This window comes from Cupressus sempervirens, chromosome 5 (genome assembly GCF_028749045.1).
Source record: "Cupressus sempervirens isolate cs-2001-9-10 chromosome 5, ASM2874904v1, whole genome shotgun sequence".
NCBI lineage: Eukaryota > Viridiplantae > Streptophyta > Pinopsida > Cupressales > Cupressaceae > Cupressus > Cupressus sempervirens.
This window is the reverse complement of record NC_143122.1, coordinates 697,888,614-697,960,702: the sequence shown is the minus strand read 5'-3', so window position 1 is coordinate 697,960,702 and position 72,089 is coordinate 697,888,614. Positions and strand designations below refer to the sequence as shown.

Sequence of the window (72,089 nt, the reverse complement as noted above, 5' to 3'; positions counted from 1 at the left end):
ATGAATAAAGTAAAATTATAAGCGCGCACACACACACACACACACACACATAATATGTGTGTGTGTGTGTGTGTGTACATGTCATTGATCTGTGTGAGTATCTAGATGCTTCTATTATTATAAATATGTTGAGTTATTGGTTCAGATTTGGGGATGGGGATGGGTGCAGGTGTGGGTGTACAAACCTAATACTTGGGTGCAATAATATTTTTTAGGGGTTTGGGTGTGTATAGGAACATTTGTATGTATATATGCACTTTTTTTACAAAAAAAGAAAGAGAAATATGAAAAATTGTAGAACTAAATAATTTCATTGTATGATACTTGATATTGATCAATGCCAAATTCCAAATGCCAAATATAAATATTAAATGCCAATTGATAGTTGAAAAATATTTATAAATGCTATCAATGATATCATGTATGTCTATGTTCACAACTCCTAATGAATATCATTCCAATTACTGCATTACAAAATGTAGCTCATGAAATATGATTCAGTGTTCATCAATTATCAAATACAAATCACTTTTGAATACAATCTCCTTCCTTCAAAATGCCAAGATGGAGATAAAATATTGTGACAACAAAATGAGAGGTAAAGATGAAATGAATGTATGTTTAAAGGCCACATATTGGGTCATTTTAGAGTTAGGAAGAAATTTTTTACTTTTAGATTTTTTGTAGTTAAGTTCTAGCCTACATTTTTTATGGCAAGCTTGAGAGTCCACATAGGTGCACTTGGGTTTGTGAAAGTGGAATATTACTCTAATGAGTTTTTCCTTGAAAGAGATATTGAAAGTACTATTGAGTTTCAACACTGATGATTAGAGAGATCTATTTTGGGAATGATCTTTGTTATGAAATTATAGGTTGAAGTCTTTTGGTTGTTAGTAGTGAGCATGATGAAGTATATTTTCCATTACAAGATGTAAAAAATTGACTACACTAACTGTGTGTTAGCATGAATGCTAAAGATACTACATCAGGGGAGTATCCTAAGCATTGGAAAGTATTGATATGTTGTATTCATGACTATATTTATCATTGATGTCAACATAGAAATAATTTAGTTAACATTGGAAGAATAGCAGTTAGTAATCTTAACATGCACAGAGGATGAGGAATTTTTAGATGATGTGTAGTGCAGGAAATGTTCCTCAAGTTTTCCTAATGATGTGGTTAAGAGGTCTAAGTCTGATTTGATGTTGTACGGAACGTACACTTGTTTTACTAGAAGTAATGCAAAAACAAAGCATTGAAAAACAAGGTTCTGATGATCAATTACTATCTTTCATCTCAGCTATAATGAAGAGATGCATAGTCACATAGTGATAGAGGGCAGTCATATGGTGATGCTAGTGTGTGCACAAGACATGGTTTCACACGTGTAAATTTTTGTATAGACTGTGGGTTCACAGTGTTATTGTAATTATGAATTAATTAATTATCTTATTTTAATTAATTGGGAAAGCTTCAAGGCTGACTCAAGGAATAATTATGAAGATATGGTATAAAGGAAAGTTTTTTTACTTATTTGTGATGGTTCTTGATTGAGAGGATCAATTGGAATGTGAAGTATTAGTGCATATTGCAAGAAGGAGCAGAATGCTTATTGAATACATGTAAGCTATCCAAGGGATCATCATTAGATGCATAGTATGAGATCTAGTTACAAGATTTGAAAGAGAAAAAGTCCAGTTGACAGGACAGAGATAGAGGAAAAAGTACATTTCAATTCTATTATTTTGCAAGGAATAATATAGAGATCATTTGGACAATGGGTTCTTTGATCTTAACCTTGAAGCTATTTGGGTAGTGATTATAGCTCTCTTCCAGAACTCCTAGCAAGGTTGGCACAACCCCTAATAGGGTTGGAATCTCCTAACAAGGATTCAAAGTCTCCTAACAAGTACTCATATGTATTGAATGTTGTAACATACTCTTCATAGGGTCTATCCTCTAACAAGGAACATTTATATTAGTACATCATCTTGTGGGTACCATCCCCACTAAGGTTTTCCCACTAATCAAGGATTTCCCTAGTTAACATATCTAGTGTTAATTGTGTATGAGTATCTTATTGTGGTTTCAGTTTATACACGTGGTTAAGTTTTTTTAAGGTTAATGTTTGTGATGATAGTTTTATCATTGATTGAAACCCCACCCTCCCCCCCCCCCCCCCCCCCCGCCCCCCAGTTATATTAGTGGACTATACTATATATTTGTTAGTGAACAGATTGTCCTTTTAAATAGTTTATCAAATTTACTCTATACCCAATATTATAAAAGAATAGAATCGCTCACTATAGTTAAGAAAGCATTATTTTTACTTTACACTTCCTCTCTCAATTTTTTGAAGGTACAGGTCCCTTACCAAATTCACAATAAATTGAAAATTACTTTCACAATTTTTCTCGAAATTGCATAAGGGTCTCTCAACTACTCCTAGGTAGTGAGGTAATTATCAAAAGACTACTTAAAGATGGACAGATTCAACTGATATGAAAAAGAAAACCCACTTCAAAGAATGAATTTTTGCTAAAATCTCAACATGCATCACTAACAAAGAACAAAAACTAAAAGAACTTACAACCAAGTAACAGCAATCTGGAACTTTTGAATCGCCAAATCACATCCACAAAGTAATAATGATTCAACACTCTGAACACAAAGTTTCAAAGCATAATTCAAAATTCTTCATATATGTCTATTCAAATTTCAATGCACCAAGTCTTTGAAAGCCAAAACATTCATATACTATCACTAATCACTGTTATCCAGAAAAAATCTATATCAAAATGCTACTATCTAACTTCTATCTTCTATCCCCTATTTGCTAAAAAAAACACAGTTCAATGCCCAAGCATTTATATTTTTTCAAATCTGAAGGGCCTCCATCAAAACCCAGCCCTATCAGATTAATACAAGAAACCGTTATTAAACTAGAAAGCAGTTATCAAAAAGAAAGAGCGCCAATAGGTGATGGTTCAGTTTTTGATATCTTCGTCAGTTTTCTCCTCCTCTCTGACAGTTTGGCACACTAGCTTCCAACTCTGAAACGTGGACATGAATTCTTGTGTGGCATGGGAGTATGGGTTTTTCAAGCTCATCAACCGGGATCTGCATGCATCTTTCTGCCACCTATACTCCTTCACTTTCAGATTTTGATGTGGCATCAGGTTCTAATTAAGGCACAACATGGATTCGATGCTTGCCAATGAGGTGAAATCGTCGGCCTTTGGCAATTCTCTGTCTCTGATCTATTCTACTACTCCGATGAAACTCCTGGTTAATACTTCAGTGTCCATATTCCCTTCATCAAGTTGTGAGATGCCTGTAGGATTGACAATCTTCGTGTCCTTTACCAATTCCTCGTGCATTTCTGTGATCTTATTTTCAATGCCTTATATTTCTTTGATGGTTTCTTTTTAGATGGACTCCTTCCAGTTCATATTATTTTTCAAAATAAAAAGCATGCAGGGGTCCACGGTCTTCATAGGATTTTCATTCAGGAATTTGAGAACCCCAAATTTTTCAACCTCTGATACTTGGAGAACCATAGCCTGGCAATGTGCTAATTATGTTTCCCATACTGGGATCAAGGTTTGAATCTCCCCTAGCAGCACTTCACCTTCAGATTAGACACTAGCAACTTTAGAAATAAACTTATTTCCTTGGTCTACTATGTTATTCACCCAGTTTTTCATGGCATCAGTTAGCAGTTTTCCCCTTTGCATCTATTTCATTAGTTGCTTGCTCTCAACGGAGTTTGGGTCGAAAGGATGTGGAATCTGGATTATGGGAGCAACCCCTAGGTTGATCAGCGAATCGATGTATGTAGCCATTGTCACCACCATTTCTTTCAATTCTTTCTTTTCTTTGGAATCTTTCTCTGATTGTGTGAGCATGTGGTCAGCAGAAAACTTAAAGAAATTGTTGCCAGTATTCCTATTAATAGCACCTAGTTCAACAGAAGTAACTTTGAACCCTTCATCATCAATCTCCCCAGACTCTTTCTTTTTGTATTTAAGTGGCCACCTCTGCTATGATTTTTCCTATTACTGGGTCTTTGGTGAGACAAGCATCCATTTTCACTTTCTTTGTTTTAGAACCTCTGGCCGTGTATCTAGTGACTATGTCCTTTACCAATGTGGATACTGGCTATAGACTTTGCTTCTTTTTTATTGAATTCGACAACCACGAAGGAATAGTAGGAGTAGTTGACATCACCTGAGTGTCTCTAGTTGGAGTTAAGAACTTGGGTTGATCTACTTTCAGGGCTTTAATGAATTGAACCTCGCCATTTGCCCCATCAGGGGAGACAAATTTATCATCTGAATCCTGCCCCTGAGATGTCATTTTCTGCTTCTAGATACTAGGTTGCTTTGAGGCTTTAGACTTGGATTGGGATCTCATCCTAGGAGAAATAGCTTGTGAATGGGGAGGGGATCTCACTTTCTTATTTGGAATCAGTGCATCACCTACAATATGACAAAATGGAATTTCAGATTGAAGTGGCCTTGGGGAAGAAATCACCTTAGGAGAAGACTCATTGATATTTCCTCTTCTTTTCCTCTGTAACCAATCATCTATATAGGTTAATATAGATCTAACCCTCAAATTAATATCATCTTCTTCCTCTTTGCTCCAATCTACTACTAGGAACTTTGCCTCATTTGACTCCTCCCAACCGGGTTCAATTAGGTATGAACCGTCTTCAATAATTCCTTGTGTTTTGAACTTCAATCTGAAAGAACCGATTTTCTATAAGGTTAATCTAGAATGGTCTTTCTTCAAGACTTCTTCTTCATTTCCACAATCTCTCCATAGATCTTCTAGATGAGGAGCAGCTGAAGGGTTGATTTCAAGGCCAAGGGTTAGAGTTGCATATCCCTTACTATGAAAGTTTCTCCTACTATGATAGAAACCAAGATTTAATCCCAGCAAATTATTTTTGATGATGGAAGCATTATTCATATTAGTATAAACTAAGGAGCCCAATTTGATAGGGAAAGCCATTTCCCAATTCTCCTGAGGAAGATTATCTTTGATGACAGAGAAAAGCTATCTGCATAAATTGGCTAAAATGAAACAATCAAGGGCATATTAGGGTAACTTCATAGGTTCATCTTCAAACCCTCCAACTCTCAAATATGTGAACCTAGGAAATTGAATGAATTGATTCCCATACTATTGAACTAGCCTCTGTGATTCAGGTGAAAGTCGCGACATCTGAACATTTTTCAGAGTCAGATAAACACTTCCATACAATACATCATGCACCTTACGAAAATCCTCTAAAACTTTGTCTTTCTGCAAATAAGGACAATATTGGAAGACAGTTATCTCTTCATTCCATAGCCCATGTGGAAGGGTAGTGAGATCACATGTACAGGCAATACAATAAGTTAAATACGAGGCCATATAGAAATCCTCGCCAGATTCTTTGGCGTGTTTGAGTTGATTCCTCAAGGAATTGGCAATGATCTCTGCCCAATCCATCCATTTCTTGCTCTTTAAGATAATCTCAATGTACCTATACATCCACTCTTCAAACAAATATACATCAGCTAAACCCTTCACTCTGTGCAACAATACAACCAGGTCACGTATATGGGGTTTCATGTGATCCTTAGTGATGACCCTGGGCAGCCTAGACCCACCTCCATAGTTAACTTCAGTCCATTTCCTGGCAAGGGTGTTTCAGAATATGCTAAGGGTTTCTTGGTATTCGGCTAAACCTTGAGTGGGTGAGAATGTGGCAAAGGTATTTGTTGTTAATTGTAAAACAGATGAAATTGTTTCTCTTGAGATGGAAAGTATGGTGTTACCATTCTCACTTACTATGCTTCTACTCCTTACATCATAATGGTCAATGCAAAGTTGCAAAAGCTCAAGGTTTACGAAAGCAAGAGGAAAGGTAGCGGCTTCAATTAACCCACTTGTTAACACTTCCATGCATCCCTTAATCTCCTTAGTATTCTCAAGAAAATTCATTTACAGCTTCTCTACATTTACCCCTTCTAAGTTTGTATCACAGATCACTGGTCTCTTACATTTAAGGCTAGAAGCATTGCCGAAAATGTGCAAGACTGGCTTTATTCTCAACAAAACAAGCAAAACCTCTGGCAGACAATCCTTTGAAAATAACAGATTTGCAAAACAAAACAAAGATTTCTAAACTCTCACTTGCTTTCTGCTGAAAACCAAATAACTTCTTCTATCTTCCTTAACAGCTCCTTCTCTTCGAAATTAGCTTTTTGCAAAGTAATTTACAAAGCTACTAAATGGGTTTTATTAAAGGAGAGGTTTACATGCGAAAGTACTGGATAATTAATAGGCATGATGACACATCACCCCACATCAAGCTTGGCCCGTTTGAAGCATCGCTGCATGAGCTTTTCATTTAGTGATTTCTCTTCTCACATGAATTAACAATGATTGATTTCATATGATATCTGATCATTCCTCAAATCAAAGATCTATTCTCCCACTTCTAATGATGATGACTTCCTCCTCAGAAAAAGGGCAAATTCTTTTGATTCTTGATATTCTGACAACACCACCAATTGATTGTGAAAAGGTGGCACACTGTACTTTAGCAATAAATTACCACCGATCATTCCAATCAAGAACTACTTTGAACTACTTTGAATTGAGATTCAAAGTGGTTCAAAGTGCTTCAAAGAAAGCTGCCCCATGAAGAATATTTAGTGCCAAAGAAAAAGCGTTAGTATGAAAATCTTAGGTTGAACTACTTTGAACTACTTTGAACCAAGGTTCAAAGTGGTTCAAAGCGGTTCAAAGGAAGGGATCACAATTGCAGAAGCTTGCAACTTCAACCAGCTACTTCAAGGGATGGTGAACACATAAATGGTGAGGAAAAGGCTTCAAACAAAGATAGGTAAGGACTTGTAGGAGGTCCTCAGAAAAAGAAAAGGTGACTCCACACACAACTAATAGGGGCTCTGACTGGAGACTGTGTATGCAGAATACATAGAGAACTCAGAAAAAAGGGGACAAAAACTAAATTAAGCCAATAGGAAGGAAAACGACAAGAACAAGAAAGGTTAAACATGACAAAATTGATATGTACATGGCAGGGGACATCAAAACTCAAAACTTGACCAACTTCAAATCCTGCCCATTGTATGTAAAGGGAAAATTTGTTCCATCTGGATGTCTCAATCGAAAAGTGTTAGGACCAACGATTTTTGAAATAAAGAATGGACCTTTCCAAAGAGACTCAAATTTTCCATGTGCCCCTTTTGGTTCTTTCCTCTTATCCCATAGGAGTACTTCATCATTTTTAAGGAAATTTCTTGGTCGAGCTCTTATGTCAGAGATACATTTCACATTCATTTGGTGTTCTATGATATGATCAACCAGTTTGCATCTCTCATTTTCTAGTTTGTGCAGATACATGACTCTTTTTTCCAATGAATTCTTAAAGAATTGATCCTCAATGACCGATTGCAATTTTGCAGCTGATAACTCCAAAGGTAAAGATACATGGACCCCAATCCCATATACTAATTCAAAGGGAGCCATCCCAATAGCTCTTTTTTGTGTAATCTAGTCTGCTCATAATGCTTCATAGAGTCTTTTGTGCCAATCTCGAGAATTATTAGACACCAATTTTTTGATGATGGCTACTAAATTTTTATTGCTGGACTCTACCTGCCAATTCCCCTATGGGAAGTAATCTGATGAATGAGCCAATGATACACCATGCTCATAACAGAAAAGGGATATCTCTTCCGATGAAAAATAAGTGGCATTATCCGAAACTACTTTCTGAGGTACACCAAATCTAACAAAAATCTGCTCCATCAGGAACTCGCACACCACTTGAGAATTAGATTTCTTTGTTGGTATCGCCTCCACCCATTTAGTGAAATAATATGTTGCTATTAAAATGTAGATATGTCTGACACTTGATGGAGGATTTATAGGTCCAATAAAATTGATACCCCATTATCGAAAAGGTTCATCAATTACCACAGGCCTGAGTGGCAATGCTGTTAATTGAGGGTGTCCAGTAAAAAGCTGACATTTTTCACAGTTTTTCACGAATTTATAAGCATCTTTGAACATGCCCGGCCAGTAAAACAATTCTTGAGAATTTTAAAAGCAGTAATAGTGGATGAAAAGTGTCCTCCACAAGCCTCTAAATGATATGATTTTAACAATTTTCCTTGTTTTTCTGTGTCCACGCATCTTAAAAATGTCCCATCGATTCCTCTCTTATATAAAACATCATTTGAAATTACATACTTTTCTTCTTTCAACCTCAAATTTTGTCTTTCTTTATGGTTCATATTCGGTGGACATTCACCATATGATAGAAAATATGCAATGTCTGAGAACCAAGAATTTGTTAGGCTAACCAATAAGACTGTAGGGGCTTCCTCAGATTTATCAAGGGATGCATCTTTACTTTTAGCTATCGATTTGCAAAACCGTGCCCTCTTATGAGAGAAGTAGGTTTGATAGTCAGATCATATTCTTGGACTTTAGTCACCCAGACTGCCCGTTTATTCATTGCTACTTCTTGTTGAGTTAAAATACTTTTGACTGTGGTTTCAGGTACATACATGACAGAATGAGAATGTAGTATATAATACCTAAATTGTTTTAATGCCTTTACTACAGCAAATGCATGTTTTTCTGTTGGAGTATAATTTAACTTATGTTTCTTCAGAGGAACACTCATAAAGGCAATTGGAGCCTCACCTCCTTCATCATTCTTCTGAGTTAGAATACTGGATAGAGAGTGTTCAAAAGCATAACAATAAATAATGAAATCTTTTTTAAAGTTAGGACTCACTAGCATTGGGGCACTTGCAATGGCTATTTTGATATCTTCGAAAGCCTTTTTACCCTCCTCTTGCTATCTAAAAAGATGTTTCTCGCTCATCATATCCAACATGTATCTCACTTTCTCATAGAATTCAGGTACAAAACTTCTCAAGAAATTAATCTGACCAAAGAAAGATTTCAAATCACTTCTATTAGTGTCAGGATAAACCACAGACAGAGATAAAAAACTACATGCAAATATAACCAATAACAAAAAAAAATAGATCACATAGAAATGAACAGAAGGCACCAAGATTTAACGTGGTTCACCCAATCCATAGGCTACGTCCACCAAACAGAAAGTTTGATCTTATTCCAATCCGGTGATTACAACTTGATTATAGTGGTACAGTACTTAACCCCACTATTTATTAAGTATGTACAGTACTTTCCTGATCAGTCACCATATTCTAACAATTGGTAGGCAGAACCAGCTTCTGTATTGCTCTCACCCTCTCAGGATCAATTTTTATACCCTCTTTGGAAACAATATGCCCAAGCAATTTACCTTCTTCCACGAAGAACACATACTTTTTAGGATTCAAAGATATACCGTGCTGTCTACATCTTCCCAGCACCTTTTCCAAATCCCTCAAATGATGTTTCCTTCTTTTAGAATAGATAGTCAAATCATCAAGATACATAACAATTATCCTATCTCACAAGTCCTTGAAAGAGGAGTTCATAGCCCGCTGAAAAGTGGCCCCAGCATTAATCAAACCAAAAGGCATTCGACTATAAGCAAAGGTGCCCCAAGGAGTAATGAAGGCTATCTTGTGTTAATCCTCTGATGTGACACTAATTTGATTATATCCTGAATAGCCATCAAGCACAGACATTACTTAAGATTCGACAACTGACTGCAAGACATGGTCCATAGTAGGAAGTGCATAGTTATCTTTAAGGCTTGCTTGGTTCAGATTCCTAAAATCCACATAAATCCTTATCTCTCCATTCTTTTTCCTTACAGGAATGATATTTCCCACCCATGTTGAATGATGTATCGGATAAATTATATGAGCATTTAACATCTTTTCCACTTCTCTAAAAATAGCTTCTGAAACTTTGGGGTTGTAATTCTTGAGCTTCTGTTTGAAGGTGGTAGCCCCTGGTTTCAATGGTATATGATGTACAAATTCACTGTTTCTAAAAAATTTCAAATCACTGTAACCCCATGCAAAAACATCTTGATATCAAATTAAAAGCTTAGACAATTTCTCGTTCTCCCTTGTAGAACAAGTTCATCCTATAGAAATCATTTTAGGGTTTCCTACACTTCCAATGATGATCTTGTCATGTTCTTCCTCCTTTTCATTAGAACCAACATCTTTCTTTAGAGCGCTATCATCCTTCCTACCAAAAAGATGTTCTAAGGAAACCAAACCTTTACGAATCCTATTTCCTGGGAGTTGGATCACTTCCCCTGTTTCCATTGATTCTTCTCCAATTGGTTTACCACAATGTTCAGATCCTTCGAAGAAGATTTCAGCAAAATTACTAGTGCATTCTATGAATTCTTTTAATTGTTCATCATCATTAAAAACCTGCCAATGATTAACATTGTCTGAAACCCTGGGTCTATAAATCATCTCAATCCTATAAGTATCATTTTTGAATTTAGGATGTGGTAGCAATAATGATGTTGAGACAGCTAAAGAGTCAACTTTTGTATTTTGAGCACGAGGAATGAATTTAATAGAAAATGCTTCAAATGACTCGATTTCATCCCACACTAAATTTCCATAATGCCTCAATCTATCATTTTTTACTGAAAATTGCTTTCTCACCTACTTCACAATGATTTTAGCATCACCCTTTGCTTTTAACCACTTTCTTCCTTTAGCTTTGGCTTCTTGCAAACCTAGAAGCAACGCTTCATAGTCTGCGGTGTTATTGGTATTATGGAAGTCTAGTTTAAAAGAAAAAGGAAAAACTTCCCTGGAAGGTGAAATGAGAACTACACCTGCACCTGAGCCCGAATTTGAACAACTTCCATCGAATTATAGGGTCCATAAAGTGTCTTCAAAACTTACCACCTCTTCTTTGCATGGCTCCTCGGGAAAAATAATATAATTCTCAAACTGACACTCTTCATACAATATCTATGCTTTGGGGTTATCAGAAGGTATTATAGTATATTTATGCTTGGGCTCAGGTTCTAGCTTTATTTTCTTCTTTCCCATAGGAATATATGCTTCTGACCAATCCATTTTAATTTCCCCACCCATATCTTTGCAGAAAGTTCTGCTGATCAGCATTCCATAGCTAGCTAGGATATCAGCTGCTAGAATAGTAAGCTTTACACTTTTTTCAGGACAAGCATAAAGAACAACCTTCACATCTTTCACCTGACCAACCAGGGGTACTTGCTTCCTGTCCATAGCATAGCAACATCCAAAGGTTTTTGTGAGCTCCAAACCAAGGGCTTTTGCGACAGGTTGGGGCATAATTTTATCTAATGCTCTAGAATCAATGATGTAATTACTAACCTTCTGACCATTTAATAAAAATGATATATAAAATGGATTGGGCTTTTTCTCCTCTATTTCCTTTTGAACAAAATTAGCAGTGGCTTTAGTGCTTTTTGTGTATCTCTCAGATACAAAGATGGGTTCGTCGACAACTTTTAAATTCTCGAAAACCTCATCTGTAACATGTGCATTAGTGGAAGAACCTACCTTCACATATTGAACCAACTTGTCCAATTCCTTTGGATTAAGTTTTAGATATTCAGCCAAAGAAATTGATATGGAAGAAGTTTTGCAAAATTCAACAATATCAAAAGTTGAGGTACTAGCTTTCGTTTCTGTCCTAGAAAAGATCTTTGGTTATATAGTGTTTGCTATATCAGCATGTATATGTTCTTTACCTTTAGAATTTGATACATTTGGGGTAGTTCCTAGGTAGGGTTTCTGATTTTCTTGGCCCCTAGTCATTATTGTGCAAGCAGAGTCTTGAAGTGTTGTATAAACATCACCCCCTCTTTCTGAATCAAACTCATATTCAAGGAAATAAGAACTAGACTCTCCCCTTTCTACATTTTCATTTTTGGTCATTTTCTCTGCTGCAATGGCATTTTTTGCTAGTTGAATACAATTTAGCCAATCAAGACATTCTCGTTCATCATGGTCTGAAGTCATATGAAAAGAACACATCGTTTCCTTAGGAACTTCTTCAATTTGTAGTCTTGTTTGAGGAGTAGTTAATAGGGGTTTTTTACCAAAATTTTGAGGCTGTTGTCATCTTTGAATGTCCTGGTAAGGGGTCTAATACAGATTATGGATTTTTTTTTGCTGTCTCTTCATCATTGATATATCATTCATCAACTTCTGCAAAATTGGGTATGTGGGAGTAGAAGATGAAGCAGTCCCGGGGGTATGTACATCTCTTTTCCACTTACCAGCATTAATGAATGCATCTTCCAATTGAATAGCCAACCTCTAAGTGGTGTCTAAATCAGCATAGGCATCTTTAATGAGATGAAAACTTATATCCGCTGGGATAGCATTAATAAAGAATGATTTTTTATTTTTTGCACTGGGCCTAGATGTTGTAGGAATTCTTTGGACCAATCTATTAAATTTAGCCACAAACTCTCTCATGGGTTCATGCATATCTTTCTTCATATGACTGAGTTGAGAGAATAGAGAACATTCATTTTTCAGGGGTTTGAATCTACTTTCAAAGGCATTTTTCATATCATCCCAGCTAGTAAAGGAATGATGAGGCAAATGATTGAACCAGTCAACAGTGGCATCAATCAAGGTCTGCACAAATAATCTTACAGCAACTTCCTGCATGGGGACACTTATAACAGCACAAGCAGAATGAAAAGCACTCAAATGATCATTTGTTGAAACCTTGCCATCTCCACTAAACTTGGGTAAAACCTCACTAGCTCCTTTAGGAAGTGCTGCGAGATTCACACGCAAATTTAATGGACCTATGTTCTGCCCCCAAGGTTGATTAGTATCCATGTTAGGTGGTACAACTTGCAAGGGTTGGGTTGATATGTAGGCTAGAACAAGAGTATTCAATGGAAGCAAACACTGTACTAAAGGTGAGAAAGGGGATTTTTGGGTGGTGAGTTAGGCCTGCTTTGAGATCTGATTTGCTTCTTTTTAGGATCGCTAAAGTCTGGCAAGAATTTTAGGTTCTTCAATGGCTCAAAGTTTTCATCAAGAACTCCTTTTTCTCTTTCTCCTCTTGTGTATCTATGGGTAGCCAGTTCTAGCTTACTTATAAGTTCAACGCCTTGCAGGTTCCTAGGCCAATCTATCCAAAATAGCCACCTCTTGAACTTTTGGCACTCCTCTCAACAACTCAGCTCTTTCTTCTTCTCTTTCAAGAATCACTAATACTTGTTGGTATTGTTGACCACTCCTGCGTACTCGCCAAGCAGTTGCAACTAGGTCTGAGATTATGTCTTCTTGAGTATCTTCAAATCGAAGGTTAGGTTATAGTACAGGGAAGACCTCATTATGTGGAAGAACCATTGTTATACATTACATCTAAGGGTTAAGGCTCTTTCAAAAGGGACTCTCCCCAGCAGACTCACCAAAAATCTACTAGTGAACAAATTGTCCTTTTAAATAGTTTATCAAATTTACTCTACACCCAATATTATAAAAGAATAGAATCGCTCACTACAGTTGAGAAAGCATTATTTTTACTTTACACTTCCTCTCTCAATTTTTTGAAGGTACAACTCCCTTACCAAATTTACAATAAATTGAAAATTACTTTCACACTTTTTCCTGAAAGTGCATAAGGGCCTCTCAACTACTCCTAGGTAGTGAGGTAATTATCAAAAGACTACTTAAAGATGGACAGATTCAACTGATATGAAAAAGAAAACCCACTTCAAAGAATGAATTTTTGCTAAAATCTCAACATGCATCACTAACAAAGAACAGAAACTAAAAGAACTTACAACCAAGTAACAGCAATCTGGAACTTTCAAATCACCAAATCACATCCAAAAAGTAATAATGATTCAACACTCTGAACACAAAGTTTCAAAGCATAATTCAAAATTCTTCACATATGTATATTCAAATTTCAATGCACCAAGTCTTTGAAAGAAAAAACATTCATATACTATCACTAATCACTGTTATCCAGATAAAATCTATATCGAAATGCTACTATCTAACTTCTATCTTCTATCCCCTATTTGCTAAAAAAAACATAGTTCAATGCCCTAGCATTTATAGTTTTTCAAATCTGAAGGGCCTCCATCAAAACCCAGCCCTATCAGATTAATACAAGAAATCGTTATTAAACTAGAAAGTAGTTATCAAAAAGAAAGAGTGCCAACAGGCGATGGTTCAATTTTTGGTATCTTCGTCAGTTTTCTCCTCCTCTTCGACAGTTTGGCACAATAGCTTCCAACTCTAAAACATGGACATGAATTCTTGTGTGGCATGGGAGTATGGGTTTTTCAAGCTCATCAACCGGGCTCTGCATGCATCTTTCTGCCACCTATACTCCTTCACTTTCAGATTCTGACTTGGCATCAAGTTCTCATTAAGGTGCAACATGGATTCGATGCTTGCCAATGAGGTGAAATCGTCGACCTTCAACAATTCTTTGTCTCTGATCTGTTCTACTGCTTCGGTGAAACTCCTAGTTAATACTTCAATGTCCATATTCCCTTCATCAAGTTGTAAGATGCCTATAGGATTGACAATCTTCATGTCCTTTACCAGTTCCTCATGCATTTCTGTGATCTTATTTTTGATGCCCTGTATTTCTTTGATGGTTTCTTTGTAGATAGACTCCTTCCAGTTCATATTATTTTTCAAAATAAAAAGCATGTAGGGGTCCACAGTCTTCATAGGATTTTCATTCAAGAATTTGAGAACCCTAAATTTTTCAACCTCTGATACTTGGAGAACCACAACCTGGCAACGTGCTAATTCTATTTTCCATACTAGGATCAAGGTTTGAATCTCCCCTAGCAGCGCTTCACCTTTGGAGTAGACACTAGCAACTTCAGAAATAAACTTATTTCACTGGTCTGCTATGTTATTCACCCAGTTTTTCATGGCATCAGTTAGCAGTTTTCCCCTCTACATTTGTTTCATCATCTATTGGCACTCAACAGAGTTTGGGTCGAAAGGCTGTGGAATCTAGATTATGGGAGTAGCCCCTAGGTTGATCAGTGAATCGATGTACGCAGCCATTGTCACCACCATTTCTTTCAATTCTTTCTTTTCTCTGGAATCTTTCTCTGATTGTGTGAGCATGTGGTCAGCAGAAATCTTAAAGAAATTATTGTCAGTATTCCTATTAATAGCACCTAGTTCAACAGAAGTAACTTTGAACCCTTCATCATCAATCTCCCTAGACTCTTTATTTTGTTTATAAGTGGCCACCTTTGCTATGATTTTTCCTGTTATCGGGTCTTTGGTGAGACAAGCATCCATTTTCACTTTCTTTGTTTAAGAACCTCTAGCCACGTATCTAGTGACTATGTCCTTTACCGATGTGGATACTGGCTATAGACTCCACTTCTTGTTGATTGAATTTGACAACCACGAAGGAACAGTAGGAGTTGTTGACATCACCTGAGTGTCTCTAGTTGGAGTTAAGAACTTGGGTTGATCTACTTTCAGGGCTTTAATGAATTGAACCTCGCCATCTACCCCATGAGGGGAGACAAATTTATCATCTGAATCCTGCCCTTGAGATATCATTTTTTGCTTCTAGATACTAGGTTGCTTCGAGGCTTTAGACTTGGACTGGGATCTCATCCTAGGAACCATAGCTTGTGAATGGGGAGGGGATCTCACTTTCTTAACTGGAATCAATCCATCACTGGCAATATGAGAAAATGGAATGTCAGATTGAAGTGGCCCTGGGGAAGAAATCACCTTAGGAGAAGACTCATTGATATTTCCTCTTCTTTTCCTCTGTAACCAATCATCTATATAGGTTAATATAGATCTAGCCCTCAAATTAATATCATCTTCTTCCTCTTTGCTCCAGTCTACTGCTAGGAACTTTTCCTCATTTGACTCCTCCCAACCAGGTTCAATTAGGTATGGACCATCTTCAATAATTCCTTGTGTTTTGAACTTCAATCTGAAAGAACTGATTTGCTATAAGGTTAATCTAGAATGGTCTTTCTTCAATACTTCTTCTTCATTTCCACAATCTCTCCATAGATCTTCTAGATGAGGAGCAGTTGAAGGGTTGATTTCAAGGCCAAGGGTTAGAGCTACATATCCCTTACTATCAAAGTTTCTCCCGCTGTGATAAAAACCAAGATTGAATCCTAGAAAATTGTTTTCGATGATGGAAGCATTATTCATATTAGTACAAACTAAGGAGCCCAATTTGATAGGGAAAGCCATTTCCCAATTCTCCTGAGGAAGATTATCTTTGATGACAGAGAAAAGCTATCTGCATAACTCAGCTAAAATGAAACAATTAAGGGCATATCAAGGTAACTTCACAGGTTCATCTTCAAACCCTCCAACTCTCAAATATGTGAACCTAGGAAATTGAATGAAGTGACTCCCATACTGTTGAACTAGCCTCTGCAATTCAAGAGAAAGTCACGACATCTGAACGCTTTTCAGAGTCAAATAAAAACTTCCATACAATACATCATGCACCTTATGAAAATCCTCTAAAACTCTATCTTTCTGCAACAAAGGACAATATTGGAAGATAATTATCTCTTCATTCCATACCCCATGTGGAAGGGTAGTGAGATCACATGTACAGGCAATACAATAAGTTAAATACAAGGCCATATAGAAATCCTCACATGATTCTTTGGCACATTTGAGTTGATTCCTCAAGGAATATACAATGATCTCCACCCAATCCATCCATTGCTCACCCTTTAAGATAATCTGAATGTACCTATACATCCACTCTTCAAACAAATATTCATTAGCTGAACCCTTTACTCTATGCAACAATACAACCAGGTCATGTATATGTGGTTTCATGTGATCCTTAGTTATGACCTTGGACAGCCTAGACCCACCTCCATAGTTAACTTCGATCCATTTCCTAGTGAGAGTGTTTCAAAATACGCTAGGGGTTTCTTGGTATTCGGCTAAACCTTGAGTGGTTGAGAATGCAACAAAGGTATTTTTTGTTAATTGTAAAACAGATGAAATTGTTTCTCTTGAGATGGAAAGTATGGTGTTACCATTCTCACTTACTATGCTTTTACTCCTTACATCATAATGGTCAATGAAAAGTTGCAGAAGCTCAGGGTTTACGAAAGAAAGAGGAAAGGTAGCGGCTTCAATTAACCCACTTGTTAACACTTCCATGCATCCCTTAATCTCCTTAGTATTCTCAAGAAAATTTGTTTACAGCTTCTCTACATTTACCCCTTCTAAGTTTGTATCACAGATCACTGGTCTCTTACATTCAAGGCTAGAAGCATTACCGAAAAAGTGCAAGACTGACTTCATTCTCAAAAAAAACAAGCAAAACCTCGGGCAGACAATCCTTTGAAAATAACAAATTTGTAGAACAAAGCAAAGATTTCTAAACTCTCACCTTCTTTTCACTAAAAACCAAATAACTTCTTCTATCTTCCTTAACAGCTCCTTCTCTTCGAAATCAGGTTTTTGCAAAGTAATTTACAAAGCTACTGAATGTTTTTTATTAAAGGAGAGGTTTACATGTGGAAGTATTGGATAATTAATAGGCATGATGACACATCACCCCACATCAAGCTTGGCCTGTTCGAAGCATCGCTGCATGAGGTTTTCATTTAATGATTTCTCTTCTCACATGAATTAACAATGATTGATTTCATACAATATGCGATCATTCCTCGAATCAAAGATCTATTCTCCCACTTCTAATGATGATGACTTCCTCCTCGAAAAAAGGGCAAATTCTTTTGATTCTTGATATTCTGACAAGACCATCAATTGATTGTGAAAAGGTGGCGCACCATACTTTAGAAATAAATTACCACCGATCATTCCAATCAAGAACTACTTTGAACTACTTTGAATTGAGATTCAAAGTGGTTCAAAGTGCTTCAAAGAAATTCGCTACATGAAGAATATTTCCTACCAAAGAAAAAGTGTTAGTATGAAAATCTTAGGTTGAACTACTTTGAACTACTTTGAACCAAGGTTCAAAGTGGTTCAAAGTGGTTGAAAGGAAGGGATCACAACCGCGGAAGCTTGCGACTTCGACCAGCTACTTCAAGGGATGGTGAACACATAAATGGTGAGGAAAAGGCTTTGAACAAAGATAGGTAAGGACTTGAAGGAGGTCCTCAGAAAAAGAAAAGGAAACTCCACACACAATTAACAATATTCTAACACTATAATTGCTAAAAACATCACAGACCTAAACATGCATCACTATTGGTTTATTTTCCAAAGTCTTATCACAAATATAGGATAATAAATGGGCATTCCAATCAATATATCTTTAGCCAGTTGCAAGATCAATACATTTTAAGTAGAATGACTAGATTAAAGGCAACATACTCTACAATAGACAAGGTGTGACTATTCCAAGAGATGATCACCAGCTTAAATGGGAGATCATGCAACATTCTATTATCTTTTGTGTACTCTATATAAGGAATCTAAATTACACTTGAGTGAAGATGTATGAATGACTTTGATTGATGTGCATGGAACTCTATTACTTGTAGTGTAGGACTTATAATGAAAGGTGATCGAGCATTAAGTGCAATATATTTTGAGACTTTTGCAAATGAGTATTTGTATGGATTGATTAGATATCTCCATCATCATGACTTTACAAGCTTAAGGTCCTTCATTAATTGAATTCCTTATTTTATTTTTCTTAGTGCTAGAACCATAAATACAAGTCGATTATGAGTATGCTCCATGTAGGCTAGGAAAATCATGTATATAGTTTTTGCAATGGGTTTTCATCAAGTAATCTATGTTGGATAGGATTGTAGGTTTTCCACACACCTAGAAGGTGATGTTTCATTTTTAAAAATGGATTGTCTCCAATTTTCCTCAGTATTAGAGTTGATACAACACTATGAAATTTTCACATTAACCAATAACCTTTACCAAATATGTTATCTTTTTGAAGGTTGGGTTACTTCACTTGGAGATATTAATGTTGGCAATTTTAGATCTAAATCTATTTCTAAAATTCCTAACAAGGAGATTCCATAAAATTTTCTATGTTAACTACATGTTTCCACAAGAGTCTTTCTACTTGAGAACCAAATATATTGTCTAACTAATGTTGAAAAGTAGTGAATAAAACTAAAAATTATGACACAAGATTATTTAGTCATTCTTATTATACATATAGGAAAGTTGATTTCATGTTATAATAAGGTTAGAAGTATAGTCAAAGGGTGGTCAACAATTGGTCTAACATTGGGTGTTGACCAAAAACATCATTTTCAAATTTCTTAAAAAATTTAAGTGTTTTGGTGTAGTTTTGTAGGCATTGTGAAGTTTTTGTGATTAGATTATGTAACAATTTTAAGATTGCAAAAAATTGCAATAAAAGTTCTCATGCAACTTTTGTGCAGCTTTTCTTGCAAAAATCTGGAAGTCCAACAATTAGAGTTTTGTTTGGATCAAAATTGAATAGGTAAAGTTGTAACGTCAAAGGGGAGGTTATATAAATTGTTTTCCTTCCACCTAGAAGAGGTTAATGTGATATATACGGATTTGGAATGTTAATATATAGTTTTTAGGAGAGAATTTATACACAGTCAATAATTATGTTTCCATATTTGATTGTAGGTGATAGTAGGTGACTAATTACATTCTTAGAAGTTTTTATCTTTTCTCTTAAATGATTGTTTTGTTTGAATATGATAAAGCAATAGTTGGTTTTGGATTTTTCTGTATTTGTTGTTTACCCTAGACTATGATAAGGGTTTGTATGTACATTTTGTATTTCTCTTAATATAAAACTTCCTAGTGTTTGGTAAAAAGGAAGGTTTTTATTTGTAAGAAACATGCATGGTGAGGTTCCTAGTGTTGTTTACCCGCCTGAGACACAATAGCCATATTTTGGAACTACTTTTCTTGTTGTTAACATGTCGATGCACTGAAAATATAGCACACTAATCATTTTATGAATCTTAGAGGTTGGAGATTTGGTGGAAGGCAAGTAAGGATGATTTTAATGTTTGTGGAGAAATAAAATCCACCTTTGGTATTGAGGTTGTGAGCCTACAAGGCTAAATAGCATTTTCAAGCCATAAATCCTAGAAAGTAGGACTCGAGAGAAAAGGGCTTTATAGTTGAGACCCAAAAACCATCTTTGGGATTTAGATATGGTTTCTCATTTAATAATAGATTCTAAAAAAAAATTGGAAGGTTATTTGCAATTTGTGGAGTTTAGAGCTTTTTTTGGTAAAACAGGGCTACTAGGATTGAGCCCCTCTTAGGCTTCCTAGTGTAACTTGTGGTTTTGGTGTAGTAAGAAGCCCTAGACTTATTAGTTGGCCAATAATCTTGGTGGAATAGTAGGGAATAATTTATTAGAGTGTATTTAAGTTTAAGATCCTAGAGGATGCAGGTGAAGTGAGGTTTATCAATGGATTTGTGCTTTGGGGAAGGTATTAGACTACTTCGAAGATAGGGTGAGTTTGAGAGGGTGAAGTTGGTGTGTTTGTGTATAAGACCATTTCAACTCTACCCTAGTCTTGAGTTGGTTTTAGGAAGGGATAGTAGGATATTTTTGGAGTGTGTGCCTCTTACTTGCATCACTAATTAGATGTCCATTGCCTCTTCATTTAATGATTCACAATATTTTGCATCTAGTTTGATGAGTGAATTAACCACCATTAAGCATCTTCAAATCTTGGAAACCACCAATGATGAGATATTTCAAAGGCTTGAGTTGACCAAATGAATATGGGACACTCTCTAAGTTGGCACAGCCACTCAAATCCAATAATCGTGCAAAGTGGAACAAGAATTGGAAAGGAACATAATCAAATATTTCTAGATATCAAATTAAAGTAGAAATAAAAAAATATTAAGTAAATATAGATGACTATAGAATAATGGAAGCTAGAACCTACTTTGGATACTAATCCATATACTTCTCTAAATCTACACTGATCTATATACTACTATAGAATAATGGAAGATAGAACTAAACTTATGCATCCTTAAAGTGAATATAAAAAATAAATGTAGTACAAGAAAAAAATCATGTAGAGGAACTAGGTGATAATTTGGAGATTGTAGAGGTAGCATGTACTCGCTTTATAGTAGAGTTTCCCATTTTTGGCTTAGAATATATCTGAGTCAGAGGATATATACAAGTTAGATGATCTGAAGCATCCATTCATTTTATCCCTACCCATAACAATAATCACAAGCTAGCTACAGATAAGAGAAGAAAAACCTTTCACTTGCTAAGAAGAGAATAATAACCTTATCACTGTAGCTGATGAGCTTTTCCATGATGATGAGCATCTAGGATTTCTCTATTTGAATGAACAACTACATAATTACATCAACTTCTTATTTAAATATTCTTGCATGCATCATTGGCATTACTAAGCAATAGAAATCATCTAAATTATCCAATAATATTTGGATGATCTTTGTAAGAAATTTCCAAATCCTCTCAACTACCCAACAATCTTCTGATGCTCTCTCTAAATGTTCATGGTTTGTACTTTCATGCAAGATGATCAATAATATCTAGGACTCCATCAGTGCACTTTTAGTACCCCTATATCAAAATTCCAAAATTGGTTGTCTAGGTCAGTTTTCCCATAGATGGCAAATGACTTGGTTCAAAATGAAATTCACCCAACTTCTATCATCAGTGGCTATAGACTCACAATGAGGGAAGCCTACAAATACATTGATGATAAATTGGTTGTCAAGGATGAGAAGTTTGGCAATGATTTTCTTATCAATTATGTGAAGACTAGCATGTCTTAAAAAATTGTAGCTACTAACAATGACCTATATTCAAAAATGGTTGTTGAAGTTGTCCAAGCAATAAAAACTCCTCGAAGCAAAGGTGAAATGAAGTATCTGATAAAGGACATCAATATTTTGAAGGCACATGGACAGGGATCAAAATATAGTTATCTATTAAAAATTTATGCCCTAAAAATTGGTCGAGCAGCTCAAGGAATGCCTACAAGAGTGGCCCCAGCAAGAATTGCATGTTTGGATTTCAATCTTTAGAAGAAAAAAATGCAGATGGGAGTGCAAGTTCTTGTTATTGATCCAAGGTAGCTTGATAGGATCCGCAAAAGAGAAGTAGATATATCTATCATTCCTTGGCTCTGTAGATGAGTTTTTAGAAGAATGCATTGCTAGTGATGCATATTTTATTGGAGATGTGAAGAGTTTTATTACTAGTAGTCCTAAGATTGATCCGATAATTAAGCTTTTCAACTTCTTGAGAATTGAAGATCCCACACCTCTTAGCAATGTGGCATCTACTACCAAGAAGATGATGAACCATGGACAACATTTCATTGCAAAAATGACTAGATGGTGGATTCGAAGCTAGGCCAGTCAAAAATGAATAAGTTCTGGAGTTGTTGTCACTTAATGCAGATATATGAATGTCCACTGTATTGGTTACTGGCCATGACAAGCATCCAAACAAGGCATCCAAGTGCCTCAGTCAAGGAATTTTAAGCATAGCATTCTCTTAGATGAAGTTATTATAATAAAACAATAGACCTAAGAAGCATGTTGCACAAGGATCGAGCAGGAGACTACATTAGCTCTTCATGAAAATAGGCTACATGGATTTATCCCTCCAAAGATTGGCAATTGCAAAGAGTTGCGAGCATTTTACTTGTGAGATGATTACTTAGAAGGTGAAGTTCCTGTAGAGCTAGGTAACCTGACCCGTCTTATGATTTTGGATCTATCAAATAATACGTTGAAAGAAAAAATTCCTCTATCAATTCAAAAGCTAGGCATGCTAAGATTTTTTTTAAACCTCTCCACAAATTTCTTTGCAGAAGAGATCCCTAAAACTAGAGTAATGGGAGATTTTACTAATATGTTATTCACTGGAAATCTAGACTTGTGTGGTTTTCAAGTTCAAAAGCTTTGTAAGGATACACTAGATTTTCTAGCTACAGCTCTTGATAATAGCAGTGGTATTGTTGATGGTGGTAGTGTTGTTAAAAAAGGGTCTATGAGGAAAATGGCACGGTATTTGAATGGGCTCCTTATTGGAGCAATGGTTGCGATGGGTGTCATTTCTCACTGTGATACTTGTATTTTTATGGGTCTATTTTTTACATAAGAAAGGAATCAGTGAGGAATACACTAAGATAGAACAGCTACCCAAACCCCAGCCAGATAGAAAACTTATTACATTCCATGGTGATTTATCATACACATCCCAAGAGATTATTAAAAGGATTGAAATTCTTGAAGAGAGTAACATCATTGGCTCTGAAGGCTTTGGGATCGTGTATAAATTGGTGATGGGTGAAAATAGTGCATTTGCTGTAAAAAGAATTGACAAGTGTGGTGTGGCATCCAATCACCAATTTGAAAGAAAGTTGGAGATCTTGGGAAGCATTAAACATAGAAACCTTATTAATTTGCGGGCTTATTGTGTATTTCCATCAGCTAAAATGTTCATCTATGATTACTTGCTTCTGGGCAGTTTAGATGAGTTTCTACATGATAGTAAACAACCTGCATCATCTCTAAACTAGAACACTAGATTTGTGAGAAATATTACAAACTTAAATTACAACTCACAACCCTAAACCTAAAATATTTACTCAGCACTTGAAAAAGTGCTCAGTACATGAAGGTGTTGAGTGCCAAGCAGCAGGTGCTGAGTAAACTCGGCACACAAAGAAGAAAGCTCAACACCAATGGATGCCGAGTGAGCTCAACTCACAAAGAAAATGCTCGGCAGTTGAAGAGCTCGGAAAAAAAATGCAATAGGTGTCAAGTGTTCTGTTTCAAATGAAATATTATAACTTAGAGAAATTCAATGTGAATGCTTTCACCATTAAAACCAGAAAGGCCAAAGCTTTAACTTTTCAAACAAACTTGTCAAATGAAATGAATAGAAGAGGAAGATAGATTCAAGTATGCCTACTTTCTTTCTATTCAATCTTTCATTAATCTATTACAAAATTTGGGAGCATTCAGCTTCAACCAGAAAACCCTAAAATAACCCTAAACTGATAATACTTCAAACTTCAATAAACTTTTAAACTCGCAGCTCTAATGACTACATACAAAGGTGCCTGGAGCAATCACTGCTTCGACAGGACAAAAAAAAACAACAACCAACTCACAAAATGAACATAAGAGTCACGTGCAACTAGAAACACTGAAAATACTTCCTTCTGTCTCTGTAACAAGTGGATCTACTAACCACTTTCTTCTTCTTCCTTTTCTCTGCTCTACTAAACTTCTTTCTGATCTACTTGATCTACTTGAACTCTGTGAATGAATGAATAAACATTCCTTTTTGTCATATCTTTCCCCCTCAACATCCAAATTCAAAATCTCAAGTACCAAAAATAAATGTCTGTCGTTCATGGATGCCTACAGTGACCTGACAGGGTAGATGGGCGTGGGGCTCGAGGACAACCTGCTAGCTCTTCAACGTTTAAGTTTTCCAACACTCCCCCTTTGTCCCAAGCCAAACAAATAAGGATCACAGCTGATCCAAATTAACTACACTGAGACACTCTCTTAGGTGTACAAAGGTTCCAATGCCTAATGGCTTGCTGAAAATATCTGCTAGCTACTGCTCAGACTTGTAAAAATCTATCTTGATATCCTCATTCTCGAACAACTCTCTGATGAAGTGATATCTGATCTCAATATGCTTGCTTCTCCCATGGAAGATTGGATTCTTGGACAATACAATTGATGAGATGTTTTCACAATAAATTGTGATTCCATCCTCTTGCCTTTCATTCAAATCTGTCAAGATCCTCCTTAACCAAATAGCTTGACATGCTGCTGCATTTTCTACTATGTATTCAGCTTCTATTGTAGATTGAGCAATAATAGGTTGCTTCTTGGATGCCCATGAAATTGCACCTGATCCCATATGAAATATGTATCCGGAAGTGCTCTTCCTATTATCTATACTTCTAGCCCAATCACTATTCGTGTAACCAACCAACTTGAATTCATTATTTGTAATATACAAAATCCCAAATCCCTTGGTACCTTTCACATACCTTAAGATCCTTTTTCCTGCTTGCTAATGGGAATCCTTTGGTGTTTCCATGAATCTGGAAATTAGACATATTGCATGCATTAGGTATGGCCAAGTTGTAGTCAAATACATTAGACTTCCAACCATACTCTTGTATAATGTTGGATCCACTCTCTTGCTAGAGTCTTCCTTGCTCAACTTCAGACCTACTACTATTGGTGTGGGGGCTGCCTTACTGTTCTGAATTTTAAATATCTCCAAGATCTGCCCTGCATATTTTTCTTGAGAGATGAATATGCCATCATGCATTTGTTTTACTTCTATCCCTATAAAGTACTTCAAGAGACCTAGGTCTGTCATTTCAAATTCACTTTTCATGGCCTCTTTAAACTCACCAATTAGAGCCTTGTCATTTCTAGTAAAAATCAAGTCATCTACATACAAGACAACAATCAATACATTACCATCTGTTGCCTTGATGTAAAGAGTGGGCTCACCATTGCTTTTGCTAAAGCCATTTCTCATCAAATATGCATCAATCCTACTGTACCACACCCTTGGAGCTTGCTTGAGCCATAAAGAGCTCTCTTCAATCTATATACTTTATTCTCTTCACCTGCAACTTCATAACCAGGTGGCTGCTCCACATACACTTCTTCTTTCAATACACCATTTAGGAAGGCAGACTTCACATCTATTTGAAATACCTTCCATTTTTGCTAAGCTACAATTGCTATGACAGCACACACAGTTTCCATTCTAGCAACCAGAACATAGGTCTCATCATAATCTCTTCCATACTATTGTTTATAGCCCTTGACTACCAGCCTTGCCTTACCTTATGCCTATCAATCTTACCTTTAGCATTGCATTTGGTCTTGTAGACCCATTTCACTCCAATCACATGCTTCTTTGGAGGCAATTCAGTTAGCTCCCATGTCTCATTTCTTTCTATAGCATCTATTTCCTCATCCATGGCATTACACCATTTCTTCTCCTTAATAGCTTCTTCAAAATATATTGGATCACTATGAGAAAATAATACAAAATTAACACTCTCATCATAATCTTCATACCTTTCATCTTGTTATATTTCCCTAAGACTCTTGGTCTTTCTTGGTAATAGGGAGGAGAGTGTAGGATTAGAATCTTCACTACTGCTGCATTGCCGACTAGCTCGGTCTTCACTGGTACTCGGCACTGACACTCAGTCATGCCTAGAGGAGCTCAGAAATGACTGAACCTACTTTCCTTTTCTTCTATTTGCTCCTTCTTTTTTTTCATCAATGTCTTATTAACTCATGATTGGCACTTGACTTGAAGTTCTCAGTGACTCATCAATTGAACCATACCAAGAATGATTTTCAAGAAATTCCACATCTCTTGAAAGCATCATCTTGTTGTTCAATGGGTCATAATATTTGTATGCCTTTGATTCTGGGTTGTACCCTGTGAAAATGCATTTCACACCTTTGTCATCAATTTTTTTCCTTTTTTCTTTAGGCACATGTGCATATGCAACACATCCAAACACCCTTAGGTATTCAACTGTCCATCTTCCTCGTGACCATGCTTCCATTGGAATTTTTTCATGGACTACCTTTGTAGGACACCTATTAATTAGGTAAACTACTATTGCCACAGCCTCTCCCCAAAATTTAGTTGGGAGACCTTTCTCTTTTATCATGCTCCTTGCCATTTCAACAATGGTCCTATTCTTTCTTTCAGCCACTCCATTCTATTGTGGTGTATAGCTAGCTATGAGCTCTTTGTTTATGCCATGTTTCCTGCAAAAGTTTACAAAATAATTAGAGGTATACTCCCCTCCTCTATCTGACCTAAGGACCTTGATATAGTGTCCACATTCTTTTTCAGCTTGGGCTTTAAATTCTAAAAATGTATCAAATGCTTCAGATTTATTATTTAAGAAATACACCCTTGTCCTACGACTGAAATCATCAATAAATGTCATGAAATAAGTCCCCCCCCCCCCCCCCCCCCCCAATGGAAGTAACTTGCATAGGACCGACTAGGTCAGTATGCACTAACTCTATTGGATATCCAGCCCTCCTAGAATTTCCAAAATTAAAGGGAAGCCTATGTTGCTTACCGAAAATACAAGCCTCATACTTGTCACAAGAATTTCCTACATGTGGCAAACCATCTACCATTCTTTTATTTGACAATAAATTTAAACCAGCATAGCTAGGATGACCATACCTGAGATGCCACAACTATGAAGGGTCAATCACACTCCTTAGACTTGCTTGTGTGTGAGGTGCAACACAAACTTGAGATGAGAAACATGTCTCTATCCTCAAGGGAAACATTTTGTTCTTTGTCATTTGAACTGCTACAAGTAAGTTCTTGCTCTCATCCTTTTCATGGATGACACACCTGTCATTTTCCATCAACACTTTGTATCCATTTTGAATGAGCTGAGAAATTATCATCAAATTGTACTTCATACCAAGGGTGAAATACACATTTTGTATTTCTTTCTTCTCACCAGATCCTTTGCCCACAACTGGTAGGGTTCCATTGTTACCCATCTTAATTTCTGATTTAAAACTCTTATCAATGAATGAAAACAAGGTTTCATTACCACTCATGTGGTTGCTACGTCCACTGTCAAGGTACCAAACCTTAGGGCTTCCTTCTTCACCAACATTGCACATGATGAAGGCAATGGCATTATTTCCACTTCCCATATTCACATTAGCCACATTTGCTTGTCCTAACTAATCATTCTGCTTTTTCCAGCATTCATTTGCATAATGCCCATATTTATGACAGTAGTAGCATTCTACATTACTCTTATTTGATTTGTATTTTTTCTTACCTCCTCTTGAAGTATTTTGTGAGCTACTTGCTCCATCTGCTCTTCCTGAGCTTTCTACTGCAGCATTTCTTTGTCCTCCATTTCCTCGGCCTTTACCTTTGGAGTTTTTGCTTGAGCCATTTCTTCCTCTCCCCCTTCCTCTTGGATTTGTTTGAGCTTTGAATGCTTGCTCTTGGGAAGATGAAGAAGTAGATCTATTGATCCTATGCTCATGGGTTTGAAGTGTACCCATCAACTCATCCATTGTCAAAATAATGAGGTCTTTTGCCTCTTCTATGATAATGACCAAATTTTCATATTTATGAGGTAAACTCCTCAATATCTTCTCCACTATCCTCTACTCTTGATAGTCTTCTCCATTTGACTTCAGTTGGTTAATCACATTGGAGGTCCTTGAACTGAAGTCTACAACTGATTCATTTTCCTTCATCTAAAGGTTCTCAAACTTCCTCTTTATGTTCTGTAGCTTTATTGTATGGACTTTATCAGTCCCCTTGAAGTTCATCTCAAGGATATCCCAAGCTTCCTTTGCATAATTTTCTACTACAATCTTTGGGAATATTGTCTCTATCATTGCTACTCCAATCAAACTTAATGCTTTTGCATCTTTCCTCCTTGACTCTTTCAAATGAGTCTTCTGTGCATTTCTGAGGGCAGCATACTGATTTTGATCAGTCACATCATTGAATCCATTAACTAAAAATTTGCACAAATCATTTGCAACCATTATGGTCTTCATCTTCTTTGCCCATGTATCATAATTTTGCCCATTAAAGGATGGTGGTTGCTGCCATATCTTTCCTACATCTCCTTCCATGTCAAATATCCCAAGAAAACAAATGCCCTAACTCACTATGGATGTGGGGCCTCAAAGCTCTGATACCATGTGAGAAATATTATAAACTTAAATTACAACTCACAACCCTAAACCTAAAATCTTTACTCGGCACTTTAAAAAGTGCTCGGCACATGAAGGTGTCGAGTGCTAGGCAATAGGTGCTGAGTAAACTCGGCACACAAAGAAGAAAGCTCAACACCAATGGATGTCAAGTTAGCTTGGCTCACAAAGAAAATGCTTGACACTTGAAGAGCTCGGCACAAAAATACAGTAGGTGCTGAGTGTTCTGTTTCAACTGAAATATTATAACTTAGAGAAATTCAGTGTGAATGCTTTCACCATTAAAACCAGAAAGGCCAAAGATTTAACTTTTCAAAAAAACTTTTCAAATGCAATGAATATAAAAGGAAGATAGATTCAAGTATGCCTGCTTGCTTTCTATTCAATCTTTCATTAGTCTATTACAAAATTTGGGAGCATTCGGCTTCAACTAGAAAACCCTAAAATAACCTGAAACCAGTAATACTTCAAACTTCAATAAAATTTTAAACTTGTAGCTCTAATGACTGCATACAAAGGTGCCTAGAAAAATCACTGCTTCAACAGGACCAAAAAAAACAACAACCAACTCACAGAATGAACAGAAGAGTCACGTGCAGCTGGAGAAACTGAATATACTTTCTTCTGTCTCTGTAACAAGTGGATCTGCTAACATTCCTTTTTGTGATATCTTTCCCCCTCAATGTCCAAATTCAAAATATCACCTACCAAAAATAAATTCCTGTTGTTAATGGATGCCTACAGTGACCTAACAGGGTAGATGGGTGTGGGGCTCAAGGATAACCTGTTGGCTCTTCAACGTTTAAGTTTTCCAACAAGATTGAAGATAGCACTTGAAGCAAGTTGGGGGCTATCTTATCTACATCATGATTGCTATCCTAGAATTGTCCATCATGATATAAAGGCACTTTTGGCTATTTAGCTCTAGAGTACTTGCAAAATGGACGAGCTCTAGATAGAATATATAGCTTTGACTGCATCTCCAAAACTCACATGATTCACTAGTGTCGGTACCTTTGTGAGCATAGTTTGATACTAACTGGCATCATAATTATTCCATTATATTCACAGAAAGATTACTCTACGTAACCCCATGTGTAGGCTATTTCATTTGGTGAGAAATGGTGACACGCAGAGGAAGATCGAGTTCATTTCCCCATGGGGTGCGTTCACTGGTCAGCACACATGGAAATAGAAAAAGCTCATATGAATTGTTTTATCTTCATTACTCCTACATAGGACATTCACAATGATAGAGAATTAAGGATGATTGCCAAGACAATAACATTAACACCCGAGTCTATCTCTTCAAGTGTATGACAAGCAGTTACGACCAGGGTTTCATTCTAGCGGCTAAGTAAAGGTGAACTTTTGAGCAATATTAGAGGCCAAGCCCGATTTCCTTCTCATGTATGAATACTCTGTGTCTTGGATGTAAAGCTTCATGTTTTTATTAAGATAACTGCATGGCAACATAAAATTTGGAAAACTCTTTATGTAGAGCCATATGGTCCAAAGTAATGAAGACAGCTAGAACTCTCATGAACCCACAGATTTAAGGCCATGGCTTTTAGTTATGGAGACACTTTTTAATGATTTGGTTATTAAAACAAAAAATCTCAAGTCCATGGCAACGGCGCCTTCCTTTCATTAGTAAGGTTGAAGGTGGCATTCCTATCAAGTTTTAGAGAGGACTGTGTCAGATTAATATGACTCATAGTTTTTCTTCCAATATGCCGGAGTATATTAATCAACATCAACAATGCATAAAAATTGGGTTTTCAAGATCATTGCTATCTTGCCCAAATATTTAGAGCCGCAGCAGTCCACATGTTTATCTGGAAAAATGATAACAAGGATGATAATATAAATTGCAAATAAATTCATATAAGAGAAAAACCAAAAACTATCCTCGGGCATGATTTGTTAAATGGAAATCTAATTGAGATACCCCGAATGCAAATCTAGAGACAACTATCCATTCCATAGAAAGGAAGTTAATGCAACGCTAAAAGGAAGGATAATAAAATGTTGATTATAAATAAAATAGGAGGCACATATTAAAGGATAGAAAGTGAAGAGATAAGTTTTCTTGAAAGAATTAGTTATAGAAACTGAATAGGGATCGACAACAAGGGAGAATAAATAAGATAGCATCAACAAAGAAGAGGTCTTCTTCTTGGCTACATACAGTCATAGAGCTGGAGTAGAAGAGAGGGCATTTTAGTTTAGATATTTCATTTCATTGCAAGTAGAGGGTTGGTAAACTTGTATTTGGAGCAGAAGTAATTCCAGTTGCTAGCTTTACTTCATGTTTGTTGTGCCATTATTAGTTCATTTTCATTTGAATAGATAGAACAGTTATATGTGAAGTTGTAGTTGCTTACTGGATTCCATTTCATATTGGTAATTGCAGTAAAAGTAATACCATTTACCTTTCATGTATGATTCTTCTCCTATTCATTCAATTATTTAGATGCATCTGAATAGAAAGTACAATTGTATGTGCAACTGTAATTCCTACTTGAATTCCATTTCATGTTAGTAATTGCAGCATAAGTAATTCCATTTACTAGCCATGTCTAATTCTGCTCCTATTCTCCTTAGTAGGATATGCATTTTTAGAATAGATAGATTTAGGTTAGAAGATAAACTTTATGATAATCTATGATCAACATTCCATTGGGGATTATAGTTTATCCACTCTTATCCTTGCCTGAATTGTTTGTGTCTACAAACAATTTGGTTAAAACCATAAGAGATAATTTGGTGATCAATAAGAAAAACATATTCATTGAAGATTAAACACAATCAAGGAGTTGTACCTGTCAATTCAGAGGGTAGTGATAGAAGACTTACACTGACCCAATTGTTGGTGACATTCTTTGTTCTCTCACCTTGGGTGCTGAAAGAGTCAGAGATTGCGAATCTAATGGGAGGACAAACTATTAACCAACAATTTTTGGTGACTTTTCTATGGAGAGCATAGTTATATAACTAGCTTCTTACAATTTATTGCTCCAAGAGCAATTGGCGACTCTATTTCAAAAGAACCAAATCTTTACATTGGTGACTCTATGTTTGAAAAGAACCCTATCAATTATCAGAGTTTGAAGAATTCGAAAGGTCTTCTATCATTTATCTAGTTGTGCTTATATAACAGACCTTGGTGACTAAAGAAAGAAGAACACATTAATTTTTGAAGCTACATTATTCATTTTCATTTCTTCCTAAACAATTGGTGATTCCTTTCTTAAAGAACCCAAATTTATGAATCAAGAGACGGTTGAATTGTAGCTCTTTTCAATCATAGAATCTTGGTGACAATTGAGATTCTTGGTTAGAATACCAATAGTCACAGATTAGTCACTTCACCTGCCATGAGAAAAAATTGGTGCTACCTCATGAGGACATAATTCCAATTACAGAAGAGCTAGTGTAGTCTTAAAAGAAGAAGAACTAGCTGAAGAGTTGGCTACTGGGTTACAAAGACAAATACAAAAATAGAGGCTAGCTCAAGTACCAAGTCAAACATTTAGTGATACTTGGGGAAAATTAAGGTAACAATCATTTCCTTTTCCTCATAAATCTGATGAACTTTTATACAAATTTTTGTTGCTCCATTGTACAAGAAATTTTATGAGATGTATCGAAGTCAAATTCCTCTGAGAAATGAAGCAAAATATAGAAAGAGACCTCTGCCATCTGTGGAAGAGATTGTGATTGATAATGATCCTATACTTCAACAACTCTGGGGAAACTATAAAAGAGCATTAGCTATGCCACAAGGAACAACTTGTGTGCAGCCCAAGACCATCAATCTAAAGAATTGTGGGAGCTGATTGAAAAGAGATTTTATGCTCTACAAGATTTCAGACAAAAATGCTAAGATGCAGCTAAGGTATCAAGGAATAATTTTGAGCGTGATGGAAGGCCTATGCCATCGATGGAAGAAATTAATGCTAAAAGTGATCCTATGCTTCATTGTCTTTGGGTTACTTATAAAAAGAGCATAACCAGAGGTATGAAGAACAATCTATGCTACACATAAGATCCCCAATCAATGGACTTGTTGAGGAGAGTGAAACAAAGATATTATTAGTTAAAAGATATGAGCGTGAATGAAGATACTAGTGCAAATCCTAAAGTAGATGCTTCGCCTCCTCTCATCTTCCCTATTCCCAGAGAGCTTGAATCTTATTCATCCTCAGTGAAAGTATCATGGATGAATCATCAGCAAAAAGAACGTTTCTAGCCTATGGAGATTCTTGAAGATCCTGAGGGAAAGGTAAGCAAAATTGAAAAAGAAAATGTGGCTATGTTTTCTTTTCCTTGTGTTGTTGAAAGTTGTGAAATGGATGAAAAGAATGTGAGTGAAGTTTCAAACTATTTTCCTGAAGATTATCCCAAAGCTAGAAATGAAAATTTTAATGTTATTGAAGAGCATAATAGTCTAGATTCTTCTTTCACTATGGCTAGTAAAAATTAAATATCAGATATATCTTGTTTTGAAGATAGCATAATGCTGAATGATATTTCTGATCAAAGATGTGTGAAGGGAAAGGTTGAGATGTTTTTTGTCAATCATCCTACTAAAAATGTTGATAAAGAAATTGATGCAATAGTAGATTTTGAACAAGAGGTATCAGATGTTAATGAAGTACTACAGCAAGACAAAGAAATAAATGAGGATTTTTCCAGTCTTGAAACAAAATTTAATCAAGTCATGATGCCCATTATATGTGAGTCCTCTTCCCTAGTCAATTCAAATATTGAAGTTTTAAATCTAGATGAACATCTTGAAGGTTTAACAAATGCAAAAGATGAAGAAGATGTTTCAATTCTGTTAGAGTCTGTGAGTAATGAAGAATCATCTAGTTTTAGCTTGGGTTTGAAATCTGAAGTGGTTATTAACAGTGCTTCTAATGCTGATATTTTTGATAAAGGTGATGTTGTTGGTAATAAAATAAACACATGTGACTATTTTCCAGCAACATGTAAAAAATCTGGTAATTATTTTTCTTCTTCACAAGAGAAGTTTGAACATGTGGAAAATGGAGATGCACGTATCAGTGCTAGTTCGAAATCAAAAGTTATTTTTGACAATGCTTGCAAATGGTATGATGCTTTCCCACTTCTAGAGGATGTCCAATATTCTATTTTTTTTTATCTTGATTTGAACATTGATATCTATGCTAAGGATAATAATAGAACAAATAGAAATGATAATGCTAAAAGAAACAATTTGGAATATAATCCAGTGATACACTCAGAATATGTTGAATATCTTCTTCCATCATAAGAGGTGAATAATATAAGAAAGGATATATATGGAGGCATAGATAAATTAGAAATCTATAATGAGGCATGGCTGTTTGGAAAGGCCCTATGGGTCATCATGTTGCAGATAGTCTTTGGACTCAAGCTCAACAACGAAGGAGTAGCCAAGAGTTATCAATGCTTCTTCAAATTGGTGGAGCATCTTCTTCTATATAGGAAAGGTTCATATTTCCCTCTCCCTGTAAATGGTCACCTATGAATCTCTCTTTACTTTTTGTTCTGTTGGTGAGGTCTCCTCACCTTTTGTCAATATTTTCCTTTTCAATTTTGGTGTGTCTAGCATAGTCCTTCCTTGCTTGGTTGTTGTTGTTGTTTTCTCTTGCTTTGTTTCAAGTCTTCCCTGCTCCCCTTCGCCCTCCCCGTATGCACTTTCTTATTGATCTTTGGTCTAGACTCCATAACCCAATGCTTAAGGAACTTGCTTAACCAAAGATGTTGGATTCTCTATGCACTTTACAGTGCATATTCCCCAGTCAGAGCTAGCTGTAAGCACACTTTTAGTACCCCTATATCAAAATTACAAAATTGGTTTTCTAGGTCAGTTTTCCCATAGATGGAAAATGACCTGGTTCAGAATAAAATTCACCCAACTTCTATCATCAGTGGATATAGACTCGCAATGAGGGAAGCCTACAAATACATTGATGATAAATTGGTTGTCAAGGATGAGAAATTTGGCAATGATTTTCTTATAAACTATGCGAAGACTAGCATGTCTTAAAAAATTGTAGCTACTAACAATGACCTATTTTCAAAAATGGTTGTTGAAGCTGTCCAAGCAATAAAAACTCCTCGAAGCAAAGGTGAAATGAAGTATCTGATAAAGGGCATCAATATTTTGAAGGCACATGGACAGGGATCAAAATATAGTTATCTATTAAACAGTTATGCCCTAAAAATTGGTCGTGCAACTCAAGGAATGCCTAGAAGAGTGGCCCCAGAAAGAATTGCATGTTTGGATTTCAATCTTCAGAAGACAAAAATGCAGATGGGAGTGCAGGTTCTTGTTACTGATCCAAGGCAGCTTGATAGGATCTGTGAAAGAGAAGTAAATATATCTATCATTCCTTGGCTCTGTAGATGAGTTTGTAGAAGAATGCATTGCTGGTGATGCATATTTTATTGGAGATGTGAAGAGTTATGTTACTAGTAGTCCTAAGATTGATCCAATAACTAAGCTTTTCAACTTCTTGAGAATTGACACTAGTACATTTGGGCTCTTTTTCGACCTTTATTGGTCAAAATTTTGACCCATTTTTTGACCAATCTTCGACCAAATTTGACCAACGAATTGGTCGATAATTTTTTGGTCAAAAATTTGAAGAACCTACTGGATGGTCAAAATTTTGGCCAATATGTTGGTCAAAAAATGTTCAGGTTGTTGAGCCATTTTTTGCCATTCATTGGTCAAACTTTCAACCAATGCTTGGTAAAAATCTGTGGGACATTGGTCGAAATTTTGACCAATGTATGGTAGAAAACTAGATGGCATTGGTTTAAAACTTTTTGGTCAAAAATTTGACCATCTAGTAGGTTGGTTGAAATTTTGACCAATACGGTGGTCGAAAAATGTTGGCATTGTCAGCACATTTTCTGCCATTCATTGGTCGAACTTTCGACCAATGCTTGGTAGAAATCTGTAGGGCCCATATCATGGTCAGTAATATTATGGACCCACTTCCCATGTACTAGGTACAAAGATTTCTGATCATGAGATCAAGCCAGGATCAAAGGGTGGCGTTGACTCACTATGAAGAAGTGCTCAAAAGTTAAGTATAGTGAGTTAGCAAGTGTGGCCCACCACTGTTGAAGTAAAATTGTTGTCCACAAGATCAAGTTTGGATTGACGACACTTGTTGACTCACTATAAAGAGATGTGTGAAAATTAGGTATAGCGAGTTAATGAGCAATGGACCCACCATCGTGTTCTTAAAGGTTGTTTCAATTGTCTACCACACAATTAAAATAAGATCAGTGATCATCGCTAGCTCGCTGTGGAAAGGTGCTCGAGAATTATGTATAACGAGTTAGCGAGTTGATGACACATGTTCATAGTCATCCATGGGCCTGGTTTGAAGCACTAGCCTTGAAGGAAAGGTAGAGGTGGAGGTGTTTTATTGGCTTGACTGCCAATGTGTTAAGAAGAAAGTTGAGTCGGCTTAGTTGTCATTCCCAAATCGTACGATTTTTCAAGGATCAACGACACAAGTTTAAAAAAGAAAGTGCGACGCCACTCTATTTTTTTGTTTGGCACATTTATGATAAGTGAAAGCTTCATGTGTGGGAGAAACAGAGTATAACATAGAGATTTTCATTAATTCTAGTCCCACGCGAACAGAGATTGCAAATTTTCTGAGCACAAGAGCCTAATTGATTGTGTCATGTTAAGCCTAGTAAAGATGTGAAACTATTCTTCTATCATTAGAGAGAAATTTTAGAAGTTTAGAGAAGAACAAGTTCAGCAAGTTAAGTAAGTACTCATATTATAACCTCTATGGCATTCTAATTCTCTCAATATTTTCAAAATGCATCCAAAGAAACCATTCTCTGGGAAAATTAATTATATGGATAGGAATGTCCATGATGATTTATTAGAATTACTCCTAGAATCTATTGTATAGCCTACACAAGTTAAAAAGTTAATTTCCTTAAACCCTAGGCTTAAAATTGGTGATGGCCTATATGACAAGGGGAACTGGGTTAGGGATGCAACAACGACTCAAACTAAACTTATCTTGTTTAAAAAGTGGTTTTCGGAAAGAAAGTTGTTTGCCCCACATGCTAATGTCTGGAATTTTGATTTGGGAAAGTTAGTAGTCCCAAGTGTTTTCATGGATTATGATTTGCTTGAAGCCATTGCTAAGAATTATGACCAAGCCATTAGGGTTGTAAGAAGAAAGGATGGTGTGCCTCTGGTCTCGATTACTCTTGAAGCAATTAGAGAGGTTTTTCACCTGGAACCATTATCAGACTACCATGTGCAAATCAATCTGCTAGAATTAGAGAATGAATATAAAGCAAAGAAGGATGTAATTAGGGGAGGTGCACTAAGGGCACATATTGGTACAATAGGAACTTTTCCAGTAATTACTACAGCCTCTAGAGAGCCTTTTAAGAAGAGTCTTTTCACTTTCTAGGCTGTAGAGATATACAGGACCTTATGCCGAGTTTTTGGTGAAGATGAGCAAGAATTTATGCCCATCGGTTTCATGTACATAATGGTTCAGATTGCTTCCTTCGGTGTAGATGTTATTTTTGATTTTGCTTGATTTTTGGCTGAAGAAATTCACATTGGTTTAGTTGGGATTGCAAAGGGCACGGTGGAAAAAACTTTTGGTCACTACTCTCCATTAATGCATATGTTTTTTTTCAAAGGAGTAACATATTTTGGTAATGAGATGGAACTAAACAGAGAGGAGAATGGGGAAATACTGCCAGTCCAGTTGTGGAGTGTAGATATGACCTGCAATGCAAGTAATGCTAGTTTTGTCAGATTTGATAGATATTTTGCTGCTAAATTGAGATGCCTCATATTGAGTGACAATCCCAGAATCCCTAGGGTACTAATGAGTCTCATCAGGCCTATGGATAACCCCCATGACTTGAAAGTTTCACATAATTGGGGAGATATCATCCCCTACCCTATTTCTACTATTTTTAGAATCTATGGTTTCAAGGAGAACCCTCATGTTTTTCCTTACCAAGTTCCTTTGAAGGTGAGAATGGCTGAAGTTTTATGGCAATTAGGGGGAGTGGAAGAAATGTTTTTGTTGAAAGGCCAATTAGGGTCAATTTTCCCTATTTTCATAGTGGCTCATCAGTTTGTGATTACAAAAGGGGGATAGATCTTTTTGCATAAAATTTTGGAGCAGTATATGATGGCTATCTCTCATCCTCATTTTTGTGATTCTGAGGGATTTTTCAATCAGATGTTAAGGCATAGAATCAAGTTGGGACCGGTCAAGCATGATTCTTATTATCCAGAGGATATTATAAGGAATGAATTCTCATTGCAGGAGAAGGAAACTAAAAAGGAAAAATGGAGAGTTTATTCCTGGGTCTTAGAATTCATTCATTGTTTTGATAATAAATATGATCCTTTGGATAATGCTATTACAGAGGCTGACAAAATAAGTAAGCTCATGAATACCTTCCCTGAAATAATGGAGGTCATGAATGAAAAGAAACATTTTTTTATTGATTCATATCCTAATAAGGCTAGAGAGGTCATGAGGATGTTGGCTTTCACTCCAAATGTGAGAACTGATAAAATAATTCTACAAAAGAGGCTCGGATATACTATAATTCAGAATAAAAGGGTTCCTATAGACAAGAGCAAACAAATAATAGGATCTACCAGTATAGCCCAAGAGGAGATACCTGAAGAGCCTAGTCCTAAGAGGCAAAAGGTAATGATAGAAGAAAGGCCTCAAGATGAGGAATATTCACCCACCTAGTCCCCTTTGAGGATTGGAGAAGAGCAGCTCACTAGTGAACAGGTTGAACAAATGGGATCACAGGGAGATATTTTTATTACTTAAGCAGAATTAGATGAGGGTAACCCTCCAGAACTTCCTCTCCCAAGTTTGGATCTAACAATAGCTGATTATAGAGGCAAGAAGTTGGACCCTGTATTAGAGTAGGCAAGTCATCAATTTTTGACTGATGACAGTTTTGTGAAATCAAGGGCTTTTCAGCAGTTTGCATGGAGGACAAACATGAACGTTTTCGAGGAGAAATGTAAAAAGATGAAAATAGAGCATCCAAAAATGGATGAAACTTCCATGAAAAACCAAATTAAAGAAGAAATGATGAAGGAATTGTAGAATATAAGCCCTGAGGAGGGGAGGAAAATGATAAAGGCATGTAACATTTTATTATTGCCCAATTGGGATATTGCAGATGCATTAATTTTCAATTTTGTTTCAAGTAGATTGGAGTTGCAAGACCCAAATAGAAGAGACTTACAAGGCACTTCATTCATTGAAGATCAAGCTGCATTGGTTAGTTGATCATTGAGAAAGGGATCTAGAGCCACACCATCACAATTAGGTGAGTCTGGGTTGATGGGAAATATACTTTTAAGAAGGGTTACTGACACTTCACATGTACAGGTAGCATATTGGAATGTAGATTCTTCTAAGTTTGTGTTGGCCACTGCTAAAAAGGAGGAACAGGTTATGTCTGAGTTACAAAATAAATATGAAACACTTCTTGAGGCCTATAATAGGGAGGTAAAAATGAGACTTGAACTTGAAAACAAGGCAATGGGGAAATCCACAATGCCAAGAATAACATACCCCTGTCCTCCAGTGGAACCTTTTAAATCCACCCCCCTTGTAGAGATACCAGACACACCTCAAAGGCCTGAATATTATATAGCTAAGGAATTTGAAGAAGAGAAGAGAAAACTATGGGCCTTACATGTAGAGTTAAATATGCAGTATGAGGATAAGCTTAGAAAGGCTCTAATGTATTTAGTGGACAAAATTGAGTGGCCCTTATTCTTTGATTAGTTGGTAAAAGTAATAGATATATGGGAGGAATTGAAAACTCATAATGATACCCTGAAGCCTATTGTTAATAAATGGAGAAGAAGGGAAAAGGAAATCACCCTTCTATGTTATTCAGTTATAAAGTCTTCCAATGACCATGTTGGAAAATTGTATGATATTGCTAATGACCTGTCAGATTTTGATAACAGGAAAGTTGCTCTGCAACTAAAAATTGTTTCTTATTTGAATAAGTACAAGAATCAAAAATTTGATCTATTTCCTTGTGCCTTGGATAGAAAGAAGAAATTGCAAAATAAGGAAGAGTGGAGTAAAGAATTGGATAACCTTTTCTGCACAAGGATAAATAAAGTTATTAATGAAAAGGGGCATGCCTGGTGGGCCACCATGATAGAGGAATTGGTTAAAGTCCAATTTTTTTTTATTCTTTGAAGCAAGAATTTGTTGTTTTTGAAAAGGAGGCTAGTTATATTTTAAAAAAAGAAAAATGATATCCTACAGTTCAGCTGGCCGGATGATATACAATTTGACACGTGGATGGCAGATCTTCTGTTGGACAAGCAATTAGTTGAGGACAGTTTAGATGATGATGAGAAACAAGAAGGCGAGGTGCAGGTTATTGACACCTCTACACCAGAACTAAAAAAAGAAGAAGGGGGAAAGGTAATAATGCTTGCTCAGGGTGAAAGTAGTGAAAACCCATAGGAGAAAACTAATTTGGAGGTATCACAAGATCATCCTTCTTTGACCAGCTTGGTAGCCACGTATTCTGAGGAGCCAGAATAATGAGAGACAAATCAGAAGTTCATGATTCACAATAGAAATTGGAACGGGCCTACTTGAAGGAATATTTGATACACCTGGCATTCTATTGTGATATTTTGTGTCTTTTGTATGATGCTTTGTTCCTTGGACACTTGTCAGATCACAATTGCCCTTTCCTTATTGCAACTCATGCTATATAAATGAGTTTTCAACGCATTTTGATGGTCTGAGACTTGTGCAATTTTTTGTTTCTTTCAAGAAGAGTACATATTCAGTCAGTCCAATAGTATGCAGAGGTTTTGAGTTTTCTTCCATTGTACTTTCTGATAAGCAAATTGAAATGACAAAAATGGCAATCTATTCTAGGATTTCAATTGGTTTTCTATTGGTTATTGTATTAGTCATATTAAAAGGATAATACAAAGGGGTATTTACACTATATCTGTGGATCATCAATTTCTGTCTCCAGTTTATGGGTTTGTTTACTTTAAAGTCATTTAAATAAGGTTTATTTGGCTAAATGTAGTCTGGATGGGTTGTATGCTAGTTTTATTGTTGCTTTTAATTCAAGCAATTATATAAATGCTTCAGTAAATCAGTAGGGTTTATGAGTTCATAAAAGGGATATTGCATAAGAATGGAGATGGGTGATTGTAGTTGATTAATTCTTATACAAGTTATTTGAATTAGATCTCCCGCCAATAGTCAATTTCTTGCCCAATGGATAAGGCACTGGGCCTATAAATCAAAAGTAAACAAGGATGAATTATGCTGCTGCATATCAAATAATCTTAGAAAATCAAAATTATTTTCAATCATGTTCAAGAATTATAAATGTTGGTCTGAACTCATTTATATCTAATTCTTGAGTCTTAGGTAGTTGCTATTTCCAGGAATATTTGTAAATTTTAGGAGAATTATGACCAGATCTGCTGATAAGGGATGTGTATAAATTTGAGAGCATTGAAGAATTGAAGTGAGTTGTGTATGTATGTGAGGGTAAGAGAGGACAATCAAAATGAAACTAAGATAATTTCATTTTTGAATTCTACTGCACCATGCACTTGTATAGATCTTTCTTGTTCCTCTTTGTGTCCACCACTTAGCCCACATTATTGAGTGTCCTATACAAGAAAGTCTTATAGCAAGCAATTTACCCAAGATTCTTGGAGTTGTTCCACTATAAGATATGATGAAATCATAAACTAATTTCCTATTATTTAAGAAAATGAGAAACACTATAAGACACTTTGTAGTGCTGCAATAATAGCCAAATCAACAAAGTAGACATGCTTTTTGGATCATATTTTCTCTCAGACATAGATGTAACATGCATTTTGGTTGCAGGTGATTTCTAGGAGCTTGGGGTTCACTATCAATTCCAACACCTTCGACTAAAATTTTTGAACAAGTCAAAAGTTGTTCCACTATAATGATTACTAATAAACTTTATCATTGTTCAAGTCAAAAGTTTATCATTAGCAAAAATGGTAGATAATTTTGTTCATGGTCTCAAGGAAAACAAAGATTGCTTAACAATAGCAAGAAACAACACAGATGACTTAGAAATAGTCTATCACAATGAAAGACATATTTTGCCCATCATAACACTAGTAGTGCTCTACTGTCTCATTTTTGGTAACAGAGACACCCCCCAAACATGAAGGATTCACCCCCCCAAACATCTTCAAACATGAAATGATCCACTGTCTATTAGACTGGTGTCTAATCCAGGCTAAACCTCCATCAGCAATTACCATCCAACACTGCACTTGCACCAAGTTTTCCCACTCTCCTGCATTTGGTTAATATAGTACAAATAAAATATTAAACCTCATTGTCTCCCACCAATAACAGTGACTACAGGTGGTAGGAGAGAATCTACATTGGAAACTTTAGAATAAGTACAATTGACTGTGCCTAACCAGTCACTAGTTTGAATGCACCAGTCTATTATTCCTTACTCAACCTGCAATGAAAATTAAAAGAATGCATGGACAAGATAACAAAAATAATAAAATTTTCTCACATTAAATATTAGTCAAAATGCATTTGATACATCATAGGAACTCACTATTCCATGGGACAGAGACTGAATTGCAGAAAACAGGATTATTTTATTGATTATAATTTTTTCACAATGCCTTGTCTCACCACCCCAACTCTACTTCTCCTCCAAACACTTGACAAATCCCTTCTAAATAACCAAACAATAGTAAACAACCACTGCTATCTAACTATCTGACTATTACCAGTTAGTTATAAACTAAAATTTGTTGTCTAAGTTGACACAAAGTGTCAACTTCGACAACTTACAATCATATATGCCTTTAATATATTTCACTAACCTTTTCAAAGGTTTTATAACTTCACTAACCCTTCCAAAGACACCTAAAACCCTTACGAGTTGTACTAGGCCTAAAGACACCTAAAACCCTTGCAAGCTTTTTTTTGCATTTTTTCTACATTTGATACTTTTCTTATAGGTGGACATGTCTATCACAAACATCCAACATGTATGTCCTTAGACTTCATGGCAAAAACCCTACAAACAACACAAAAAAAATAAGGACATGAACCATCCAAACATCTCTAATAGCTTGTGGATATCCCAAAGATGCATAAGTGCATGACTTGTGAAAACCAAAAAGATAAGACTAACTTGTATAACAAGCGAATAACCAAAATGATTTTATGTCTGTGTTATGTTTGATAATGAAAATGATATTTGGATTCAAGTATGAGGAAATTTTTATCAATCAATCCATTAAATATCACTTGAATACCTAAGTGAACATACATGTGAAGGCTTATTTTGAATATGATGAGCAAATCTAAGGCAGAATTTTTATGAAGGTATCTTCCAAGTTTAGAGCATTTATTGAAAAACACTATTTCAAATCTTGGTGGATTATTCATAAGTACAAGGCAGATTTGTTGAAGACCTCGAAGGATATCTAAGGAAAATCTACCTACATTATAAACACTTTGCATTTCAAAGGTCAGTTCCATCTGCATTGCAGGATTTGAGGTTGGTGTCTCTTGCTAATTGAGTCTACACATTTGTTTGAAGTTATATACATACATACATGTGTGTGTGTGTGTGTGTACATATACACACAATTCACCTACAAGGATTTCCATGCTAAATAGTATATGCATCTTGTCTTCTTTTGTTAGACATCAACTATGTGAATGCTTTCTACATTGCTTTTAGTTGACTAAATATATATAATAAAATATGCAGGTTTCTATGCCAAACTAACTCCAATGTGGAAAAATATCTAATAATTGGGATTTAAACTAAGCAAGAACTATATGTTCAAGGAACCAAAAGATGACTGCAATGAGACTATTACAAGTGAAAAAACTTCAGTCTCATTAAAGAGAATTAGGATGTGTATTTGAAGACTTAAAAAATTTGAGCTTCACTTGGTTTCAAGAATACTATAATATTCTCTACTTAACAAGGCCAACCATGTAAAGGTGGAAGCTCATCTGGCCTCACCCCCCTCCCCCTAACATCAATCTAAAGTACCCATTATCATCTAATTACATACTTCATTCATTCATTCATCTATTTATGAATTATAACATTCAATCAATTTAATCACATAACATTCATTAATATGATATAAAAATCATTAATACACAATACTAATCAAAACTTCATTAACACATAACAATATTCATTAACATAAAATAAAAATCTGTATTAATACGCATCATTCATACGTAATTACTTAAAACAAAGTTCTTTCATTATCCAACAAGGTTTATCAAAGAAGATTTTTAAAACATCATTTCTTTTTTTTGTTTTTCTGAACTCTCTTAAGAAAAGCATTCATAGGGACATCCATATCTGCTTCATTCTACTCCTCTTCTGGCACATGTAATGTCAAATTATGATGGCTCCTTCTCTTTGGAGGAGCAGGAGGTTGTTGCACTAAAGGGGGCTCTGTTGCAAGAACAAGTGAATGCTATAAATTGGCATACTCTTTTTCCTTTTCTAACTGTTACAAGTTTGTAGTTAAGTATGAGTACAATATAAAATGTATTTTTCTTACCTAACAATTCCACATCATGTACATCAACATTTTGATCTACCACCACATCAACATGTTGAACACTTGGAACATGGTCTAGTCCTTCAGCATGATGTTCAACATGCTCTGAAATATTCAAAAAAAGGATACACGTCTAATTCCAATTGAAGATGTTGAATTATATTCATAATTTCATAATTAATTTCCAATAGCAAATTAATACCTCCACCACTATAATTCACATCATGGCCTTTGTCAAGAACAGGTTCTGTGGTAGGATATGAAGGCTGCAGTAAAATGTTATGCACTTTGTTATGTAGTCAATTTACATTTAAAACTAATACCAAAAAAGAATCTTCTCAACTATTTAATTTCATTTACTTTTCATCTAACCAATTTACCTGTGATATATCATTTGGTGCACTAGATTCTTGGGCAAGGTTTACAAATTCTTCACGTAGGCGTGCAACCACAACTTTATAGCCTTCCTTCAAGGCAATTTTTCTATCTTCATCTGTGACCTCCACATTGAAATCTGTGCCCTATGGTTTTTTCTTGATAACATCAATTTTCCATGTATGGTTTCATTAAAAAAAATTGTTTGCAACATTATATTAAAAAAAAAAAAATTCATTGTTGTACTTACAAGTTGAGACTACAGATTCATATAGCCACCAGAGCCAAGTTTGTGTTGGCCAACCTTTTCTATTCTCGCTTTTGTAGCCACGGATGTGTCCTGCAATCTATGAAAAATTTCAAACATCTTAGATTATATATTTACAAATATCAATAATTAGTGCATGATTACAATGTACTTAATACTATAATGGCATACCTCTTTTTTCCCTGTGCTGCTTCATTATCTCTATCTTCACATAGCCTTTTCTCCTTTGCATCTTCTATTATTTCATTCCACTCCATTGGTGGAATCATAGGAGGATGATCATACTTTGGGTTATCCTTAAGACCCCTTCTATATTGATCCCTCACAGTCTTTATATGCTTTGCTACTCTTTTCAGAAGTAGGCCAATGTCAAAAATGTTTTTCCCAAATTTCTCCTCAATAGATGCAATCAGCTGATTTTTTAATTCCCCAACTTGTAAATTCCACCTTTTTTAAAAAAATTAGATTGTTAGATCAATAACTTTAATATATTACAATAAATAGAAGAAAATAAAAATTGTGTAGCAATGATATGAAACTATGTACCTTTTACGTATGGTGGGTCCAAATAGTCTCAATGTCATATGAAAAAGATGTTCAAAGAAAGCATTATTACCTACAAAAACATAAAGGATTTATCAGTCCAAAATGAGTAATATAAAAGTAAACTAAATTTACACTTTAAAAAATGTCAATTTTAAAGCACCTGGAAGTTTTCGTTCTCTTAATGGAAACATAGTTTTCTTATTCAGAAACAATGTCCCTTCATACGAACCAGTACTAATCACATGAACTGCTCCAGAAAATGGATCAGCTTCAATAGTACTGCTCTTTGTTGCTCTATCAACTAGAACATCATAAAAATTAAATGACAATTTTAGTACTGCTCTCTATTGGTCTACCTCCTTGCCTATGTCCATGTCTCTCTATGTGTGGCTATATACATATGTATGTATGTATGTATGCGTGGTGTGTGTATGCATGTGTTTTTGAGTATGCAAGCTTCTGTAGACATCATTTAAGCACTAATGTGCTACTTCGTTGTTCATCAACTTGTTGAAAGGGATTACAAAATATAGCACATTACAAAATCTAGCAAAACAAGGTTTTACCAGTTCTACTGGGCATAGACAATGATGTTTGCATGGTCCTTGTTGCCGACAATGTAACAGACAATAGTGGACCACCAACCGAAGGAGGAGTCCGTACATCATCATGAGCTAAAGAATAGAATATTGTTAGCAAAGACATTTGCAATGGATAAAGATCAAATGGGATACTAGTGAGAAACGTCGACAAAAAAAAGGTAAGTGTTATAATGTTGATCAAAATAAACAAAGTGTTACTTACACGAAGGTACTATGAAACAACCCTGACCATGTTCAGCATGTGATGTCACAACTGGCACATATGTCCATACAAGAACACATAAAATCAGAGATCATGATCCATAAGATACTATAAAATATTAATATCTATTGAACTTCTATTACTGCTTTAGTCGAATTACTGCTTACTTTCAAAGATTGGATTCTACAGTCCAATTCTATTCTTGGTGCCTCTTTCTACTCACTTCTGTTACCCTTGATGATAATTTGAACAAGCTCATCAGTGTATCTTTGTGTAATTTGTTGGGTGATGAATACAGGGTCAGTACTAAGGCCAATGTCATGTAGATATGACGATTATATTTTAGATTGCATTTGATTAGCGATCATTGTAGCTTTTTCCTATCATTTGTGACATAAAATATTTGTATACTTTCATCAAAATAACCCCAAAGCCATAAAGAAAAGAACATAATAATAGGATATTTGTTTCTATATTAACATTAAAATTTACAATAATTAATGTTTACCTCTACTGAAGGTGTCTGACATGGTGCATCCATATCACTCTGTGAAAAGAATTAGTAAGTCTTAGAAATCAGCAGCGAAATGAAAGTAATAGACTTACCAAAAAAAATATTAATAATAAAGTAGATTGTATATGTAAATCATGTCTTAAGTTAAAAATTTAGCGTAACTAATGCTCATATCTAAAAAAATATTTAGCATGTTCTACTTAATGTTTATATGTGCACATATGGTTTGGAAAGAAATATTTGGTCATACAAGACCCCATCATAGTTGACATTGATCGTACCTAAAGATTTCATTGATCATCATGATCATCATCCATGTCATCGTCATCATCATCATCATCATCACCATCATCATACTCGTCACTTTGATCGTCTTCGTCACCACCACCATCTTCATCACCATCATCACCCTGTTGATCACTATCATCATCATGACCATCATCACCATGATCATCACCATCTTTGTCACTATGATCATGATTATCATCAGCATCATCATCATCATTATCACCATTATTGTTAGCATGACCAAAATCATCACCATCTTCTTCTTCTTCATCACTAGGTAACTATCGTTCCTAATAACAATTTACTTCCTCTTGTGCTTCTTCAATATCTTCCTCTTTGATCACATTATACTTTACCGGCCTTCCTCTTGGGTCATGTCTAACAAAAAATGACCAACCTAGTTTGTCTAGAATGCCAAAGTAAAACACTTGCTAGCATTAACTTGGAAGAACATAGGGCTCATTTTTTACTGGCTCAAATGACCTTGTATTAATCATAGTAAATCCACTGTTGTATTCAATAACAGTCCTATCAGGATCATTTTGATTCAGTCGTAACCTAAACCATTTAACAACAAATAGAACTATTTTGAATGAATTAAAGTTGCATTCAAGTATATCATCTAAAATGCCATAGTATTAATTTTTAGATTGTTGAGGATGTATGTCAGTTCTAGATGAAATATTGGTGACCACAAAGATAGTACTTATCCCAGAATCACACGTTTTCTTTGTTTCATCTAACTTTTTGTGCAAAATTTGTAGCCATGGTAGTACATAGCTTTGTGCTGTTTGACCTGCAATTATTCAAACATGTCAAGAATCTTCTCATTGATCTGTGAGTTGATATTAAACTTATGTCTCATGATTAGTAATCTTATGCATACCTTTGTGTCTCTTAAGCCATATATTAGATCAAGTACCATTGGCATAACATTGGGATCTCCATTATGATGAGCTTCTTTAAACAACAATGCAACACCATCCCATGTTAATGAGCAACCATTTTCTTGAGACTGTTCAATCCACACTGTTATCCAATCAAGATTGTTTGCAATATACAAGTGTAGTGCATCCCACTCATGACCAACTATAAAGAAGACAATTACACCAGTTAGAAACAACTTATATATATTGATGATGGATAAGAATTGTTAAATTACAAAAAAAAAACTTATAATTACCTCTCACCCTCCTCAATCTACCTTTCTCCGTCAGGTACTCCCCTTTGAATTTTTCATTACAGTTGGGATCCCAAATGCAATCTAGATGGATACCTATTGCAAACTTTGGAAGATATTCATTGATATACACCATGGTCTGGTATATCATATATCCCTCTATCATAGAACCCTCAGGACGTGCTCTTTGTCAAACCAAGCCCTTCATAAATTTCAAATGCCTCTCAACCATCCACATTGATCTAGCTTGTACAGGTCCACACAATTCAATCTCCTCAACCTGATGCATGAGGTAGTGTTCTTGAACATTGAAAAACATTGGAGGTAAACACTTTTGCATTTCACACATAAGCAATGGAATTTTTCTCTTCCAATATTTTATATCTTTTTTATCAATTTCTTTAGATGATAACCACCTAAATGAGATTCAACATGCAAAAAAACATAGAGGAGATTTCAAATAAAATTATACAATAGATTTCAGATAAAAAGCTACAAATCTAAGAAAAAACACTCTTCTAACCTCATGTATTTTTCAAGATCATATATAACTTGTTTAATATTGTTGTCAAACTATTGTGGAAGGGATAGAGGTAGGATGAATTGCAATCATTAAAAAATGATCATTTCAATATATTATTAAATAATGCAACTAGTACTACATTCAATCTTACAAATACATTGTAAATAAAAAACATGACTTACCTTGAGGAAGGTATGCCAATCATTTGTCTTCAACCCTAGCCCAAAATCACCTTTCTTTGATAGAAGAGTGCTTATATTTGCAGCAAATCCTGTTGGAATTTTTTTTTTTTTATGACTTCTTTTAATGCATCACTTTGTTGCTCTGTTAATAACCAAGGAAGGGCACTTGTATTTATGCAATCTCCATTCCTATTTAGTTCAATGAAAACTTTTAGTGCATTATTAGATTCATGAATGTTAGTACAAATTTTAGCAATTTGTTCTCTATCACGCCTTCCATCCAACATTTTCCATAGTGTCTATGTTACATTCTTTCCAATATGCATAGTATCAAACAAATGCACGATTAGGAGATACTTGTAGTATGGTAACCTACTAAATTGAGTAGGATAACTTTTCATTCCTCTAGGAAGTTGGTCATTGATGCCTTGATGACCTTCACAAGCATTAGTTATAGCATTAGTAAATATAAGACAATATCGAAATACAAATTGTAAACTTCGGACGACAAATTGGACATTACCTTGACGATTTAGTTGATCATATTCCAACTTCCATAAATGAGGTGTCATTCTTTGTGGCCTTGATGATGTCTCTTCTTTCCCATTGAAAAGATGTTTTTTGGCAATTTGACAAATATGATTATTGTGGAGAAAGTGTCTAAACTCATCAAACACCTACTTTCCTAAACTTCTTGAATGACGACATTTCATCTTTGGACCACAAACTGGACATGCAAATTTTCTCTTTGTTTGAAGACCTAAAAGATCATGTATAATTGGATCATGTACAATTATCATGCAAAACTTAAGCATTTGATAGTAATGTGTAAGCACTATAATAGACCAAAAATATGTGATCTTAACAATATAACATACTGCAAAAATGAGTTAGCCCAGGGGCATCATGTATTGTCCATAAAAGCATTGCATGGAATTGAAATTGTTGATGTCCTATCGGTCTAGAGATGTCATACATAGTGATGTCATTCCATAACTTCAACAACTCATCAATTAGGGGCTCAATATACACGTTCATATCTTTAACTTGGTATTTACCTAGCAACTGAATGAACATAAACATTACGTAATTATTATAACCATTTTCATGCACTATTTATAAATTAATTTAGATAACTATAAAAAAAAATACTGGCACAATCATTGACAACATTATGTGCTCCCTCTTTATGGACATCCAAGGAGGAATGTTATTGTTAATAATAAAAATAGGCCATACTGAGTAAACAGATCTCATATCTCCATATGAATTGACACCATCCACTGCCAATGAAAGTTTTAGATTATGAGGTTCTTCTTTAAAGTGTGACCATTTTTCTTCTATCTCTTTAAATGTAGAACCATCAGCAGGCATTTGCATAATGTCATCCTGACTTTTATTGCATGTATGGTAATCCATAAATTGTGCCAGGCTAGCACACCTGAATAACCATTCCAGACGTGGAATAATAGGAATGTATCAAAGAACCTTGTGAGCACTTTTTTTGTTATTTGATCTGACCGATATCTACTAACATGACAATCAGGACATTCTGTTGCAAATTCATGTTGTTTATGATATAGAATATGATCATTGGGACATGCATGTATTGTCTGATACTTCATTCCAATCTGATCCATAATGTTAGATAATTCTCGGTACAAACGAGGCAAAATGTTTGATGGTGATAACAAAAACTCACTAATCAACCTACAACAACAAATATGCATTGTTAATATAATGAATAGTAATTGTATGCTAACATTGAAGATGACAAAAATGACATACCTTAGCATACGTGACATTGCTACATTGGATATGCTATTCATAATATTTAAGTTCACCAACAACACTATAGCCAATAGTAGAGTTGTTTGGGAGCCTAGATATAAGGGCTCGTGTGCCTTCTCAAGTAAAGGTATATCAAGACCATCTTCATCATTATTATCAGATTTGCTAGTATCATCATTGTGAGCCTCTTCATCACTTGCCCCAATACCATCTTCTTCAATCATGTCCTCTGGCACATTATCATCTTCTTCCATGGGAGTGTTATCCTCAGCTTGGATATTCACACCTCCATGTTCCTCCAGTAGGAAATCCACATTCAGAAATGGACAAAAATCATGGTCCCCTTCAACATGACCATATTGCCTACAATGACTCTGGGCTGTTGTGATTAGAATTCTTTGATTCTTTAAACCCTTACACTTTTTGCAAGGACAATAACATTTATCAGGTTTTCTTCGAAATTGAGCCCACAATGCAGCTATTGTCTCATTATTTTCTTCTAGATTCATATTGTCAAGCGTGGTCTTTCTTCACAGGAAAATATACCTACAAATAAATTGGACATGTTGTGATTAATGTTTATATCTGCACATATGGTTTTTGTTAATTAATGTTTTCAAATGTAACTAAAATGATTACAAACATATCAAAAAGGACCTTCACAGGGTCTTATTACATCAACTGTTCTAACATGGTCATGTTGGTTATCTTGAGACCTTAATGTCTTCTCATGCCTTCAACCTTGACCTTGATGCTCCTGCATCATTCTCCCAAGGATCAAGGAAAGATGGATCATCATGGAATTGAGTAGGTAGACCTTCTAGGAAGTTGCAATACTTCAACCTTGTAAGTGTCACGTCAATGCAATGGGTACTAAACAAACAATTTAAGTTGATGAGAAATGGTTGTTATGAATTCAAATTGTAAGCATCACCTCAATGCATTGGGTATTAAACAAACAATTCAATCTAATGAGTATGGGTTTTTATGAACCACATCTCATGAAATATGCATTAAGTCCATACCTGCTGTTTACAATGAGTATGGGTTTTTTTTCTAAGAACATACATGTTGTTTATAGTTAGTAAATTTCTATATCCTCTAATAAATTTGAAGCAATGAGCTAAAGTCACATGGTTGAAGATGATCATTATCCCCTCAAAGTGCCATCTTTTGATAAATTGTTGCATTGAAATATGATCTAGAAAGGGCCTTTCCACATAGTCTATTAGCACTATTTGGCAATCATCGATCATGTGGTTATTGCAAAGAGGCTAAGGACCAAACATGGAATCATGGAGATAGTGCACAGATGTACAAGGAAAATTTGTTGCTCTTTGGCTACTAATCTTGCTTTTTCCTTGTCAATTAAAACATTATTTTTAAACTTGATCTTAATACTTTTTATAATCAATGGCTTTCTTTTCAATGTCTATCTCTTGACTCAACACATTTTTTCATTTTTCTTTCCTTGTTTCTTCATCATAAATACTTGGTTCACAAGCACTTATGTTGTTCTTGCTAAGATTATGAAGTGGACAATGACTTTCAATCTAGATAATCAAATGTTTGGCTCAACTTTTTTGGGTAAGTGTGATGATATGTAGTGCACTATAAATTTTATCTTCAATGAAAGGATTAGCACCTCTAATTTTCAAATGGTGATCAACTAGAACTAGCTAACAATCTAACCTAAAAAATACATTTTATGCCAAATTCCAATCATAGTTAAAGACATTTAGCTATTGGAAAATGACAAGATTATGTCTTATTTCAAATATGCAATAAAATGGGCAAGAAATGTGGAAGAATGTTAAGTTTTTATCCACCAAAATATGAGTAAAATTGTATAAACTGAATGTATTTTTAAAAATAATGTCAATTCCCTTCAAAAGAAATATTTTGCATGCAACTTACTTGCTGAAGATATTTCAAGTTCAGCAAATCTTTAATCACAAGATCCACAATAGTTGGAAGCTTTGACCTATTTGTCAGCTGTGGCTTGGCCTGTAGCAACAAAAAATTCTTAGTATATGCATCTCAACATTTAAAAAATACATCAAGCAATTCAGGTTAGTTACAGTTTGTAAATTAACTGGCAGTTGTTTCTTCTTTAACATATTCGACAATCAAGTACAATTAATAGGAATACAAGAGCAAAACTTGGAATTCTACTAATGTCATCAATGTTAATCTTGGGTACTAGTACAAAGCTAGTAAGAAATCTACAGTTGTACCAACCAAGATATTTACAAGACTTGATCACAAAAGGTTCATTTAGCACAAAACAACTTCAAAAATATTGTATATATACACTCTTTGACATTGTCAAAGGGAACAATTATTTTAATGATGTTTTACGTAAGAATTGCTAGAGGAAATGATAAGCATGAAATATATTCAAGTTTTGACACTAAGGAATTGAAACATCCGCACTTAGGAATTGCCTGGAGTATTTAAATTCACTCTAATGTTAATTCTAGGTTTTTATGGCATTCAAAACATGAACTATAGAAGAATTTATATGGTCTGAAGGGATATTGCCCCACACTTCTCGTCACCACCCTTGTAGTAAAATGTTGTTCTTGGACTATTGGGATATTATTATTAGGTAAAGCTTAAACGGTCTTGAATTTGTTTGTTTGCTTTTGCTATTTGGGGTTCTTTGGAAAGGGAGGAGATCCTAGCAGCAGCAAGCCCAAGCTTTAGATTTTTGTTCCTTCTATGGCTTTTGGTGGAGCATTAATAAGTTTTTTTCATTCTATGATAAGAAATACACATAAGAAAATAAATTCATTCAAAAAACCTATGACAACTTATCATGACAGACAAAATGGAGATGATACCTTCTATTTGGGAAATAAGTAAATATCTCCAAGGAAATACCAAATTCAAACTCATGCTCAGGTTGCATGTGTCAACATTCCCCATCGACCTTAGTCGCAAGGCTAATTAACTTATCAAGAGTGTGTATCCCACAAATGAAATTGGTATAAATGTTGCAACCACCAAATTTGGAGGGCATGGAAATTTAGTCATCACTATCCTATGTAGTACACTTAATTTCATATGTTGGAATCATTTTATGACTTGTACACATGATAGTCCAATAGTTTTTAATGTCATCTTCATCACAATTTTTCTATGATAGTCTAATAGTTTCAGGTGGCATCTTTGTCACAATTTTTCCATGATAGTTTTGTTGGTCTGAATTTTTGCATAATTGAATTCCTTTGTCCAAGGTATAGAAGAATTCATATTGGGATCCACCTATGGTGAATAGGGTCTCTAGCTAAGTCATATTTTGTAGGTCTTTGAAGCAAATTTTTGTCAAAACCCTAGGTCTTGTTTTTTTTTAAATTTTTAGGGCATGAAACTAAAAATATGTGAAGATTCCAGTCCTTTTCAAACTTTTCGCACCTTGAGTCACATCTTTTCTTTTGTGTTTCTTACTGCCCAATCCCTAAAAGATCTATGGCAATTGCTATCTCGCTATGAAAAGATACAAGTATTTTACCCTTAGCGACATAGCGACCACCGCTAAGTTGAAAAGCAGTACCATCAAGTGGAAATATAGTGATCGAAGATTGTGTTATTTCAGAGATATTTCATCATGTTTATAACACACATGTCAGAACCTAAAAAGGAATTACAACATTGAGGTACAAAAGGCGTCAACAGAAATCTTAGCTTTTTTGATTAGTCGCTTTGTCGCTATCGGAGAAATTGAGCACTTCGCCGTTAGCGACATGACGCCTTCACCAAAAATAATGGTCGGCAGTCACTTTTAAATTTTTCAATGATCGTAAGTTTTTTTAGGCTGCATGGTGCACGTGTTGTTTTATTATGTGTCAGATGCATTAATGAGGGTAGTTATGACTTCACTTGCCTTTATCTTTTTGACCCTGAATTTTGATGAGTCACCAGAAATTGCTATGTCGCTATCGAAGAATTGGTGTCTCTTTCCATTAGCGACATAGCACCTAGATGGAAAGTAGTACTACAGCAACTTTTTAGAGTAAGTGGGTCCCAGAAAGTACTCCATTAGATATCAATTATAAAGCTTTGGAACATGCTGGCATCTAATGGGCTACATGTATGCACCAAGAAAAGCAAAGACACCGAGATTTGCTATGTCGCTATCGAGAACTTGTTCTTCACGCCATTAGCGACATAGCGCTCGACCAAGAAATAAACAAATATGGGCCCCAAGCAGCAAGTAATATAGCCAGGATTTCATCACATCATCAATGATTGGACCCTTGCCCTATTCACAAAATATATGAAAGACTCTGATCGTCACATCTATCTCAGATCGATGATCGTCGCTATCTCGCTATGGTGAGTTGCATGAAGGTTACAAATAGTGACATGGCGATAAGGGGCCCACCAAATTTCTTTTGAGAAATGCATCAAATGTCATCCGCATGATCAAATCAGGATTAATGATGGGCGCTATCTCACTATGGCAAGGTGCTCACTCTTTATGTATAGCGAGATACCACCTAAGTGACACGTGTCGTCAGAGTTTTGTGGGTCCAATTCAGAGGCTCCAACAATGAAAGAAAGGTACACATGGAAAACTTTCATTGGGTTGACTGCCAGCTTGTCAAGAGGAACATGAGTCATCTTTGCTTACATCCCTAGATCGTAAGATTTTTCGTAAATCCACGGTGTAAATTTGAATATAGAAGGTGATGCCACCCTATGCATTTATGAGAGATGAAAGCTTCACGTGTGAAGAAAAATAGAGTATAACACAGAATATTTTCTTAATTCCACCATACTCGAACAAAGATTTAAAGCATTTCTAAGAAAAAATAGTTGTTGAGAAGACTGTACTAGATTCAATAAGATTGTGAAGCAGTTTGTTTGCAGGAAGATTGCAGTAACATTGAGAAGAACTAGAGCAAAATTCAAAGTAAGTACTTGCATTATAATCCTTCTATTGTTTCAATTCCTTTGAGAGTTAATTAAAATGGCTCCAAAATAGAAAGCATTTTTTGGTCAAGAGAACTATTTGGATAGTAATGTCCACGATGATTTGCTTGAACTGCTCCCTTCTTCCACTGTTGAAACTGTAGAAGTTAAGAGGCTAACTTCATTAAACCCTAGGTTGAAAATAGCAAGCGGGCTATATGACAAAGGAAACTATGTTAGGGATGCAACAACTTCATAGACTGGTCTTGTTTTATTCAAAAAATGGTTTTCGGAGAGGAACCTTTTTGCCCCACATGCCAACATCTAGAATTTTGGTCTAGGGAAATCGGTGGTTCCTAGTGTTTTCATGGGTTATGATCTTTTGGAAGCTGTAGCTAAGAATTACGACCAAGCCCTTAGGGTAGTGAGGAGAAATGATGGTGAAATCTTGATTACAATTAGCACAAAGGAGATTAGGGAAGCTTTTAGTAGGGCATGTCACTAATTATCATGTACCCATTGATTTGAAAGGGTTAGAAAATGAGTATATGTCTAAGAGAGATGCAGTTAGGCAAGGAGCATTGAGCACACACATAGGTAGAATTCGAACACTGCCAGCAATAACAACATCCTCTAGAGAGCCTTTCAAAAGGGCATACTTCAATTCTAGGGCTATAGAAATATATAGGTCCTTGTGTAAAGTTTTTGGGAGAGATGAAGAAGAGTTCATGCCTGTGGATTTTATGTATATGATTACTCAGATTTCCTCTTTTGGTATGGATATAATTTTTTATTTTTCTTCTTACGTAGCTAAGGAGATTCACATTGAACTGATTGGAATTGCTAAGGGTAAGCTGGAAAAAACTTTTGGCCATTATTCTTTGTTAATGCACATGTTCTTATTCAAGGGAGTAACATATTTTAGTAAAGAAATAGAATTAGACAGAGAAGAGAGTGGGGAAGCATTACCAGTTCAATTGTGGAGTGTAGATATAACTTGGGATGCAGAGAATGCTAGTTTTGTTAGGTTTGATAGGTATTTTGGTTCAAAGCTGAGATGCCTCCTATTAAGGGACAATCCCAAAATCCCCAAAGCATTAATGAATCTCATTAGGCGTATGGACAACCCAAGTGGTTTGAAAGTTTCACATAATTGGGAAGATGTCATTTCATATTTTGTTTCTACTGTATTTAGAATATATGGTTTTAAAGGAAGCCCTCACGTACTACCCTACCAATTGAAGTTAGGAGTTGTTGAGATATTGTGGCATCTGGGAGGAGTGGAGGAAGCCCTTCTATTGAAAAGACAAAAGGGGTCAATTTTTCCTACTTGCACAGTGGCTCATCATTTTGTAATCACAAAAGGAGGTTGGCTTTCTCTCCACAAGATTTTGAATCCTTATAAGATGGCCACTTCCCATCCTCGTTTTTGTGATTCTGAAGGATTTTATCATTTGGCTCTGAGGCAGAGAATTAAGCTTGGTAAAATTGAGCATGAATTTTATTTTTCTGAAGACTTAATAAGGAATGAATCCTCCTTGTAGGAGCAAGAGACTAGGAAAGAAAAGTGGAAATTCTTTTCTAAAATTTTGGATTTCATTCATTGTTTTGATCCAGATTATAGTCCTTTGGATGATGCAGTTACAAATGTAGATAAGATGAGAAAACTTATGAATAATTTTCCTAAAATAATAGAGGCAATGAATGAAAAGAAGCAATTCTTTATTAGGTTCTACCCGGATAAGGCTAGGGAAGTAATGGGAAGATTGGGTTTTACTCCCAATATAAGGGTAGGTCAATTAATTGTCCAAAAAAGGCCAAGATATACTATTATTCAAAATAAAAAGAATACAGTGGACAAAGGCAAACAAATAATTGAGTCCACTAGTAGGGTTTTGGAAGAGAGGCCTACTGAGTCCTCCCCTAAGAGGAGGAAAATAATAAGGGAGGAGGATTCTCATGTTGAGGAGTATTCACCTTCACAGACCCCTTTGAGAATCGGGGAGGAGTAGCTCACTATTGGGCAAATTGAACAAATTGGATCACAAGGGGGAGTTTTTGTCACTCAAGTAGAGATCGATGAAGGGAACCCCCAAGAACCTCCTATGCCAAGCCTTGAGCTAATTGTAGCTGATTTTAGGGGAAGGGAATTGGACCCTATTTTGGAACAAGCTAGCCAGCAATTTTTGTCAAATGACAGTTTTGTAAGGTCTAGGGCTTTCCATCAATTTGCTTGGAAGGCAAACATCCACAATTTTGAGGAAAGATGTAAGAACATGAAAAAAAAGCATCCAGAAATGGATGAAGCCTCCATCCAAAACCAAATAAAGGAGAAAATGATGCAAGAATTCTAGAACTTTACCCCTGAGGAGGGAAGGCAAATGGTAGAAACTTCTAACATACTATTGTTGCCTAATTGGGATATTGCAGATGCATTGATTTTTAACTCTGTTTCTAATAGACTAGAGTTACAAGACCCAAATAAAAAGGAATTTGTAGGGACTGCTTTTAGTGATGATCAAGTTGCTCTTGTTATGTGGTCATTAAGAAGAAGATCCAGGATTGTATCAGCACATCCTGAAGGTTCAGGACTGATAGGGAATATTATTGTGAGGAGAGTTGTTGATACCTCACACGTATAGGCAGCCCACATGAATGTGGATTATTCTCATTTTTCCTTGGCTGCTGCTAAAAGGGAGGAAAAGAAAATGTTTGAATTACAAAGTAAATATGAGGCAGTTGTGGATGCCTACAATAAAGAGGTAAAAAGGAGAGTTGAGCTTGAGAACAAGCTACTAGGAAAATCCACCAGGCCTAAAATAACATACCCTCGCCCCTCTGTTGAACCTTTCAAATTTACCCGCCTCATTGAAATACCAGACACACCCCAAGGGCCATAGTATTACACTACTAAGGATTTTGAAGAAGAAAAGAGTAAACTGTGGGCCTTACATGTAGAGCTGGAATCTAAATATGAAGATAAACTAAGAACAGCTCTTACATATCTAGGAGACAAGGTTGAATGGCCACTAATCCATGATCAATTGGCCAAGGTGATTAACATCTGGGAGGAGTTAAAAGAAGATGATGACGCTCTAAAGCCTATTGTGAACAAATGGGTGAGAAGGGAGAAAGCATTAACCGTATTGTGTCTATCTGTTATAAATAATTCTTGTGATCAGATTTATAAAACCTTTGACATTGTTTTTGATCTTGCTGATTTTGATAGCAAAAGGATACATTTACAGAAGATAATAATAGGCTACTTAGACAAATATAAGAGCCAAAAATTCAATTTATTTCCTCATGCCCTAGATAAGAAAAATAGTTTGAAAAGAAAAGAGGAATGGGCCAAGGAACTTGATGATTTATTCTATTTAAGAATGAATCAAGTCATAAATGAAATAGGGCATGCATGGTGGGCCACCACAATAGAAGAAATGGTGAAAGCCAAAATATTCTTTGATTCTTTAAAATAGGAATTTTTTGATATTGATAATGAGGCTGATTATATAATAAAGAAATAGAAGGATATTTTGCAATTCAATTGGCCAGATGACACATTATTTGACAGGTGGATGGCAGAAATGGCTTCTAGTGAACAATTTGATGTAGATGAAACTGACAGTGATGAGGTGCATGGTGAGGAAGTCCAAATCATTGATACCATCACTACTCAAACCCAATCAAAAGAAGAAGACAAGAAAAACCTGTCACTTTCAGTTGCAGAACCGAGACCACAAGATGCCAATACAATTAAATAAAAGGAAAAGGTAGAAGTTGTCCTTACCATGCAGAGTGAAGGTGGTGGAAGCCTGCAAGTGGAGGTTAATGTGCCCTCATCAGAACAAGCTTCATCATTGGCTAATTTAGTAGTTACATATGAAGATAAATCAGATCAATAGCCAACTCAACAACATCAGAACATGTAACAGAAGCTAACCCACCGAAAGGAATGATTTGATTTCGATATCTTCTGTTACCCATAGTTTTGTCATTTTGTGATAAGTGTATGTAGATATTCCTTGTAAAAGACACCTATCAGTTTCTCTTAGCCTAAAGCTTGTTGTATTTCACACTATATAAGTGAAATTCTAGGGCAAGAGAAAAGGTCTAAATTCTATTTGCTAAGTGATACACTTAGTCTATTTTTGGTCCACCATTTTTGAGCAAAAATTCATGATGTATTTTCTCTGTCAGATCTTGAGAATACATGAATATAGAATGATCTGTGTTTCTTTCTAAATGTCATCTGAGTCTATTGTAAATTGTATACAATTTTCAAGGAAAATGAATACGAATTATGAACTATCCCCATATCAGTTCTTTCTGAACTTTGTCTCCTTTTGATTACTTGGTTATCTTGATGTTGTATAAGTAAAGGCTTGTGCAATTGAATGTAGTTCAATTAGGTTGTATAGCTAGTTATCATGGCTATTAATTCAATGGATTAAGTAAAAGCTTTGATGAATTTGATAAGGTTGTTGCTATAGTGGAAAGGATTTTGAATGATGATTTCTTATAAGAATTGCTGATAAAATTTGTTGTAAGGCAACAAATTAGATCTAGAGATTTGTAGTAGACTCTGAACCCCAATGGATTAGGCACTGATCAAATTTAATCTAGCTAAAAGAGAAATGTGTCACACATGATTGTCAAAATGCAGAATTATAATCAACTTTACTTTTATTTCTTGTAGATCTTCAAAGTTGGCCTCTACCTGTTTACATGGAATGTTTTAGCTTTAGTTAGCCATTATTTCTGAGAACATCTACAGACCTATAGAAGATTTTTGACCATATCTATTATATGGGATGTGTTTATTAAAGTATCAAGAATTGTACATGTATTGGAGAATTTGAGATGAGAATCAGAATGAAACTAAGATAATTCTCATAAAGTTTTGCCAGTCTTGTATCATCCCTGGGTATACCCACCCTGGTTTTGCAGAGCCAAAAGAGTAGAAAACCAACCTTGGTTTTGTAGAAGTTTGGCCCAAATGGTGTTCACATACAATTGATAATAAGAATTGGCTAGTCTTTAAACTGTGTGAGTATTGTCATCTTGGTATTAAGCATTTTGTTGCTTAGTAGTTTTAAAACACCAACAAGTTTGTTATTCATCCAAATGGAAACCCTTGTAGGAAGACCTAATTGCAATGTAACAATTAAATGTAATGGTGAAATATAGGAGAGAGATTATTTTGGTTGAACTAGAAGATAAATCATCTTCTAACAAAATGACAGAGACTTTTGGTGAAAGATCCAAAGTACATGAATTCAATTATAGTCTAGTAAATTTAGGTGTCATCTTCATCATAAGTTTTTGAAGATAGTCCAATATTTGTAGGTGTCATCTTCATCAAAAAAATTTCATGATAGTCTATTAGTTTGAGAAGTTTTCCATGGCATACTTGTAGTTAGAGGTGCATTGAAGACCTTTTATCACTACATGAGCTAGTAGTAGATGGTGATTATCCATTATCATCATCATCATCTAACATAGAATCACATGAATATCATGTTTTATAGGACACATGGCCTAGGTATTGAGGGTACAACTCCAAGCACTAAACACACCAGATTTCAAATTATTATCTTTATGTGTTGATGTTTAAGTTGAATGTTCTAGAGTTGAAGAGAGAAACACACTCAATTTTATTTTTCTTTTTGTTCTTTTTTTGAATATGAAACTGTTGTCTAAATGATACAATATAATTATGTATTATTAAAACAAAAATACAATAAAAATATGATACCAACACAACTATATTTATAAAACAAAAAAATTGTCATTATTATTTCTTCTAAGCTTTTACAACTATAGCTTCTGCATATACATTTCCTTTCTTTTCTTTCATTACTATAACAAAAAGTATAATAGTTGTTACAATAGACTAACATTCCAAATGATAAATCTACTTCTACACACTTTCAATAAAATGAAACATCAAGTACATTACATTCTTTTTACAACTAGACTCTTTTTAACACTTATCATCAAAACATCACTGAGAAAAAACACTTGAGCAAAGACTCTCCCATTTATATTACACAACAATGGCTGAACTTTGGCATGAAAAATAATAATGCTAGTAATAGTATTCACTTCCATATTCAATATTATCATAAAAACCTACAACAACAATACACATGTACCTATGGAAATATGCTCGAAGAGAAATCCCTCTCCTTGACCACCGGAGATGCAGGTGTGATTGGAGGTTGTGAATGGAACAGCTTTTGAAGTCAAGAACATCAGGAAGAATGAAAGAAAGACAATATCAAGAGTTTTGAACTACTATTCCACCCCCCCTATATTGATGCAAATGCAGGGCCCCCTTTTATATTATTCCCAGGGCTAGCAGGTGTCATTAAACAAGTGGGTGGAGAAAACTTGAAATGAAACTAGGCTCAGAAAAAACCATGCAAAAATGCTCCAAAAAGGTCAAATGAAATTGAGCATGAAAAATGTGATTGGGCAAATGTTTTTTGAACTTTGCAGATGTATAAGCCCTGTGTTGGTCAAAATTTTGACCAACACGGGTCTCATATGTAAAAAAATGAAATTTTTGCATTTACATTTCGACCACCCTAAATTTATTTAGTTGATGGTCAAAATTTTTGGACAAAAAATGATGTTAAATGTAGTAGTGTGAAGATCCCACACCTCTCAGCAATGTGGCATCTACTCCCAAGCAGATGATGAACCATGGACAACATTTCATTGCAAAAATGACCAGATGGTGGATTCGAAGCTAGGCCAATAAAAAATGAATAAGTTCTAGAGTTGTTGTCACTTAATGCAAAAATATATGAATGTCCTCTGTATTGGTTACCGACCATGAAAAGCATCCAAACAAGGCATCCAAGTGCCTCAGTCAAGGAATTTTAAGCATAGCATTCTCTTGGATGAAGTTATTATAATAAAACAATCAGACCTGAGAAGCATGTTGCATAAGGATCGAACAGGAGACTCCATCAACTCTTCATGAAAATAGGCTACATGGATTTATCCCTCCAAAGATTAGCAATTGCAAAGAGTTGCAAGCATTTCACTTGTGAGATGATTACCTAGAAGGTGAAGTTTCTATAGAGCTAGGTAACTTGACCCATCTTATGATTTTGGATCTATCAAGTAATACGTTGAAAGGGACAATTCCTCTATCAATTGGAAAGCTAAGCATGCTAAGATTATTTTTAAACCTCTCGACAAATTTCTTTGCAAAAGAGATCCCTAAAACTGGAGTAATGGGAGGTTTTACTAATATGTCATTCACTAGAAATCTAGACTTGTGTGGTTTGCAAGTTCAAAAGCTTTGCAAGGATACACTGGATTTTCTAGCTACAGCTCCTGATAACAACAATGGTATTGTTGATGGTGGCAGTGTTGTTAAAAAAGGGACTATGAGGAAAATGGCATGGTATTTGAATGGGCTCCTTATTGGAGCAATGGTTGCGATGGGTTTCATTTCTCACTATGATACTTGTATTTTTATGGGTCTATTTTTTACATAAGAAAGGAATCAGTGAGGAATACACTAAGATAGAACAGCTACCCAAACCCCAACTAGATAGAAAACTTGTTACATTCCATGGTGATTTATCATACACATCCCAAGAGATTATTAAAAGGATTGAAATTCTTGAAGAGAGTAACATCATTGGCTCTGAAGGCTTTGGGACCTTGTATAAATTGGTGATGGGTGAAAATAGTGCATTTTCTATAAAAAGAATTGACAAGTGTGGTGTGGCATCCAATCGCCAATTTCAAACAAAGCTAGAGATCTTGGGAAGCATTAAACATAGAAACCTTATTAATTTGTGGGCTTATTGTGTATTTCCATCAGCTAAAATGTTCATCTATGATTACTTGCTTTTGGGCAGTTTAGATGAGTTTCTACATGATAGTAAACAACCTGCATCATCTCTAAACTGGAATGCTAGATTGAAGATAGCACTTGGAGTAGGTCAGGGGTTGTCTTATCTGCATCATGATTGCTATCCTAGAATTGTCCATCATGATATAAAGGCACTTTTGGCTATTTAGCTCCAAAGTACTTGCAAAATGGATGGGCTCCAGATAGCATATATAGCTTCAACTGCATCTCCAAAAATCACATGATTCACTAGTGTCGGTACCTTTGAGAGCGCAATTTGATATTGACTGGCATCATAAGTATTCCATTGTATTCATAGCAACATTACTCTACATAACCCCACATGTAGGCTATTTCATTTGGTGAGAAATGGTGACGCGTAGAGGAAGGTCGAGTTCATTTCCCCATGGGGTGCGTTCATTGGTCAGCACACATGGAAATAGAAAAAGCTCATAGGAATTGTTTTATCTTCATTACTCCTACGCAGGACATTTGTAATGATAGAGAATTAAGGATGGTTGCCAAGACAATAACATTAACACCTAATCCTATCTCTTCAAGTGAATGACAAGCAGTTATGACCAGGGTTTCATTCTAGTGGCTAAGTAAAGGTGAACTTTAGAGCAATATTAGAGGCCAAGCCTAATTTCTTTCTCATATATGAATACTCTATGTCTTGGAAGTAAAGCTTCATGTTTTTATTAAGATAACCACATGGCAACATAAAATTTGGAAAACTCTTTATGTAGAGCCGTATGGTCCAAAGCAATGAAGACAGTTGGAACTCTCATGAACCTGCAACATTTAGATTTAAGGCCATTGCTTTTAGTTATGGAGACACTTTTTAATGATTTGGTTATTAAAACAAAAGTCTCAAGTCCTCGGCAACGGCGCCTTCCTTTCATCAATAAGGTTAAAGGTGGCATTCCTATCGAGTTTTAGAGAGGACTGTGTCAGATCAATATGACTCACAATTTTTCTTCTAATATGCCGAAGTATATTAATCAACATCAACAACGCATAAAAATTGGGTTTTCAAGATCATTGATATCTTGCTCGAATATTTAGAGCCGCGGCAATCCACATGTTTATTTGGAAAAATGATAACAAGGATGATAATATAAATTGCAAATAGATTCATATAAGAGAAAAGCCAAAAACTATCCTCAGGCATGATTTGTTAAATGGAAATCTAATTGAGATACCCTGAATGCAAATCTGGAGACAACTGTCCATTCCTTATAAAGGAAGTTAATGCAACGCTAAAAGGAAGGATAATAAAATGTTGATTATAAATAAAACAGGAGGCACATATTAAAGGACAAAAAGTGAAGAGATAAGTTTTCTTGAAAGAATTAGTTATAGGAACTGAATAGGGATTGACAACAGGGGAGAATAAATAAGATAGCATCAACAAAGAAGAGGTCTTCTTCTTGGCTGCATACAGTCAAAGAGCTGGACTAGAAGAGAGGGCATTTTAGTTTAGATATTTCATTTCATTGTAGGTAGAGGGTCAAAAAACTTGCATTTGGAGCAGAAGTAATTCTAGTTGCTAGCTTTACTTCATGTTTTTTGTGCCATTATTAGTTCATTTGCATTTGAATAGAGAGAACAATTATATGTGAAGCTGTAGTTGCTTATTGGATTCCATTTCATGTTGGTAATTGCAGTAAAAGTAATACCATTTACCTTTCATGTATGATTCTTCTCCTCTTCATTCAATTATTTAGATGCATCTGAATAGAAAGTACAATTGTATGTGGAACTGTAATTCCTACTTGAATTCCATTTCATGTTAGTAATTGCAGCATACGTAATTCCATTTACTATCCATGTCTAATTTTGTTCCTATTCTCCTTAGTAGGATATGCATTCTTAGAATAGATAGATTTAGGTTAGAAGATAGACTTTATGATAATCTGTGATCAACATTCCATTGGGGGTTATAGTTTATCCACTCTTATCCTTGCCTAAATTGTTTGTTTCTACAAACAATTTGGTTAAAACCATAAGAGATAATCTGGTGATCAATAAGAAAAACATATTCATTGAAGATTAAACACAATCAGGGAGTTGTACTTGTCAATTCGGGCAGTGATAGAAGACTTACACTGACCTAATATTTGGTGACATTCTTTGTTCTCTCACCTTGGGTGCTGAAAGAGTCAGAGATTGTGAATCTAACGAGAGGAAAAACTATTAACCAATAGACTCAAAGACCAATACTTTACTTTGGTCAGCATAGACCAAGTACCTTTTCAAAGTGCATAGATTTCACATGTAAAATGTTCAGTAGTGTCGATTAGTTTTTCTTACCTATCCTCATAAATGACTTGATCTAGAATGCGCATACATTTTATTATAAATTCAATGGCTTAGTCTAGTTTTTCAATGTCAAGTTTGGAAGTATTCTAATGTGAATTACATTTGATATGTGTTTGATGTGTTCTATTTCATATGTGTTTTGAAAAATAACTATATAGATTTCTTGAAGGAATACACAAACCATGGCTTGCAAAACTTGTCATATTCAAGAATAGCCTTGCTTGATAAACTAGGGGCTATGAAACAATATTTAGTAAGCTCTAATATGAAACAATAGGAAAATCCATATACCAGACTTCAATTACCATATTTATATATTATAAAACATAAATGATCTGAAATCTATATACTAATGTGGAACAACCAAATTTATTTATAGAAGGTTAACATCTGAAGAAATGGGCTAAAGGAAGTGGGAAAAAAAGTGCAATTATTATTCACATAAGTTTTTTGTTTTTGGCATAGTGTGAAAGCTGAAGGAGTAGCTTCTATAGTCATTTTTTTATACTAAATAAAGTGAAATCACCAAAAAAAACATCCATTTTCTGCCCTATTATGTTTTCCATAACCAAAAAACTTAAGGAGAAATGATCAGAAAATAAACAAATAGAACTTGTCAACCACCAAGTGAAAGTAAGAGCTCTATAAAAATAAGGATCTAATACTAGGGATTAAATTTTATGTTGTTTGAATAGCACAAGTACTCTATATACCAAAAACCAATGATAGTAAGATAATCAAGAAAAATTTATATACCTAGCACAAACCCAATACAGTTCATGCATTAGACATTCACAAACTTTAAAGCCACATTTGTGATAATTGCATTCATACTTGTGATGTCTAGCATTCAAAATTCAACATAATATAAGAAAGATTTTTATTTTTTGTTCAAAGGACAATCTAATCAAATTGATACATATGCACCCACAACATCTATGTTGAAGATTGAGGTACTTGAAAATCATATTTTGTTATTTTGTCAATTTGTTCTATGAAAATTGCACTTACAATATTTTCAAATTGGTTTTATTTGTTTGATAACACGTCTTATAGGAGTAATAGCTAATATATGTAACCTTATGTTTACAGGAAGTTGGACAAGGTGGGGGTGTACTAACTTTAGGTTTTTTTTTAATCACTTCTTCATTAGCATGTACTCACTGTATTCCAGGTTCTCAATTCGTTTCCTTGTTCTAAAAATGAAATATTTTATTTGAGATTCCTTATGAGTTTAAGATAGAGAAACATGTTCTAGAAGTTAACTTCCCTCTAATTCACTTGCCTTTGAGAACTAGTCTTCAAGTCCCTATATAATTTTTGGTTGGGTAGTATGTAGTAGTGAGTAGATATTTGACATATATATGAGCAAGAGTAAAATAATAGTAAATAAGTTATTTTTTCATACAATTTATGTCTTTATGTTAAAAAATCAAATAGGGGATGACACAATAAGATTAGGGAAAAGGTTCTTTATGATGGATTTTGATTTGGATATGGAAGTTATCTAGCCATAGGAGGACTTGTCAATTTGTTTTAGGTCTACAAATCCATGAACCTGCAAACTATTATTGCTTGAGTATCTTCAAGTTCAAACATTTGAAATTGGAATAGTTAATTTATGAAACAACTAAAACTCAATCTCCATTTTCTCCTTGAAGCAAGAAACACCATTAGATCAATAAAAATTAAGGTATCTTCTGGTATCAATTCTGATAAAGAAAATTTAGAAAACGAAGAAATCATGAAAGTTTGAACAAAATCAATTACAAAATATGGTCTATGACATTGTGCTAAAATGGTAAAAGAATCTTTCCATCATAAGATTTAAACAAAAAGAGAGATATCTAGCAAATAAGTAGGTGTCAAGCATCTTACTAAACTAATGAGAACTATTATATGTAACTGTATAATGATTCAAGAGATGTTGAAGTTAAGACTCACAATCATTATCAACTATTACCTATTTAGAAAATTTAATTTTCCCTGGTCATACAATAATGGCTAGAATTGCCACAAAGACATTGTCTATGCACCCAACTTAAAAAATGGAAAGGAATACCTGAGCCTTTGGAGAATATACCTATCAAAAAGTGATCTATAAAATGATTATAGATATACATTTAATGCTGATATTGTGAGAAATTTGCTTTGAAGATTTTAGAAATCTTCATAGTTATGCCTAGTATAGCTAGGAACAATCTCTTGGGTAAAATATACATCTATTGTACGATAAGTAGTTTGAGCTCCCTAATGTAATTTGCAAAATATGATAAACATCTACGGAAGCCACGTAAAAAGGATTAATGAATTCTAACTTTGTGTGGGAATTTGTGACTAATTTGATGTCAATATTTCTTATCATTAATCCGCTAGAGCGAAAAATCTTGTTGCACATCATATTTACAGCATTGGACATTGACAATGTTCCTTTTGTTGTTTTGAAGGTCACATCTTCCATTTGCATTGTAGAATTCTTCTATGACAAGGCTTTCCTTAAGATCTCTAATCTTTACTCCTATTGCTTGGATTTCTAAGGAGTAGGTTAATGCAAGGTGGGGTTGTTTATTGTCCCAAAATTACCACCACAACATTTATGCATTTCATGATAGAAATTATCTAAAACATGAGGGAAAATACGTAATTTATCCATATTTTATGTAAAATTTGATACCACCACATTTGACCAATAGAATAGTAATATGTTAGGGTTAATATCTAACTACGGGTGCTTGAACACAAAGCTATACATGTACACAAGGAAAGCTAAACAACTGCTAGAATGAATCATATCGAACTACTAAAATAAACAGTCACAACTCTAATATGTGCATACTCTACACTAAATACAAACTTGCCCTATTAAATGACCCCAACTCATGACAAATAAGGAGTAATGGAAAAGCTCAACAAAAGTTGTTGAATTTATGTCAAAAAAAGTTATTAATATTATAATATGGGTGAACTTGAGCAAAGTGACCAAATTTTTCTTTCAAAACCATATGTGTAGATATAAAAATTAAGTACAACATGTCTAATATTTTGTAGATATACACATTAATTAGACCAACTTTTTTTTTTCAAAACCATATGTGCAGATATAAATATTAAGTAAAACATGTCCAATATTTTTACAAATATACTCATTAATTACACCAATTTTTTCTTCCAAAACCATATGTGTAGATATAAACATTAAGTACAACATGTCCAATAATTTTGCAAATATATTTTCCTATGAAGAAAGACCACACCTGACAATATGAACCTAGAATAAAATAATAAGAGAATTGCTAGATTATGGTCTAAGTTCCAACGAAAGTTTGATAAATGTAATTGTCCTTACAAAAAGTGTAAGGGCTTAAAGCATCGAAGAATTCTAATCACAAAACCTAGAGTCATTATAGGCAACATGGTGACATTGAAGGTGGCCAAAATTTTCATCGATTGTTGAATGTAGATTTCCTACTAGAGGAAAATGGAGGTGTGAATATCCAAGCTGAGGATAACACTCCCGTGGAAGATGATAATGTGCCAGAGGACATGATTGAAGAAGATGATATCTGTGCAGCTAATGAAGATGCTCACAATGATGGTACTAGTACATCTGATAATGATGATGAAAATGGTCTTGATATACCTATACTTGAGAAGGCACACAAGCCCCTATATGAAGGCTTCCAAACAACTCTTCTCTCTACTATAGTGTTGTTGGTGAACTTGAAGGTTACGAATGGTTTATCCAATGTAGCAATGTCATGTATGCTAAGGTATGTCATTTTTTGTCATCTTGAATAATTTTTTTTCTATTAAGATAGTTTAGAAATAGTTACAAGTATAAAGCTGAGCCTTGGAATAAACATATTGGTCACACCCCCATTACATATACAATTACAAAATTTGGGGGGTGATAGCAAACGAACTACAACTTAAACTAAGTCACAAAGTTATATAGCCATTTACATATATGCCAAAAAAGGAACTATAAAGGAGAATGCAATCTAATCCCAGCCATCATTGTGGCTGCCTTGTTCATAATGGACTGCAGGAATCCCTTCAAAAGTCTGAATCTCATCAACTCAGGCCTCTTCTTCCCCTCCAACCAAAGCATTACTCTAGTTGGAATCATTGTTAAGTTGCAGCCCATTGATCATATTGTTCAAGTCTTCCATCTCAATGAGGGCTAGAAAGCTTTGAAACTCATCAATATAGTTTGTAGCTTGCACTTTATCTTTATTAATCATTAGGCTACCTTCTTGCATTAGAACCATGAATTCACTCCTAGAAACGTGGAGCACTAAAGCAACCTATGACATGATATTAAAATGGGTGAGCTTAAAATTAAACTCAATAAGTTTTCTTCTCTCAGCCTAAAAAATTGCTTTGTTCTTGTCCTTCCAAAGAGTCCATAAAACCTCAATTGTATGATCAAACCAAAAAATATTAATTTTAGAATCAAATATTTCTACATAGCCTGCAATAATTTCAGTCCAAGAGATACTAGACTTGCAATTCCATGGACAAGGCGAACCAAGAAAAATAGCCTAGATCTTACGGGCATAAACACATTCAAAAAATATATGCTCAAAAGACTCATCATCTTGAATGTTAGCATACCATTACTATTCATTATATTAACAATTCATAATTGTTATTATAGGTTGATAGGTGAGTTTTTGTTACCACCATCAAACATTCTATCTCATTTGTATCGAGAATTATCTGCCATTATGAATCAAACTGGAATGAAGTATCAGACAATACATGCATTTCCCAATAATCACATTCTATATCATAAACAACATGAATTTGTAACAGAATTCCCTAATTGTCATATTAGTAGATATCAGTCAAATAAAATAACAAAAAAGGTGCCTCACAAAGTTCTTTGGTACACTCTCATTATTCCATGTCTTCAACAATTATTTAAGCGCACTAGCTTGGTAAAATTTATGGATTATTGTGCATGCAATAGAATTCAAGATGACCTTATGTGAATGCCTACAAATGGTTCTACATTTAAAGAGATAAAAGAAACATGGCCACACTTTAAAGAAGAATCTTGTAATCTCAAGCTTTAATTGGCAGTGGACGGTGTCAATCCATTTGGAGATATGAGATTTGTTTACTCAGTGTGGCCTATTTTTTTATTAACAATAACATTCCTCCTTAGATGTCCATAAAGAGGAAGCACATAATTTTATCAATGATTGTACCAAATATTTTTTATTTAATAGTTATCTAAATTAATTTATAAATAGTGCATGAAAATGGTCATAATAATTATGTAATGTTTGTGTTTCTTCTATTACTAGTTAAGTGCCTAGTTAAATATATGAATGTGTATATTGAACCCCTTATTGATGAATTGTTGAAGTTGTAGAATAGGGTCACTATGTATGACATCTCTAGACCAATAGGACAAAGACAATTTTAATTTTATGCAATTCTTGTATGGACAATACATGATGCCCATGGGTTAACTCATTTTTGTGGTATGTTATATTGTTAAGGTCGCATATTTTTGGTATGTTATAGTGCTTAAACATTATTTGTGTATGCATATGTTGTACCATGATAATTGTATATGTTCTTTTAGGTCTTTAGAAAAAGGTAAAATTTGCATGTCTAGTTTGTGGTCCGGAGATGAAATCTCATCATTCAAGAAGTGTAGGAAAGTAGGTGTTTGATGAGTTTAGGAACTTTCTCCATAATAATCATAAGTATCGAATTACTAAAAAAAAAAAATTAACGGGAAAGAAGAGACAAAATCAAGGCTACAAAGAATGACACCTCATCGATGGAAGTTAGAATATGATCAACTAAATCACTAAGGTAATATCTAGTTTGTGGTCTAAAGTTTGAAATTTATATTTTGATATTTTCTTTTATTTAGTAATGATGTAATTGATGCTCATGAAGGTCATCAAGGCATCAATGACCAACTTCCTAGAGGAATAAAAAAGTTATCCTACTCAATTTAGTAGGTTACTATACTATAAGGATCTCCCAATTGTGCATTTGTTTGATGCTATGCATATGGAAAGAATGTAATAGAGAT

The 72,089-nt window shown here is 35.0% G+C and overlaps 2 pseudogenes; both read left to right on the top strand.

Moving 5' to 3' along the window:
- The first annotated feature begins 22,414 nt into the window (after positions 1 to 22,414).
- On the top strand, positions 22,415 to 34,287 carry LOC149557906 (LRR receptor-like serine/threonine-protein kinase FEI 1; annotated as a pseudogene).
- A 558-nt stretch (positions 34,288 to 34,845) lies between these two features.
- On the top strand, positions 34,846 to 63,873 carry LOC149557905 (LRR receptor-like serine/threonine-protein kinase FEI 1; annotated as a pseudogene).
- Positions 63,874 to 72,089: the final 8,216 nt, after the last annotated feature.